This window comes from Pseudorca crassidens, chromosome 4 (assembly GCF_039906515.1).
Source record: "Pseudorca crassidens isolate mPseCra1 chromosome 4, mPseCra1.hap1, whole genome shotgun sequence".
In the NCBI taxonomy this organism is placed as follows: domain Eukaryota; kingdom Metazoa; phylum Chordata; class Mammalia; order Artiodactyla; family Delphinidae; genus Pseudorca; species Pseudorca crassidens.
In genome coordinates, this window is record NC_090299.1 from 114,892,427 (window position 1) to 114,952,700 (window position 60,274).

The 60,274-nt window shown below is 39.4% G+C and overlaps 1 protein-coding gene across 3 annotated transcripts; it reads right to left on the minus strand.

Annotated features, from left to right (window-relative positions):
- Positions 1-16,164: 16,164 nt before the first annotated feature.
- HPSE (heparanase) lies at positions 16,165-50,237 on the minus strand. Of its 3 annotated transcripts, XM_067736446.1 has the most exons (12): positions 49,883-50,233; positions 38,712-38,857; positions 36,838-36,963; positions 31,981-32,154; positions 29,738-29,906; positions 29,379-29,426; positions 28,779-28,872; positions 28,228-28,334; positions 26,988-27,102; positions 24,002-24,120; positions 22,677-22,823; positions 16,165-17,786 (listed from the first exon to the last, which is right to left on the minus strand). In XM_067736446.1, the coding sequence occupies exons 1-12, from the start codon at positions 50,104-50,106 to the stop codon at positions 17,627-17,629; spliced, it is 1,629 nt and encodes a 542-aa protein (XP_067592547.1). In that variant the 5' UTR covers positions 50,107-50,233; the 3' UTR covers positions 16,165-17,626. The 3 variants fall into 3 exon arrangements, with proteins under 3 accessions (XP_067592547.1, XP_067592548.1, XP_067592549.1); XM_067736447.1 differs by lacking the exon at positions 22,677-22,823 and having other exon boundaries at positions 49,883-50,237; XM_067736448.1 differs by lacking the exon at positions 31,981-32,154 and having other exon boundaries at positions 49,883-50,234.
- Positions 50,238-60,274: the final 10,037 nt, after the last annotated feature.

Genomic DNA, 60,274 nt, shown 5'->3' on the forward strand with positions numbered 1-60,274 from the left:
CTTTTTCTGCATCTACTGAGATGATCATATGGTTTTTCTTCTTCAGTTTGTTAATATGGTGTATCACATTGATTGATTTGCCTATATTGAAGAATCCTTGCATCCCTGAGATAAAGCTCACTTGATTATGGTGTATGATCCTTTTAATGTGTTGTTGGATTCTGTTTGCTAGTATTTTGTTGAGGATTTTTGCATCTATATTCATCAGTGATATTGGTCTGTAATTTTCTCTTTTTGTAGTATCTTTGTCTGGTTTTGGTATCAGGGTGATGGTAGCCTCATAGGACGAGTATGGGAGTGTTCCTTCCTCTGGAATTTTTTGGAAGAGTTTGAGAAGGATGGGTGTTAGCTCTTCTCTAAATGTTTGATGGAATTCACCTATGAAGCCGTCTGGTCCTGGACTTTTGTTTGTTGGAAGATTTTTAATCAGTTTCAATTTCATGACTTGTGATTGGTCTGTTCATATTTTCTATTTCTTCCTGGTTCAGTCTTGGAAGGTTATACCTTTCTAAGAATGTGTTCATTTCTTCCAGGTTGTCCATTTTATTGGCATAGAGTTGCTTGTAGTAGTCTCTTAGGATGCTTTGTTTTTCTGTGGTGTCTATTGTAACTTCTCCTTTTTCATTTCTAATTCTATTGATTTGAGTCCTCTCTTTTTCTTGATGAATCTGGCTAATGGTTTATAAGTTTTGTTTATCTTCTCAAAGAACCAGGTTTTAGTTTTATTGATCTTTGCTATTGTTTTGTTTGTTTCTATTTCATTTATTTCTGCTCTGATCTTGATGATTTCTTTCCTTCTGCTAACTCTGGGTTTTGTTTGTTCTTCTTTCTCTAGTTCCTTTAGGTGTAAAGTTAGATTGTTTATTTGAGATTTTTCTTGTTTCTTGAGGTAGGCTTCTATTGCTATAAACTTCCCTATTAGAACTGCTTTTACTGCATCCCATAGGTTTTGGATCATCGTGTTTTTGTTGTAATTTGTCTCTGGGTATTTTCTGATTTCCTCTTTGATTTCTTCAGTGATGTCTTGGTTATTTAGTAATGCATTGTTTAGCTTCCATGTGTTTGTGTTTTTTACCTTCTTTTCCCTGTAATTGATTTCTAATCTCATAGCGTTGTGGTCACAAAAGATGCTTGATATGATTTCAGTTTTCTTAAGTTTACTGAGGCTTTATTTGTGACCCAAGATGTGATCTATCCTGGAGAATATTCCATGCACACTTGAGAAGAAAGTGTAATCTTCTGTTTTTGGATGGACTGTCCTATAAATATCAATTAAATCTATCTGGTCTGTTGTGTCATTTAAAGTTTGTGTTTCCTTATTAATTTTCTGTTTGGACAATCTGTCCATTGGTGTAAGTGAGGTGTTAAAGTCCCACACTATTATTGTGTTACTGTTGATTTCCTCTTTTATAGCTGTTAGCAGTTGCCTTATGTATTGAGGTGCTCCTATATTGGGTGCATATATATTTATAATTGTTATATCTTCTTCTTGTATTGATCCCTTGATCATTATGTAGTGTTCTTCCTTGTCTCTTGTAACATTCTTTATTTTAAAGTCTATATTATCTGATATGAGTATGGCTATTCCAGTTTTCTTTTGATTTCCATTTGCATGGAATATCTTTTTCCATCCCCTTGCTTTCTGTCTGTATGTGTCCCTAGGTGTAAATGTTGTGTTTACTATTGTTCCAGAGGTCTGTTAGGCTGTCTTCATTCTTTTTTCTTTATTCTGTTCTGTGGCAGTGAATTACACCATTCTGTCTTCCAGGTCACTTATCCGTTCTTCTGCCTCAGTTATTCTGCTATTGATTCCTTCTAGTGTATTTTTCATTTCAGTTATTTTATTGTTAATCTCTGTTTGTTTGTTCTTTAATTCTTCTAGGTCTTTGTTAAACATTTCTTGCATCTTCTCGATCTTTGCCTCCATTCTTTTCCCGAGCTCCTGGATCATCTTCACTATCATTATTCTGAATCCTTTTTCTGGAAGGTTGCCTATCTCCACTTCATTTAGTTGTTTTCCTGGGGTTTTTATCTCTTTTTCTTCATCTGGTACATAGCCCTGTGCCTTTTCATCTTGTCTATCTTTCTGTGAATGTGGTTTCTGTTCCACAGGCTGAAGGATTGTAGTTCTTCTTGGTTCTGCTCTGCAGGTGGATTCTTAACCACTGTGCCACCAGGGAAGTCCCAATCCTGCTTTCTTGAGTAACCATTAACTTAGAGGGGTGTCCCATATTTTTTCTACTTATGATCCCCTAGTGGGATTAACTATTTAATCACCTACTTTGTCCCTTTACTCTCCCTATTACTTCAACTATGTAAGATTTTTCTCTCTCCATAAACGCAAATACAGTTTTATTTGTTTTACAGAATTTACATAATTTTCCTTTGTATTATACTCATTTGTATGTTTTTGTCATTTTGATTGTAAACTCCTTAAAGTCTGAGACTAAATAATTTAACAAAATATTTATTGAATTCTTATTTTCTGAAAGCACTCTACTTAGCACAGGGTATATTAAGGAGAAAATATCCTATTTTCAAGGGGTACACAGATTAGAGGGACAACAGACAGAATTTGATACTATATGACAGTGCTGTGCTATATAGGCCCAGGGCCCTGTGCAAGCACTCAGGAGGAGCATTCTTGTCAAACTTTGAGTGGGAAGGTCAAGAAAGCTTTCCAGAAGAAGTGATGTGTAATCTGAGATCTGAAGTTTCGGCTCAAATTAACCAGGTCAAGACAGGATGGGGGAGGAGGGATGGAGGCAGGATGTACTAATCGAAGTACACATACAAAGTTCTGAGGTGTAGGAAAATAAATCTTCCTGGATTTCTTAGTGCTCCTGTAAAAAGCCCTGGCCTCCTGAGATACAGAGATATATATGGTATAAAGACAAAGAATGTTGGTGTTCGCTTTCCCTAGAAATACTTTGCTTTTCACATACCATGAAGAGCAGATCTGTAACCATTTGTCCAATGAATTGCTCTGACCCAAAGGACAATAAAATTTCTCTTATCTCTCTGTAGAGGACAAATGGTAATACCCCAAACTAGACCTCTAGGTTAAGCTGGGTGTTGTTTCCCCAACAACAATTCCCAGTTCTCCAATCCTCTGATACCAACTGGGTGTCTTAAAATTCAATTCAATTCTGATACTAACTGGCTAGAGCTAGCACAGATCCCATAAGTTAAGTACTCAGTCCCATTAGACTGCCCCTACTTCACATGCCAGCCACAAATTGGATCTCCAGATTAACTGCACTTGGCCTGACTGATCACAAATTCAGGAGTTCCCATGACCCTCTCTCAGGTTTGATAATTCTCTAGAATGATTCATGGAACTCAAGAAGGAACTACACTTACGGTTGCAATTTATTATAAAAGATACAAATGAACAATCAGTTGAAGAGGTACATAGGGCAAGGATCAGAATTGTCCCAAGCACAGGAACATCTGTCCCTATGGAGTCAAAGTATACCACCCTCCTGGCATATCAATATGTTCAACAACTCAGAAGTGCTGTGAATCTTGTTCAAGAGTTTATCAAGGCTTGAGATTGGTTCAAGATGGCGGAGTAGAAGGACGTGCTCTCACTCCCTCTTGTGAGAACACCAGAATCACAACTACCTGCTGGACAATCATCGACAGGAAGACACTGGAACTCACCAAAAAAGATAGCCCACATCCAAAGACAAAGGAGAAGCCACGATGAGATGGTAGGAGTGGCGCAATCACAGTAAAATCAAATCCCATAACTGCTGGGGGGTGACGCACAGACTGGACAGCACTTATACCACAAAAATCCACACACTGGAATGAAGGTTCTGAACCCCACGTCAGGCTTCCCAACCTGGGGGTCTGGCAATGGGAGGAGGAATTCCTAGAGAATCAGACTTTGAAGCCTAGTGGGATTTGATTGCAGGACATAAACAGGACTGGGGGAAACAGAGACTCCACTCTTGGAGGGCACACACAAAGTAGTGTGCACATCAGGACCCGGGGGAAGGAGCAGTGACCCCAGGGGAGACTGAACCAGACCTACCTGCTAGTGTTGGAGGGTCTCCTGCAGAGGTGGGGGGTGGCTGTGGCTCACCGTGGGGACAAGGAAACTGGCAGCAGAAGTTCTGGGAAGTACACCTTGGCATGAGCTCTCCCAGGGTCTGTCATTAGCCCCACCAAAGAGCTGAGGTAGACTCCAGTGTTGGGTTGCCTCAGGCCAAACAACCAACAGGGAGAGAACACAGCCCCAAGCATCAGCAGTCAAGAAGATTAAAGTTTTACTAAGCTCTGCCCACCAGAGCAACAGTCAGCTCCACCCACCACCAGTCCCTCCCATCAGGAAACTTGCAAAAGCCTCACAGATAGCCTCATCCCCCAGAGGGCACACAGCAGAAGCAAGAAGAATTAAAATACAGCAGCCTGTGGAACAAAAACCACATTCACAGAAAGATAGACAAGATGAAAAGGCAGAGGGCTATGTACCAGATGAAGAAAAAGAGATAAAACCCCAGGAAAACAACTAAATGAAGTGGAGATAGGCAACCTTCCAGAAAGAGGATTCAGAATAATGATAGTGAAGATGATCCAGGAGCTCGGGAAAAGAATGGAGGCAAAGATCGAGAAGATGCAAGAAATGTTTAACAAAGACCTAGAAGAATTAAAGAACAAGCAAACAGAGATGAACAATAAATAACTGAAATGAAAACTGCACTAGAAGGAATCAATAGCAGAATAACTGAGGCAGAATTGGAAAAGTGATGGGGAAGACAGAATGGTGGGATTCACTGCTGCAGAACATAATAAAGAAAAAAGAACGAAAAGAAATGAAGACAGCCTAAGAGACCTCTGGGACAACATTAAACGCAACAACATTCTCATTACAAAGGTCCCAGCAGGAGAAGAGAGAGAAAAAGGAACAAAGGAAATATTTAAAGAGATTATAGTCAAAAACTTCCCTAACATGGGAAAGGAAATAGCCACCCAAACCAGGAAACACAGTGAGTCCCATACAGGATAAACCCAAGGAGAAACACGCCACGACACATAGTAATCAAATTGGCAAAAATTAAAGGCAAAGAAAATTTATTGAAAGCAGCAAGGGAAAAACAACAAATAACATACAAGGGAACTCCCATAAGGTTAACAGCTGATTTCTCAGAAGAAACTCTACAAGCCTGAAGGGAGTGGCATGATATACTTAAAGTGATGAAAGGGAAGCACCTACAACCAAGATTACTCTACCTGGCAAGGATCTCATTCAGATTCAATGGATAAATCAAAAGCTTTACAGACAAGCAAAAGCTAAAAGAATTCAGCACCACCAAAACAGCTCTACAACAAATGCTAAAGAAACTTATCTAAGTGGGAAACACAGGAGAAGAAAAGGAGCTACAACCACAAACCCAAAACAATTAAGAAAATGGTCATAGGAACATACATATCGACAATTACCTTAAACATGAATGGATTAAATGCTCCAACCAAAAGACACAGGCTCGCTGAATGGATACAAAAACAAGACCCATATATATGTTGTCTACAAGAGACCCACTTCAGACCTAGGGACATATACAGACTGAAAGTGAGGGGATGGAAAAAGATATTCCATGCAAATGGAAATCAAAGAAAGCTGGAGTACCTATACTGCTATCAGATAAAATAGACTTTAAAAAAAAGAATGTTACAAGAAAAAAGGAAGGACACTACATAATGATCAAGGGATCAATACAAGAAGAATATATAACAATTATAAATATATATGCACCCATAATGGAGCACCTCAATACATAAGAGAACTGCTAACAGCTATAAAAGAGGAAATCGACAGTAACAAAATAATAGTGGGGGATTTTAATGCCTCACTTACACCAATGGACAGATCATCCAAAATGAAAATAAATAAGGAAACAGAAGCTTTAAATGACACAATAGACCAGATAGATTTAATTGATATTTATAGGATAGTCCATCCAAAAACACCAGATTACACTTTCTTCTCCAGTGTGCACAGAACATTCTCCAGGATAGATCACACCTTGGATTACAAACCAAGCCTCAGTAAACTTAAGAAAATTGAAATCATATCAAGCATCTTTTGTGACCACAACGCTATGAGATTAGAAATCAATTACAGGGAAAAAATGTAAAAAACACAAACACATGGAGACTAAACAATGTGTTACTAAATAACCAAGACATCACTGAAGAAATCAAAGAGGAAATAAAAAAGTACCTAGAGACAAATGACAATGAAAACACGACGATCCAAAACCTGTGGGATGCAGCAAAAACATTTGTAAGAGGGAAGTTTATAGCAATACAAGCCTACCTCAAGAAACAAGAAAAATCTCAAATAAACAATCTAACCTTACACCTAAAGGAGCTAGAGAAAGAATAACAAACAAAACCCAGAGTTAGCAGAAGGAAAGAAATCATCAAGATCAGAGCAGAAATAAATGAAACAGAAACAAAGAAAACAATAGCAAAGATCAATAAAACTAAAACCTGGTTCTTTGAAAAGATAAACAAAATTGATAAACCATTAGCCAGACTCATCATGAAAAAGAGGGAGAGGACTCAAATCAATAAAATTGGAAATGAAAAAGGAGAAGTTACAACAGACACCGCAGAAATACAAAGAATCCTAAGAGACTACTACAAGCAACTCTATGCCAATAAAATGGACAACCTGGAAGAAATGGACACATTCTTAGAAAGGTATAACCTTCCAAGACTGAGCCAGGAAGAAATAGAAAATATGAACAGACCAATCACAAGTCACGAAATTGAAACTGTGATTAAAAATCTTCCAACAAACAAAAGTCCAGGACCAGATGGCTTCATAGGTGAATTCCATCAAACATTTAGAGAAGAGCTAACACCCATCCTTCTCAAACTCTTCCAAAAAATTCCAGAGGAAGGAACACTCTCAAACTCATCCAATGAGTCCACCATCACCCTGATACCAAAACCAGACAAAGATACTACAAAAAAAGAAAATTACAGACCAATATCACTGATGAATATAGATACAAAAATCCTCAACAAAATACTAGCAAACAGAATCCAAAAACACATTAAAAGGATCGTACACCACGATCAAGTGGGATTTATCCCAGTAATGCAAGCATTCTTCAATATATGCAAATCAACCAATGTGATACACCATATTAAGGAACTGAAGAATAAGAACCATCTGATCATCTCCATAGATGCAGAAAAAACTTTTGACATATTTCGACACTGATTTATGATAAAAACTCTCCAGAAAGTGGGCATAGAGGGAACCTACCTCAACATAATAAAGACCATATTCGAGAAACCCACAGCAAACATCATTCTCAATGGTGAAAAACTGAAAGCATTTCCTGTAAGATCAGGAACAAGACAAGGATGTCCACTCTCACCACTATTATTCAATATAGTTTTGGAAGTCCTAGCCACGGCAATCAGAGAAGAAAAAAATAAAAGGAATACACATTGGAAAAGAAGAATTAAAACTGTCAATGTTTGCAGACGACATGATACTGTACATGAGAATACTAAAAATGCCACCAGAAAACTACTAGAGCTAATCAATGAATTTGGTAAAATTTCAGGATAGAAAATTAATGCACAGAAATCTCTTGCATTCCTATACACTAATGATGAAAAATCTGGAAGAGAAATTAAGGAAACACTCCCATTTACCATTGCAATAAAATGAATAAAATACCTAGGAATAAACCTACCTAGGGAGACAAAAGACCTGTATGCAGAAAACTGTAAGACACTGATGAAAGAAATTAAAAACGATACCAACAGACGGAGAGATATACCATGTGCTTGGATTGGAAGAATCAATATTGTGAAAATGACTGTATTACCCAAAACAATCTACAGATTCAATGCAATTCCTATCAAATTTCCAATGGCATTTTTTACGGAACTAGAACAAAAAATCTTAACATTTGTATGGAGATACAAAATACCCCGAATAGCCAAAACAGTCTTGAGGGAAAATAATGGAGCAGGAGGAATCAGACTCCCTGACTTCGGACTGTACTACAAAGCTACAGTAATCAAGACAATATGGTACTAGCACAAAAACAGAAACATAGATAAATGGAATAAGATAGAAAGCCCAGAGATATACCCACACACCTATGTTCAACTAATCTATGACAAAGGAGGCAAGGATATACAATGGAGAAAAGACAGTCTCTTCAATAAGTGGTGCTGGGAAAACTGGACAGCTACATGTAAAAGAATGAAATTAGAATGCTTCCTAACACCATACACAAAAATAAACTCAAAATGGATTTGAGATCTAAATTTAAGACTGGAAACTATAAAACTCTTAGAGGTAAAGGAGGTAAAGTTATGTCAAACAGGAAGAGCACTGTTTGACATAACTGACAGCAAGATCTTTTTTGATCCATCTCCTAGACTAATGGAAATAAAACCAATAATAACCAAAGGGGACCTAATGAAACTTAAAAACTTTTGCACAGCAAAGGAAACCATAAAAAGTACGAAAAGACAACCCTCAGAATGGGAGAACATATTTGCAAATGAATCAATGGACAAAGGATTAATCTCCAAAATATATAAACAGCTCATGCAGCTCAATATTAAAGAAACGAACAACCCAATCCAAAAATGGGCAGAAGACCTAAACAGACATTTCTCCAAAGAAGACATACAGATGGCCAAGAAGCACATGAAAAGCTGCTCAACATCACTAATTATTAGAGAAATGCAAATCAAAACTACAATGAGGTATCACCTCACAGCAGTTTGAATGGGCATCATCAGAAAATCTACAAACTACAAATGCTGGAGAGGGTGTGGAGAAAAGGGAACCCTCTTGCATTGTTGGTGGGAAAGTAAATTGAAACAGCCACTATGGAGAACAATATGGAGGTTCATTAAAATACTAAAAATAGAATTATCATATGATCCAGCAATCCCACTACTGGGCATATACCCAGAGAAAACCATAATTCTAAAAGACACATGCACCCCAATGTTCATTGCAACACTATTTACAATAGCCAGGTCATGGAAGCAACCTAAATGCCCATCAACAGACGAATAGATAAGGAAGATGTGGTACATATATATATGATGGAATATTACTGAGCCACAAAAAGGAATGAAATTGGGTCATTTGTAGAGACGTGTCATACAGAGTGAAGTAAGTCAGAAAGAGAAAAACAAATATCGTATATTAACTCATGTATGTGGAATGTAGAAAAATGGTACAGATGAACCGGTGTGCAGGGCAGAAGTTGATATACAGATGTAGACAACAAATGTATGGAAATCAAGGGGGGAAAGCTGTGGGGGGTAGGGGGCGTGGGATGAATTGGGAGATTGGGATTCACATGTATACAGTGATGTGTATAAAATTGATGACTAATAAGAACCTGCCGTATGAAAAAATCAATAACGTAAAATTAAAAAATTTAAAAAAAAGAGGCACGAAGGTAAGTGTTTAAAAAATTGGTAGAGAGTGGGATCAGAAGTAAAGCTACCAGAGAATATAGATGCTGGGAAGACTGGATGGATATGAACTTCTGGTTTGAAGGTTCAGTGACTCTTTCTTTACCCAGTACCCAGAGAATAGACTAGTTACATAACTTGTGGGGCCCAGTGCAAAATGAAAATGCAGAGTGCCTTGTTCAAAAATTATTAAGACTTTCAAAATGGCAATAGCAGGACATTAAACCAAGTGCGAGGTTTTTCTGAGTGGAGGATTTTGAGGGACTGCATACATCATATCTATGATGCTGGCCCTGCCCTGAGGTGATGGGTTCCCAAAAAAACGTGGGCCAATTAAAATGTACAAGAGACTGAGGGAAGTACTCAAATGTCCCTGTTTTAATTTATAGGACAATAGAGCAGTCACGTGGAGTGGAACCCCAACTTTCAGGGTCCCCTCTAGACTTTATTGCTGAGGTACTTGCTAGGCATACAGTATAGTGCCTCTTGGGCAAGGCACTCAACTGCTGTAAACTCTTTAGAAAAAAGCAGAGACTGGATTATCTCTAAAATATCTGCAGCACTCTCATCCCTCAATCTGGATTGTGAGTACCTGGGAGAAGGGACTCTTTATTTTTTTTAAACTTATTACCCATAGGAACCAGGATGGTAAATTTTATGTGTCAACTTGGCTGAGTTATGGTGCTCAGATATTTGGTCAAATATTATTCTGGATGTTTTCATAAGGATGTTTTTGGATGAGAATAACATTTAAAAAGGTGGACTTTGAGTAAAGAAAATTGCCCTCCATAATGTGGGTGAGCCTTGTCCAACCATTTGAATGCCTAATAAAACAAAAGACTGACCTCCCCCAAGTGAGAAGGAATTCTGCCAGCAAATGACCTTCAGACTTGAACTGCAATGGCTCTTTCCTGGGTCACCAGCCTGCTGGCTTACCTTGCAGATTGTGGACTTGCCAGCCTCCATGATCCCATGAGCAAATTCTTTAAAATAAATCATAACTCTCTGGAGAAACCCGCCGAATACAGGAAAATAACACCTAATGGATGGTGAATAAATTTCTTTATTCCACAAATATTTGTTTAAATGATGAATCAACCAGACATTTCACTCTATATGCACCATTCATTTTTACGGATTTACATTTTTTAAGTAATTCTATATTCATCATAATAGTTGACCTTTAGAACAATTTTTACTTCTCTACTATATTTCATCTGATTTTGGAGCTGAGTCCTAGAGCTGTTTTAGATTTCTTTTTAAGTATCATTTTACAAAAAAGTATAATTTGACTCCAAAAATGGATGTTAAATTTTAAAAATGAAACACAAAAGACCCCGAATAGCCAAAGCAATCTTGAGAAAGAAAAACGGAGCTGGAGGAATCAGGCTCCCCAACTACAAACTATACTACAAAGCTACAGTAATCAAAACAGTATGATACTGGCACAAAAACAGTAATATAGATCAACGGTACAGGATAGAAAGCCCAGAGGTAAACCCATGCACCTATGGTCAACTAATCTATGACAAAGGAGGCAAGGATATACAATGGAGAAAAGACAGCCTCTTCAGCAAGTGGTGCTGGGAAAACTGAACAGCTACATGTAAAAGAATGAAACTAGAACACTCTCTAACACCATACACAAAAATAAACTCAGAGTGGATTAAAGACCTAAATGTAAGATCAGACACTATAAAACTCTTAGAGGAAAACATAGGAAAAACACTCTTTGACATAAACCATAGCAAGATCTTTTTTGACCCACCTCCTAGAGTAATGAAAATAAAAATAAAAATAAACAAATCAGCCCTAATTAAACTTAAAGCTTTTGCACAGCAAAGGAAACTGTAAACAAAATGAAAAGACGACCCTCAGAATGGGAGAAAAATATTTGCAAACGAAGCAATGGACAAAGGATTAATCTCCAAAATATACAAATAGCTCATGGAGCTCAATATCTAAAAAACAAACAACCCAATCAAAAATTGGGCAGAAGACCCAAATAGACATTTCTCCAAAGAAGACATACAGATGGCCAAGAGGCACATGAAAAGATGCTCAACATCACTAATTATTAGAGAAATGCAACTCAAACCTATAATGAGGTATCACCTCACATCGGTCAGAATGGCCATCATCACAAAATTTACAAACAACAAATGCTGGAGAGGGTGTGGAGAAAAGAGAACCCTCTGGCACTGTTGGTGGGAATGTAAATTGATACAGTAACTAGGCAGAACAGTATGGAGGCTCCTTAAAAAACTTAAAATAGAACTACCATATGACCCAGCAATTCCACTACTGGGCATATACCCTGAGAAAACCATAATTCAAAAGGATACATGTACGCCAATGTTCATTGCAGCACTATTTACAATAGCCAGGACACAGAAACAAACTAAATGTCCATCAACAGATGAATGGATAAAGATGTGGTACATATATACAATGGAATATTACTCAGCCATAAAAAGGAATGAAATTGGGACTTATGTAGAGATGTGGATGGATCTAGAGACTGTCATACAGAGTTAAGTAAGTCAGAAAGAGAAAAATAAATATTGTATATTAATGCATATATGTGGAATGTAGAAAAATGGTACAGATGAACCTATTTGCAGGGCAGGAATAGAGATGCAGATGTATAGAAAGGACGTGTGAACATGGTGGGGAAGGAGGGGTGGGACGAATTGGGATGTTAGGATTGACATATATACACTACCATGTTTAAAATAGATAGCTAGTGGGAACTTGCTATAAAGCACAGGCAGCTCAGCTCAGTGCTATGTGAAGACCTAGATGGGTGGGATGGGAGGGGTGGGAGGGAGGTCCAAGAAGGCGGGGATATATGTATACATATAGCTGATTCACTTCATTGTACAGCAGAAACTAACACAACATTGTAAAGCAATTATACTCCAGTAAAAAAATTTTTAATAAAATAAATAATAAAAATAAATGTGTAAAAGTACCTTTGGAGCTTAAATAGTAGAATCAATAACAATAATGCTTCAGGCCTTAAAATTATTTTATGTGAAGTTGGTGTTCTTTATGAAAATTATTATAAAATGATAGCTGCTAAGAAATATGAGAATAATAAGAGAAAAATTATGAAAGGCATCCATGTTTCTCAGTGGTACTGGTGGAACTGAGTTCTCATTGCCTATTGCAGCAAATTCAGCAACAAACCTAAGTACTGGCTTTTCCTTCTCCTCCATCTCACTCTCCCTGATGTCTCACACCTGCTTCCTGAGATCACCTCCCAAATAAACTACTGGACCCCAAGTCCTTGTCTCAGCCTTTGCTTTAGATGACCCCCAACATCTGATACTTAAGCATAGGAAGGGGTTGAACCCAACACACTAGTGGTTCTATATCCTGTCTATAGACCCTCTAATCAAAAGCTAATTGTTACCGTACTTGGTGTAGCGGACCTGAATTGGTAATTCTATTAACTCTGGCCAGAGGAGTAAATTTGTAGTTTTGGCATGAGAAAATGACATTTTTGTACAAATTGTATTTTTTAAAAAATAAATTTATTTTATTTATTTATTTTTGTCTGCGTTGGGTCTTCGTCGCTGCACGCCGGCTTGCTCTAGTTGCAGTGAGTGGGGGCTACTCTTTGTTGCGGTACTCGGGCTTCTCATTGTGGCGGATTCTCTTGTTGCGGAGCACGGGCTTTAGGGCACGTGGACTTCAGTAGTTGTGGTGCACGGACTCAGTAGTTGTGGCTCGTGGGCTCTAGAGTGCAGGCTCAGTGGTTGTGGCACACGGGCTTAGTTGCTCCGCGGCATTTGGCATCTTCCCGGAACAGGTCTGCCCACCACCAGGGAAGCCCTACAAATTGTATTTATATAGGTTTGTTATCACTGTTGTTTGTTTTTTAAGATGTTGAAATGCTTAGGGAACTTGATCTACTAAATTTGTGTGTGATTTATTAGATATATAAGAATTTTTTTTAAATGTGGTTAGGAAGAATATGTTAAATATGCAAATTTGCCTTATTAATTTTGGAGTGCTGCAGAATCAGAAAACTAGCCTTATTATTGTCCTTTCAAAGGTCTATGGGAATTGAAATAAATATGTTAAGTTGCATTTAATAAAGTAACCTAAGAACCAATTTAAAAACTAGTGACTATCATCAAATATATAAAAGTAAGGAACAAATTTAACTTAAATCAAAGGTGTTATAAAAACTTACAGTGTTTGGACTTCCCTGGTAGTGCAGTGGTTAAGAATCTACCTGCCAATGCAGGGGACACGGGTTTGAGCCCTGGTCCGGGAAGATCCCACATGCTGCGGAGCAGCTAAGCCTGTGTGCCACGACTACTGAGCCCACGCTCCACAACTACTGAAGCCTGCATGCCTAGAGCCTGTGCTCCACAACAAGAGAAGCCACTGCTATGAGAAGCCTGCACACCCCAACGAAGAGCAGCCCCTGCTCACTGCAACTAGAGAAAGCCCACATGAAATGAAGACCCAATTCAGTCAAAAATAAATAATAAATAAATAAATTTATATAAAAAAAGAAACAGCGTTTAATGACAATGATAGGGAAGATTTTTTTAAAATACTGTTAAATATTTAAGTATCTAACTTGCTCTAGGGCTTTCTAACCCATAAGTCTGTAGAATTGAGAATGATATAAAATTGCAAAAGGAGAAGACAGGAGTAACTTATCCTTGAAAAAAACCACAAATCTCTGACCCAGGGATGGAGTGAGTATGGGAATGTTCACACTATATTTTTCTAAGGCACACAGTACGTAAGTTGGTCTGCACATCATTGGTAATATTTTCTTCTACAGTTGAAACTAATTATTTATTCTACTACCGTTTAATTTTGAATACTACTGCTTTGATTTTGTATTGCATTATCAGATAAAATAGATTGGTATTTATGTTAGTTTGGTTGGTCATCAAAATTCTGGTTAGAAGGATAATTAAAAGACTTATCAACCATGAGGTGTTTCAATAGGTTGATGAGACACATCAGAAGTTTTAAAAAAGAAAATGGGTGCAATTACAGAACTGACAAGCCCTGAACATACAAGTTTCACAGCAGGAGTTGGTAATTCCCATTATCGTGTAGATGAGGTGAATCACAAGGGCCAAACTAAAAGACAGATGTAATTTTGAGCCAATATAATAAGTTGCAGAAAATAAATATATTTGATTGATTAAATAAATTAATGAAATCATATGGGCTCAAAAAGTCTCACTAATGTGACAAGCAAGAAGCTTCCTCTAAAAAAGTTAAAAAAACCCTATTTATTAATAATGCATTTAATATTCATTAATATACAACTGAGAGCATTCCTTTCTTCACATAACTATGCCCCTGTTCTTCATATAACCACCCACCACAGTAAAAACTTTCTAGTGATAATTTTTAAAAAATTTTTTGAAGTTATCAGGCAATACTTTTTGAGGTTTGAAACATCACTCAGTTTTTCTGTATACTCAAAATCAAACTACCTAAGCTAGTTTCAAATTTGAACGTTCTTCTCTGTCATTAAGGAAACATCTGAATGGCTACTGTGTGCCAATGTGCTAAGCATAGGGAATACAAAGATGATTAAGATATTGAACTTCTTTCTTAAGCTTAGAGTCAAGTTAGAAAGATATATGGACACAATTTAGATGTATCATAAGTGCCACAGTAAATGTCCAAACTGCTATAGGAGCAAAGAATATGACTAAAGCTACTTGAATGATAGGGGAGGCATTGAAACTGCTGTTTGAGCTGGGTCTTAATAAACATAAAAGTTTGCCACATAGAGAGGAGAGGTAGAAGAGTCCAGGTGGAGAGCAGAAAGAGCAGTACCGAAGTTACAGGAGCAAAAGGTAAAAGAGGCTGTGTGTCTGGACTGCTCAACCGATGTGTGGGTGGAGAGCAGAATTCATGGGGAAAGTAGCAAGAATTGAGGCTGAAGAAAATAGCAGGTGCCAGGTTATGGAGGACCTTATATGCTATAGGAAATGGAGAGCCATTTTAATTTTTAAGCAAACTTTAAGCAAAGTTTAAGAATTTTAAGCAAAGTCAGGAAGAACAATTAGAAAATTATTACAATAATACAAGTGAAAAAATGGGCCTTGAATTTATTAAGTGAAGGAGGGGTTAGGGAAAAGAAAAATAGATAGGACCGAACGCTGATCATGATTGAATCTACATGATGAGGGAGGAAATCGTGTTTGTGCCTGATGATCTCTTTTCTTCAAGGTCAAGTCGGTATGGGGGAGGCTGAAAGGACAAATAAAGGTAGGAGGTGTAAATAAAGTGGTGAAGGAAACAAGGGATCTGTAGGCTTAAGCTTTATTGAAAGAATAATCAAGGACTTCCCTGGTGGTGCAGTGGTTAAGAATCCGCCTACCAATGCAGGGGACACGGTCTTGATCCCTGGTCCGGGAAGACTCCACATGCTGCGGAGCAACTAAGCCCGTGCTACAACTGAGCCTGCGCTCTAGAGCCCGCGAGCCACAACTACTGAAGCCTGCGCGCCTAGAGCCCGTGCTCCACAACAACAGAAGCCGCCACAGTGAGAGGCCCGCGTGCCGCAACGAAGAGTGGCCCCTGCTCGCCACAACTAGAGAAAGCCAATGCGCAGCAACGAAGACCCAACACAGCCAAAAATAAGTAAATAAATTAAAAAACAGAAAGAATAATCATGCAATATTGAGGTTATAAAAGTTACTTTATTTCAAATGTGAAAATATAAAAATTACTTACATATAAAATTTAAGGATATTAAAGCATCCAAACTTTAAGTTTCAGCTTTAGTTCCTTATAAATGTACTTAATTGATGACAATATTCATAGCAGGCATAAATATAAGGAGAATTATATTTCTAAGAATTAAGACACAGGAGCAAATAATACATTCTGTTACTGATAAAAGCACAGAACAGTAGTGGTCAGTGTTATAGACTTCCCAACACCCTCTCCATTCCAAAAGATTATTAGGAGACAATTGGAGGAATCTCATTGATGGTGGCAGTGACTGGGGAGAATGGCCATGCGACCATGACACGAGGAGGCATGAGGAGAGTTTTGCTGAGAGAACCTCTGAGAAAGGGTCCTTCAAAAGTCTATGAAGGAGACAGAAAAAATTGCTCATCTTCTTTCTCTGGCTGCTGCCAGGTCTGAATGGGCCCATGGAATAGCTACAGCCATAGTGAAACCAGCTTGAGAATGAAGCCAATACGAAAGGTGACAGAGCAGAGAGATGGAATGAAACCGATTCCTTGATGACATACTGAGCAGTGGAGCTCACCCTACTTGAACTTCTTGTTATGTGGGATTATTAACGTGTGGTGGTTTAAGCCATTGGAATCAATGCCATTGGAATCAATCAAAGCCATTGGAATCAATTTCTGTTACTTGCAGCCAACTAAAACAAGAATTTAAGGTAGATTAAAGGTAAACATTAACAGATGCTTACAATGTATTGAATTAAATTTTCTCCTCTTGGTAAATCAATTTCACTTACAGTCAGTTTTTATTTCATTTGAAGTTTACATAATCCCTTCCCTCCAAATTGCCATTAATCGTTTTTTTTTTTTTTTTGTGCTATCACATCTAACCATCTGTCCTCTCACACAGTATTGCTGACAGAGACAAACAGAACAGAGGGAAGTGAAGCAGCAGCTGAATTTAGCTCTCTGTTAAGCTGCAAAAAGATTGTCTCTCTTTTATAGATGATTTGAAGGTTGTGGTAGTAAACTTTTTCTGACAGCAGCCCTATGGGAGGAAAGCATATGGAGGAAAGAATCTGACAATCTTCTAATAACTGTTTTTTTTTTTAAAATAAAAACAACTAAACACTTTCTTAAAACTAATAATACATCCTTCACTTACTTGCCCCCTGGCTGTATTGGGAGCATTTATATACATTTTTAATAATCTTAAATAAAAATAGTACATGCAGAATACAAACATAGTGTTTGGAACTAGGTATTACTATTAACAGTGGTCTACTTAGAACAAAATACTGTGCTAAGCTAGCGCTGAGAGTGTCCTAGTGGCCCTAAAGCAGTCACCAGTTCATCTGCTTGCCTTCCTACAGCCTGAGTTTTGCTTTCCTCTTATCAATGCACTTGAAAAATTCAGTCTCTGGGCTAGTATATGTCTTTCATTTTCAGATGCAAGCAGCAACTTTGGCATTTCTTATCACAAAAAATCCATATGAGAGAGCTGGCAGGCCCAGTGAACTTCCTGGGCGGAGAGGTTTTTCTGTCAAAGCTGGCAGGGTTTGGTCATCCACCATCTTCAGAGTTTGACCATTGAGCTGGACAGATCTGCAAAGGGGAAAGATACGTCCAAGTTAGCCAAGTTGTGTGTCTTCCACCTACTCTATAAAAGTCATGAGATCTTTTTAAGACCAAAAAATTTTTCTGTGGCAGTTTATATTATATAATTTGTATTTGAACACTATGTCAGTTAAATATTTGACCTAGATGGTCTTTAAGCTGCACTGGTAGAGTTGAGCAGTTGTGACAGAAACCATATGGCCTGCAAAGCCCCAAATATTTACTATCTGGCCCTTTACAGAAAATGGAACACATGTAACCCATACTAGGCAAGATGATGGAGTTATAAAAAGAACGAAGATGACATACTTCTGGATCTGCAGCATTTTTTTGGATGGTAAGAAACTGAAAACATTTTTATATAAAGCAAATATATAGAATGGAGTGTGAATTTCATGAATTTAACATACAAAATGACAGTCAATTTCCCATTTATAACTATGTCCATAAACCCTCTTACTCCCCTTTTCCCAGGAGGTATGCATTCATTTTCTTAAATTGTTAAGCTATTTTGGTAGAATGTATATTGCTGTGGTGAAGCAAAAATGATTTTGTTTAGCTAAACCACAGATTCCAAAAAAATTATGTTTTCTTTGTATCTCACCGTTGGAATTTAAAATCAAAACTGAGTCAAAAAATGGAAAAAAAATTAAGGACAAGTATTATTTCTTATGCATATTTATTATTATTTAAGTCAAATTAGTACATGCTTACAGCAATAAATCTCATATAAACAAGAGCTTATGAAGAAAAGCTTTAGTCTGCTTTTAGTTCTGCTGATAGTTACTTCCATAATTCCAAATGATGCTTTTATCTCTATTATCTTTTTCTTAAATGCTTTTTACATTATGAAATTTTTATATATGAAAAAAGTTTTTTATTGTTGAAAATTTAGATTACTGTCAGTTTATCTATGTCATGTATATAATACATGTAACAGTACCTTGTATATAGTAAGCACTGTAAAAGTATTATCTATCATCATCATTATTATTCAGATAAATATAACAAAAGCAACCTGTTAACTCATCATAACCATTTTTAATATTTTGATGTATATTTATTCATCTCTTTTCTATGTATGTATGTACATACATGTTTTCATTTAGACAAAAATGAGCATACAGTATATAGTCTCTTAAAAGTTGATTCTTTTTCCTGTAACACATCCTAACATTTGTTCACACCATTAAACATTCATCCACTACATCATTTTAATGGCTGCACAAGATTCAGTTGTATGAGCATATTAGTTTATTTACTTAATTGTCTAATGTTAGACATTTGATTGTTTCCAATTTAACATTATTATAAAGTTTTCTTTTCTTTTTTTTTTTTTTTTTTTGTGGTACGCGGGCCTCTCACTCTTGTGGCCTCTCCCGTTGCGGAGCACAGGCTCCGGACGCGCAGGCTCAGCGGCCATGGCTCACGGGCCCAGTCGCTCCGCGGCATGTGGGATCTTCCCGGACCGGGGCACGAACCCGTGTCCCCTGCATCGGCAGGCGGACTCTCAACCACTGCGCCACCAGGGAAGCCCCTAAAGTTTTCATTTTTAAAGATCTCTCACACTCTATCCTAAGTATCAGTCAGCAGAAAAACTGGTTTCCATTTAACCTTGGTTAAATGCCCAGCTCTGGGCTCTGTGCCTAAAGATGTGATAAGATAACCATGGCTGTGCTGGAGGCTAATAAGCCTGCATAGCTGTTACACTCAGCCCACATGCACCCAAGCTTTATCTTAGCACCTATATCACAGCAGTTCCTGGATGGGGTGTGGGAGGAAACGCCATGACCACCATCAGGAAACCACAGACAAAAATAGGCCTTGAAAACACCTCTAGATGGTGGTAGTAAGACCTCTTCTGCATGAAATTGAAGACCATTACAAGGGTACACAAAAAAGTCTCAGAAATGCTTTAGGAGAGGCCACAGAGTTTAAAGGTAAGTCTGATCATTGTAAATTAATACTGCTCTGGGTTAAGATGATGAAGCATGGGCAAGATAATCCATCTGGCTATACTGTTTAATCACCTATAAATGTAGCTAAAGGATGCTATCAATATACTGAGTGTAAGCTTAAAGCGCGCAGAATATTTCCTCATCAGGCTGGGCAATGAGGGTAGGGCTTTTTTTGAGGGTAGTATCTTGTTTTATATTTTTAAGTCAGTAACATGATGACAAGAAATAGAAGACATGCTTGTCACGTTTCAGATAAATAGAGCTAGAAGGAATTAGCAAGCAACAGATTTGGCAAAATTGGCGATGCTGGGCAAAATTTATCTGAGATAACTATAAAATACTGTTTTTATGTTAACATATATTCACTTTAAATATTTATTAAAAACTTACTATGCAGGGCCTTCTATGGGAACTATACAAGTTATTCAAGTAAAAAATAATTTTTTAAAGGTGATTATTATTTAACCCTCTGAGGTCATTAGCGTGAGCAAGTGTGCAGACTGTGCACTCATTAAACTTATCTGCGATGCTTTTGCAACATTTTAAAGAGGGAAAAATATAAGTAATATATACTCATCAAAGAGAACTTAGGGTAATAAAACATTATGCACAATTTCACCAATTTTCCAAGTATAAAGCATGAAACATGTGATAAGAATGCAACAGGGTCTGGTAAATATAGCAAAGAGAAGAATCACTGAAGAAATTGGGCATATTTAGCCTGGAGAGAAGACAGTCCAATTGTCCTTCAAATATTTGAGAGTTATTCTGGAGAAAAGGAGGTATTCAGCATTGTTCCAGATTAACAGTAGCAAACTCAAATGTCCTCAAGGGCCAAGGAAGTTACGTGTGCCAGTGCAGTAGGACAGGTTTAAGACACAGGAGGGTCACGTAGGGACTAAGGAGTACAGAAAGATGAACGACCTGTCTAAAGTAAACAACCCCAGTTCAACTCCATCGAATTGGGAAAACATCCCAGAGCTGCCAGAGCACCTATTTTCAAAGAAAAGCTAGAAATACAGATACTTTAGTAGTTGTCAATTTTTACAACATTGACAACTAATTAAAAATAAAAATTAACACAGAATGTATGCCAACCTCCCCTAGCAGAAAAAGAGAAAAAAAAAATCCTCTAAACCCACTTGTCCACAGGCATGAGGTATAGTTTCCATCCTCCGTTCTAGAGTATAGAACTAAGAGCAGCAGATGAAAGGCTTAGAGGCTCACTTTATCCTTGCCACAGAGAGCAGTCGCCAGCAGAGGCTGCGAGATCCAACAGAGGAGGAATCAAACAGAGCTGAATGGCCTTAGATACCCATCTAAAATGATCTCTTAAAACACTTCTAATTCTGCAACTATTATTCAACGACTTCAGAAAAGCTTTTCTCTTATCAGCCTCAGACAGAAATATGCAAAAAATAGCCACTTCAAAAAGGGTCAAAACCCAAATAGAGAAAAGTATCTGTTATCCAAATATACATTATTTACAATAGGGAAAAAAAAAAAGTTTAAACAGTAGGAAAATAAGTAAACCATGGCATTTTATAAAACATGCAGCGGGGCTTCCCTGGTGGCGCAGTGGTTGAGAGTCCGCCTGCCAATGCAGGGGACATGGGTTCGTGCCCCGGTCCGGGAAGATCCCACATGCCGCGGAGCAGCTAGGCCTGTGAGCCATGGCTGCTAAGCCTGCGCGTCTGGAGCCTGTGCTCTGCAACAGGAGAGGCCACAACAGCGAGAGGCCCGCGTAACGCCAAAAAAAAAAAAAAAAAAAAAAAATGCAGCCCATTTAGAAGACTACAAAGGCTATATATGGAAAGATACTTTGGGAAACTTGTGGGTTCCCCTTCACTTTTTCCTATTAGAGGTTGTATGATTACAGTTATAGTAAAATAAAGGATAGGGAAAAAAAGTAATGGTACCCAGTGTTAATAATGCTTGTCTATGGGGGATAGGACTTTGGAGAAAGCATGTTTATGGTACTTTTTCAGGTTCTGAGGCTGTCACTGAAAACATCACTCATAGAGCATTTGCAAAGATGCGAGGAGGTAGTAAGAATTTTGTAATCTCAATTTTTTATGCTTTAATGTGAGAATAGCCATGATGGAAAGAGCCCCTTCCAACACACAATGAATTTTTATTTTAATTAATTAATTTTTTTGGCTGCACCGCACAGCTTGTGGGATTTTTAGTTCCCTGACTAGGGATTGAACCCGTACCCCCTGATTTGGGAGCATGGAGTCTTAACCACTGGACCATGGGGGAAGTCTCCTTCCAATACATATTAGACAGAAATCTTACAATGTTTGTGTGCCTAACTCTTAAAGGCTTACGGTCATTCTTGGGTATTCTGTTGGATTACAGGCTTTTGTAAGACATAGTCAATGACAGGCTTTTATAACTAAAATGTATTAGAACCAACTTTAAATAATTCACCTAAAAGGCACATTTCTGACCACTTTTTTCTTACTCTAACCAATAAAAACACTACTCTGATACCATAAGAGACTCACACCCAGCTCGCACCATATAATATTTTACAACAACTCCTATGCCTTTATATAGCAATTACATATAGGTATTTTTGTTTTAGTGACTGTGTTACCAAGAATTATGTCTTTTTGGAGCAAATAATCTAAATGCATTGAGTGGATCTTGATATATCAAGTTGCTCTGAAATGAAAACATTTCCCTGAGATAACTGCTAGTTTGTGGTCCCATTCTTCCGCTTTGGACTCTCTGAATGAATCACACTTGTATTAGCATGTATTCATATGTAACTTCCTGAATATTAAGAATTGTTAGAACTTGAAATAGTTGACTTTTTTTTTTTTTGGCTCCCTATCAACACATGGTATTCTGACAAACACCAATAAAATTCACTTTTGGTGAAAGTTTGAAATGAACCAAGAAAATTACTCACTTGGAAAATAAGCCATTGGGTCCTGAAGGTTTTATGAGGTATTTGTCCACTTGCTTGTCAAATAAGTGATGTGGTAACTGCAAGCGCTTGGTGACATTATGGAGGTTTAAGGCATACAGAGTTATATCTCCTTCTTTATACCTTGGGCTAAAAGCAAATGGATTAACTCAATAAAAATATTTATCTAATTTAAGCAATTGAATAGTTGATTAAAAATATAGTCATGGACAATACTAAGTATTAGTATCTATAGTGATGATGGGCCCTCTTTGTATCCTTCAATTTATGATAATATTAGGCTACTAATGTGGTCCTATTTTGAAAACATGATAAAAATATTGCTGTTCACACTGCCATTTTCTGGGCTTTAGCACTTTGAGATCTTTGCTGCTTTGCTAGGCTGCGTTGTGAGGAAGCCAGTCAGCCCATATGCATTCAAACATAGGGAAGTTAAATGGTAAAATGGAAATTTTCAGGGTTCATGTGAATTCCTAATATAAACCATATAAACCCAGGCTTTTCCTAACATTATGAAAAGACTGAAACAAATAAGAAAATTAAATCTACTGACACTTTTCAGAATTTTTCCACCTAAACCATTCCCCCACTTATTCCTAATGGGGCTCACTACCCAGAAACAGAGTTTCCACTCACTGAAACTGGAAACAGTATGTAGCTTTTGTAGCTAGAATTAGCATTTTAATATTATTCTATTAGGAAAGACAGACTGAAACTAAAAAGAGAAAAATCTCAGACTTAGGAACATTTTTCCTACCTAAGGCCAGAGTACTGGACTACAAAAGTCTCTATGGCCTCTCAACTCCAGAAACTGGGTTGAAACTTTTGAAAACATGAGTGCTATTGTTGTTATTGGTGTCATTTTAATTATTCTTCTTTATTAATCAGATATGATGCAAAGGGATAAGTATATTCATATAATTATTCATTCATATGAGTTCATATTCATATTTTATTCATTCATAGCCATTCAATTGATTAATCATTCATACAAAATTGGTTTTATGTGCTTCATTTGTATCATTATTTATTTAAATTCAGGATATAGTTTCATTATGGATTGTGATAATTAAATCATTGTACAAATCTTTGCTGGACTGCAAATGCCTATGTTTAACCTTTTTTTTTTTTTTCATTTTTTTAGCTAGACTCTGGCACCATATCACTATGAGAATGAAAAGAAATGAAGAACAATGACACACCTTAGACCCACTGTATAGATAGAAGACAACAGTGTGTTAGAGTAGGAAGTTGTGTGCTTACTAATTAAAACTTGTTGATTGGTAAAGGGCATCTTACACACTTACTGGTTGATGTTTGTGCAATGAAGGTATACTCGAAGTTTGTTTCTGTCTGGACCTTTCACACTTGCCATTAACACATTGGTGCCCACCAGTTTCTTGAACAGAAGAGAGAGCCAATAATCCTAGTTGTAGTGATTGGGGAGGAGAGGGACAAAAATAAATCTTTACTTACTCTTTAACAAAAACAGTGTCAAGAAAATAGTTATCCTACAAAGAGTGTGACTGTTATCCTAGAGCTATTTTAAAAGGATTCATCTTTTGGTCTGCATTACCACCACGAATCTGAGGGCAATATCTTGTTTGCTGCTTTTTATCACTGGACGACTACACTTCCACAATTCAGAGTGCTAGGAGATAAATCTCAAGGATGTAACTCATTGCTCAGAGACAGTCTAAATATTCTTTGTTGTCAATCATCCAAGAATTCAAAGCTCAAAGCAAAACTTTTAGATATAGACACACACACTCACATACACACACACACACACACACACACACACACAAAGCCAAGTTTTAAAAATAAAACTTCTGTTTAAGAGACTAAAACAATTTCCTCTGAAACCTTATAAACCCCCAACCCCTGCCCAATAAGGCAGTGCATTAGGCAGTGACCATCACTAGCTATCAAGGTCAAGAAAAGAGACAATCAGACATTATGTGTCTCTTGATGGAAGCACACACTATCACCTATGAAGAATTCTTGCAAAACAAAAAACCCCACAAAAATCAAGCCTCTGGGTCTAGCTACCAGTTTACAGGAAATACAGGGGACAGAGGAACATGCTAAATGATACCACAGAAATAAATTTAGCAAAATCCATAATGTGGGAAACACTATATAACATTACCTGGTTTCTTAATAAATTCCAAGGGACAAAAAAAAGAGAGGGAGAGAGAACTTAAAGATTAACAGACTTAAGCGATATAATAAATACAATATATGGACCTTGTTTGGGTTCTGATGTGAATAAACCAACAATTAAAAACTTTTGTGACTGGGGGGTGGGGTGGTGGTGTGATGAATTGGGAGATTGGGATTGACAGGTATACACTGATGTGTATAAAATGGATGACTAATAAGAAACAAAAAAACCAAAAAAAAACCATTTGTGACAATAAGGAAAATGTGAAACACTGATTAAATATTTAATGATACTGAGAAATTATTGTTCATATTTTAAAGTATGATAATTATATTTTGTTATATTTTTACAAAGGAGATACATACTGAAATACTTATGGATAAAGTGGTATACCTGAGATTTGCTTAGAAGTAATCCAGTAGGTGGGAGGTAAAGAGTGGGTACAATTATGGATTAAACAACATTAGGGCTTCATATACTTTTCTCTCTACTTTGAAAATTTTCATAATAAAAAGTTTTGTTTTTTTTTTAAATCCACTCAATATATATATACCCCAACCCTTCCTTCTTGAGCTTGGGTAAGGTAGACTCAACAGGCAAACAGCTTTTGTTTCTCTGCTCAACTTCAAAATTCTTACTGGAGACAAGAAGAGAATCAATTAAATGTTTTCAAAGGAGACGTAGCATGGTTCCATGACTTGGGGTAGAAAGGAAGCAGGCTCAGAGCCAGGATTTGTACAGGATTCTTTAGAGTAACAATGAGACAGCTGTGTGACCTCTAGCAAATCACACAAGTTCATCTCAATTTGAACTTCCTCATTTGAAAAATGGATCTAAGATACCTTCCTTGCCACCTTCCAGGACTGTTTTGCGAATTCCCTGGGATTCTGCAGATGTCAAAGGTACCATTTACTCTTGCAAGTTTTTCTAGCTGACTTGTGCACCTTGAGGAGGAAGTATATTTAGCACATATACAAAGAATTCTTAAGCCAAAAGTTTATGTTTGGCTGAGAAGCTTTAGATAACATCATAAATAGCTGGTACTACTTACAAAGAGTGACAGGATAAGCTGGCTAATTTCTAGGCATTGGACTCAAAGCAAATTGTGAAGAAACTGTTTATTTCTCTTCCTTGTTCAATGTCCATTTAAGAAGGGGCCAGTAGTAGATTTTGGATATTTGTCTAATGAAATGATCACGTTTGGTTTAACTCATTTTATAAATTACTCATAATATGCTTGGGGAAGATAGATTCCATTTTGTGCAAAGACATTTTGCTAAAAAATTTTTTTAGGTTATGAACAGTGTGCTCCATGAATTTGGACCACTATAGACTAAAAGCAATTTTGGGGGGAAATCTATCTACAAACCACAAAAGCCTAGCTTATATTTTGGCATGTGCTTTTTGCAGACTTTCTTAGCTTTCCTACAATTTCAAGCAATTCCCTTAGGAATTATTCTTAGAAAATAGATATTCTCAAATGCTATTTTAGACTATAAAAATCAAGGTCATACTTCTCAGGCTATACCTATGCTATCCCAACTTTTAGATATATATATCTTCCAGGTGGCTTTTTAGATAGAAAGGCTATATTTCCTGATTTAGTATTAGATGTAGTTGGAGGTAGGGTGGAAATGAGACTTTACTCATAAATATCTTGAAGATTATTAACAAAATAGCCAATCGTATGGTGATATTTTTAAACAAATACATGGTACTAGCTTATTTTAAGTTAAATAAATTATGATTTCATGACAAAAAATTTTGAAACTTTGGATACTACAGGCAATTTTAACTTTGATTTACTTGGCAAAACATTTGATTCAAGTTTATCTTATAAAATTGAAGTCAAAAAATTTCAAATTACTCCTTTTTAAAAAAATCCCACAACATGCCCCAAATAACCCACATTAAAAACATTATTTCTGGGTCTCAATTTCTTGAGACACAAAAAGGTTAGAATGAGTGATCTCTAAGGTTTCTTCTAATTCATCTGTCTATGGTTTGGCTACTTATTGAGAGCATTGAATTTATTGAGAGAATTGACTATTTATAAAAGTTTAATACAGGGGGCCCTTAGTATACTCTAACCTACTCACGATAATAGGAAAATAATGGTCACTTACAGGCAAAGGTTCAAAATTTTCATCCACTAAATGGTAGTTTCCAGCTCCAAAGAACACTTGCCTCATCACCACTTCTATGCCCATTCTGGCTGACAGGCCCAATTTATCCAGCCACCTGGAACAGAGTGAGGCCAAGCTTTCTTCAGATTTGGAAAACAAAATAACTCGGTTTTAACTATACACTATTCTGATTTATTCCTCCGTGTGGGAAGAATTGACAGGAAGCCAGAAAAGTAGTATTATCAATAAGGCATTCAGATGAAGTAGAGACTATCCTTCACTTCACATGTTCTCACACTTCTGCATGATAACAAATCCTAGAAGACTATTAATATGCTATAGGAGTCCCTATCAGGGTAGGACAACATCTACAAAGCAGAGTTGACAAATGCCCACACTTATAGACTTATTCTCCGTCCTGTGGGATCCAAACCCGCCCTTCCCACTTCCACCCACCGCCTCCCCACCCGCATTTCCATGTGAGGTCTGAAGAAAGGATTGCTGGTGGCCAGCAGCACTAAAATGCGAAATAAGTAGAATCACCCCTAAGCTTTTATGGACACTTCCTCCCCCGCCGTGTTCAGTCAGTGGCAAAACACACATCTCCTTTCTTTCCTCTCCTCCTCATGCCTCCACAAGCATAAGGGATGTGTGCTCTAGTCGGGGCTTAAAAGAATGAGGATAGGAGAGGAAAGAGAATAAAGCTCAATATGAGCATGTAGAACTATAGACTAAGAGTGTTAACTGAGTTATGAAATGTAAGTAAAGCAGTTGGTTTTAAAGCAATCAAGTTTGTGGTGCTTGGATAAGGGGGTGATTTAGTAAATCTTTAAATTCATTGGTAGCCCCTCGGGTGCGACCTCATACTTTCAGGCTCGAAACTTCTTGGGAATCTATGAATAGAGCTACATGTACTCAGAATCCTTCTCAGAGTCAAGGCTCTTGATGCACTCTTTTACAATGTACTTCTTTAGAGAAAGGAATGCTTGACGTATTTATGGGCCATAATTAAGGAACAAAACTTCTAAAGCAGTTCATTCATACAGTGATTAATTTGGGCACATGTTAAAGATGTCCAACCAACTTTAGTAAATCATTTTCTTGCAAAATCTGGCACAAACTTTGGAGCTCAGCCACGGAAACTGTCTTTGACCAGATTTTTGTCTGACGAGTTATTTCAACTGAACAGAAGAACAGGAGAATGCTATCTGGTCCCTGAGACAAGTGCAAATTCACTCACATAAAGCCAGCAGCAAAGGTGTTGGACAGCAAGGGCGCTCCACCCCCATATGCAGAGCTGGTCTCTCCTAACCAAACCTTCTTGTGGGGTCTGGTCTCCTCAACAGCCTATGTATGGAACAGAAAAGTTTCCACAGTAATTGCAAACAAGCTGACCAAATATCGTGCTGAAGATTATTCAATATTCAAAACCTTGCATTCCCAGATCCATCCGTTCAGTATAGTTACAAAATATTTTCGCGGTCATTTAGGTCTTGGGAAATTACCTTTTATTGGAATACTAGGTGTGGAAGGAATGTAAATAATCCCCTTCTTTTCTTATGGACTCTGAGAGTTCACTCTACCAAAAGGCCATTGGAAGTATTTTTAATTTCCAATCAACATACATGGGTGAGACCCGATACTAAGGGGAACTGAAGGTGAATAAGACCTAGTGCCTGCTCTCTAAAATTGGAAAAACATGTAAATTTATATACCTGTAGAATTTAGGACTAGCTAGACTACAAAATAAGGACTCTGGTTTTACATTAAAAAGAATAAGAAGACTATTACCTGGAAAATTTTTTGCACAGATGAAATAAAAGTGTCCAGTACATCAGGGTTTAGAAAATCTTCTTTGGTAGCAATTCGCCCATTCAAGTAGTAGCTAAATTATTCAGAAAATATTCAGGAAAAAGTAACAAACTTTACTTTCTGCTTTTAAGTTAATTGGCCGCCCTTGCCCTCCTTTCTACTTCTTCCCACCCCTGTGCTATTAAAAAAAAAAAAAAAAAAGCAGAAGTTCTACTAAGGAGAGAACAAGATGGAAGGGGACCACTTATTCTGTCTTGAGAAAACATAGTCACAAATGCAGGTATTTGTGGGTTACCCATTCTTTGGCAAGCATATTAGTTTTAGCTACTATTAGCTACATCTATTCCATGACTTAAACAATAGTGTGCCTTGATCTTGTAGAAACTACCACGTTACTTAAAACAAGTTTAAATTTCTGTTTTATTAATGTTAAGATCCTAGTACAATGCTGCTTGAGACCATTTCTTATTGGGAACTATAAAGTCAATTAGCAATTAAATGAAAACAATTTTTTGAAAACTAGGTAATAAGTAAAGCTAGCTTTACTTTCTCAGTATAAACAGTAGGAGACATACTTACTGATGCCATGTAACTGAATCAATCACTTCTCCCCCAGCCTTCAGGAAACTAGAAAAAAAAATCTATTATGTTATCACTTAATCTTTATATGAACAATAAATGCACTTGTCTTCCCTAGAAATAGGCTGGTTACTACTTTAGGATAAAGCAACACAAACTTCCTAATTCTGATACAAATTTTATCACAGGTGCCATTTGCCCCCAAATCTTTGGTATTCTGAGCCAGTCAATGTTTCCTCTTTTGGTAAACCTTCTAGTCAGGCAACAAATTGTTTAATAACAGGTGGTTTATTGAGGATTCTCCACCAAAGAAAAATATTATATTTAAGAAAAGTGGTTCTGCTTCCTCTAGCTCTTACCTCTTCAGCATCTTAACAGTCTTTCCTCGAGGCTGGCCAACATCAGGACCATAGAGTTTTGCATTTTTGAAAGCAGATTTTCCTAGAAGTTTATGCAACTCCATAAAATCTTCTCCTAACTGCAATCCATCGATGAAAATACCAGCCTTCTTCCGGAAACTGTTAGGTTCTGAAAGACAGCAATTCACAAAATAATTGCTTACCTAGAAAATTTTTTATTTAAAAGCAAACATAAAAGCAGCATATAAAAGCAACAGAGCATTTTTCATATTACAAAAACTTAGAATCCAAAGTCAAGGAAAGTAAAATCTCCAGTTATAAAGAAGATATTCCAGGAAAATAAAAATATAAGTTATATAAATGAAGTATTGGGGGTAATAAAACAGTTGGAAATTAATAATTGGGATATTAAACTAGTGGATATTTAGGAAATAGTCTGTATTCAGTATTTAATAACCTAATTTACTTAAAAAAAAAGATTGTGTGGGAGAAGACATTTAAAAACCTATTTCTACAATGTAATTAAAAGTCTTCCTGAGGGGCTTCCCTAGTGGCTTCCCTAGTGGCACAGTGGTTAAGAATACACCTGCCAATGCAGGGACACGGGTTCGAGCCCTGGTCCAGGAAGATCCCACATGCCGCGGAGCAACTAAGCCCGTGCGCCACAACTACTGAGCCTGCGCTCTAGAGCCCACGAGCCACAACTACTGAAGCCTGCACGCCTAGAGCCTGTACTCTGCAACAAATGAAGCCACCACAATGAGAAGCCTGCACACTGCAAAGAAGAGTAGCCCCTGCTCGCTGCAACTAGAGAAAGCCCGTGCAGAGCAACGAAGACCTAACACAGCCAAAAGTAAATAAATAAATTTATTAAAAAAAAAAGTCTTACTGAGAATTATAAGTGCAAATTATATGTGCATGTGAGTCTGGAAGTAGCAAAGCTGAAGGGAGGGGAGGGAGGCATGGAAAGTGTCCAATCTACTTCCCAAATTGCCTTACTCTTCTCCTTCACCCCGGAAACCAGACCTTCCCTTTGCAAAATGGGGCCCGGGGAAGAGGGGCACATGATGACACTCTTTTATCTTACTCTGAAGAGCAGGAGCTGGGGATGGGTAGGGTAGAAAAGTAGGGAAGGTGAGATGTACAGAGATGGGTAAGGATGGGTTCAGATGACCTATTATTCACATAGTTGCTGCAGTAAAGTTGTTCAGCATCTAACTAAGATATGATTGCCTTGACCCTTCCTTTTATTCTGTTTTCAGTGCTTCAACTTGCCAGTTATCCTCAGTAACCCAATCCCAAAATCTGCTGCTAGACTTTATTATAATACATACCACTATAGACATGTATCACTTCTTTGCTTGCTTTCTGGTTGGTCTGCCTCCCTACCTCTAGAACAGAAGTCTCAAGAGAGCAGGGACCTCCTACTAGAGCCAGACTGCCTGGGTTCAAATCCTAACTCCTGTAAGATTCCTCTCACTGATAATTGCCCAGCATCACACAGCTATTGAGCTAAAATTTTTGTGCCTCTTTTGTCATCTATGAAATGAATGTCATAATTGCGTTCACCTCGGGGCAATTATAAAGATAAAATAAGCTAATACTTATTAAATGCTCAGAACAGTGCCTGGAATATAGTATGTGCTCATCATATTACTACATCTCACTTCCCATTTTATCTTCAGTTCCATCGGCTGATGTGTGAACAAAGCATTGTAAATATGTTTGAATGAATGTGGCTAATCACTAGCACTTTAGTTACAGTTTATAAGTTCCTTACAATAAAAGAATGACAAAGGAGACAATCAAGAGCTTGACCCAGGTAAGACTCTGTACCAGAACTTCTAGCTTGAACCCATTATGAGTGTTGGGTTGGGGTTGCTGAGATTGACAAGTTGAGAACAGAGGAAGGAATGGAAAGGTAAAAGCAAACTGCTTGAGTCCAACCTGCCAAGCATAAGAGGTCTAGGTGACCCTGAAGATCTCAAGGGAATCAGGGAGCTGTGGAAGTGCTCAAATGTAACATAAACTGGGATTAACGATAGGTTCTGGGATACATAAGGAGTTTTCTGCCACAAGTAATTCCAAACTCACACCACTGAGCACTTACACAAATATTCCAAGGCAAAAAGGATGTTTGCTATTATTAAAAAGAAGGTCATAGATAGGAACAAATAATGCCAAAGTGGGGGAATCTCCTTATTATTGAAATGTTCCCCGGGCAGGGGCAGGGGAGCACTTACCATTGCCTAGTTCCCAAGAAATGTTATAACTCTTGGAAGAGCAGTAGTCCAGGAGTAACTGAGCATTGGAACTGTTCCAGTGCAAATCTGCAGTTCGTAGTAATGCATTTAGACCAAAGATCAGGTCCAGTCCTGAGCAACTGGCAAAAGTATACAGCATATCCACTGAGCTTCCTAAAAGAAAAATGTTACCATTTCGTGGTTAGGTCAGCACCAGAGTGCCGAAGTGATGAAGGCCTCCAGATTTGTTCCTCATAATGAATTGCTATTTCTGTTGTTAAATGGAAGGAATTCCAATGAGTGCTTATAATTATGAATGTATCAACAAAATTGGACTGGCAAATTAAAAATATATATATATATTACTTTATTTGCTTCAGCTGTTGAATCAAGTCCTATGGAAGGTACCAGAGGCTTTGGTCTGGCGCTTGGGTTTTGTTCAAGTGACCTCAGGTGAACTGGGGAAACTGCAGTGTACGGCTCAGGGCTCAACATGCACAGGCCAGATTTTCATTAGTCAACACAAACCCCACACTTCATAATCTAAATATCTCCACTCATAAACTCAGTCACAAAATAACTTGGTAACTTTGATTACATTTTTTTAAAGTTTTTGAAAAATTCATGTATATAATTCATTAATTCAAAATAAATGGAATTTTACATTAAAAAATTGGCCTAGGGCTGTGGTTTCCAAACTCTGCGCCAAGGCACTCTGGGGAGTGAATTCACTGGTACGGTTTAGCAAATAAAAATACAGGACATCTAGCTAAATTTGAACTTCAGATAAATAATGAATAATTTTTAGTGTATGTCATGTGTATTATTTGAGAAATACAGCAAAGAAATTATTGTTTATTTGAAATTAAAATTTGACCAGGCAACCTTACTCACAGGGGCACTGCAGGATCTTTTAAATTTGCAAGGGAATGCATCAACATCTGTTGGACATGATGAGAACTGTTACTATTAGGTTGTTCGGACCTAACAGCTTAATTGAAACTCTCAGGTATTTCTTTTGGGCTAGATGTGCTATGAAAAAAATTGAGTCACTAAGGAGTTATTAAAGCTTTGGAACTTTTGAACTCAGCTTTTTAACCATTAGCTAGCCTATAATCTCTTTTTGAGAGTGGCAGAAAGTATTTTTGAGTGTTTAAATCAGTTATTACCTGCATAGATCTGGTGATCTTAATGTATATTTAGAGTTATCTATTAAACAGAAATTCACTTCCCTAGTTTAAAAAAAAATCTCTATCTATCTGGCAAACTTACACCCTTTCTCCTTCAAAATGGCTCTGTTTCTAAGTCTTCAGCCTGAACTACTTGGATTACCAGAGCAGTGAAACCCTAGGTTTAATACTGCACATAACGGCTGAGGGGCGGTAACAACACTAGCAAGCTATTTTAGGTGTTTTTGATATTTGCTGTGTCACCCACTTCCACAAACCTGCTGCCTATCATTAAGGTGTTACAGACATTGGGGTCTGAAAAGCTCTCTGAGTCCTAGCCTGTTCCTGGGATCTTAGGGCCACAGTGGAGGACAGCATGGGACTTTGGGATTATGGAGTCCTCCCCAAACCTCCACCCTCATTTTTCTATGAGGAAACTGACACCCAAAGAAATAAAGTGCTTTGCCCAATATCACATAGCTATTTGGTGACAGTGCCACAGTAATAGAGCCTGTAATAAAGGCCCTGTGACTGTCCTAGTCACAGTTATCTTTTAGACATATACTGCTAATCATGTTGTAGAAAGTGTCCTAAATCAGGAATCATAGATCTGAGCTCCCAGCCCCACTATCCCACTTATAGACTGAATGATCAGGAGTGATCCCTTTACCTGCATGAGCCCTGGCTACAAATCTACAATCCTGGAACTAGTACCATCATCCATCTACCTCACAAAACCAAGTTGAAATAGCACATGTGAAAACCCTTTGTAAGCCATAAAAAACTCTTACAGATATAAAGCACTATTATTGCCTAGACCTTCTACAAGGATTATGGCATTTTCAAGAAACATAGAATGTTTTCATTTTTGAGTATTTATTCAGCTCATTCCTTACTCTTCCTCTATTTCCACATTTTTCCGAAAACACTTTGAATTTAAGTAGCTTGAAATTCTATTATATGCCCTCTGTAACAGTAACATCTCCTAGAATAAGGGCTGTATATTACTGAGTTAAAATCCAGTCTTAAAAATAAAACCCACCCAGCCTATTCCCTCCTCAAAATAAGAAAACTCACAGATAATTATCCAATTCCCAGTCATTATCCAATCTCTTATCTCTTACCGTATGAAAGGGTGGAAAGACCCCTGGAATGAAGACAATCTAAATGACACATTATACATTGGCACTGACTATTATACCATTTTTGTTTACATAAATGTGTCCAGCATCCAGTGTGGGAGTGGGATGATGAGGAAGAAAGGTGGAGAAGAAGGAGAAAAAAGGATTAGCTTATTAAATATTATTATTTTAATAAGGGAGTCCTCCTTTCTGTAGTCACACTCAACATTATACCTGTAACATTGCTTCCTTTTCCTGCCCAGACAGGTTTGCAGTGTGAATCTATATTCTCATGACAAATGTTTTTGTCATTTTCTACTTAAGTGAAACATACCATCCAATGGGTCCTGTACTTAGAAAATTCACCTATATCTTCTAGGACACCTGTTTTAAAGGTGCAGGCCATTAAGCAATTAACACAATAGACTTTTGCTATCTCTTCCATCATATGATGTCGCATCATACGATGTTACTCAGGCATTACCAACCTTAGCCACGGATGCAGAGCCATGTGTAGAGACACCTATTGGCTTCTTAGATAACCCTATAATGAGCTGGTGCCCAGACCAAACGCAGTAGATTTATTTTTTTTAAGACTTTTTTAATATGGACCACTTTTAAAGTCTTCATTGAATTTGTTACAATATTGCTTCTGTTTTACGTTTTGGTTTTTTGGCCATGAGGCATGTGGGATCTTAGCTCTCCAACCAGGGATCAAACCCATACCCGCTGCACTGGAAGGCGAAATCTTAACCACTGGACCACCAGGGAAGTCCCATAGATTTCTATCTATATGTTTCTAATACATGCAGATTAAAATAGAAAATTTCATATCAGAAGTCAAATATTTCCAAATACAAATTATCTATCTGTATTTGTTATACATTTTAGCATTGCCAGTAGGGCGGCTGGAATTATACTGACCCAGCTACATAGTTAGTAAAAGAAGGGCTTTCCCCTGGTGCAGAAGCTATGAAGGCCCTGATCCCAAAGGCAGGAAAAAGGTGTTGAAAACCTACCATCTTGGTTCCAAAAAGATCATGTGAGGTAGCAAACATTTTTAAAGAAAAATTTAGGACTTCCCTGGTGGTGCAGTGGTTAAGAATCCACCTGCCAATGCAGGAGACACGGGTTCAAGCCCTGGTCTGGGAAGATACCACATGCCACAGAGCAACTAAGCCCATGAGCCACAACTACTGAAGCCCACGTGCCTAGAGCCCATGCTCCACAACAAAAGAAGCCACCACAAAGAGAAGCCTGCCACTGCAACGAAGAGTAGCCCAGCTCGCCGCAACTGGGGAAAGCCCACGCACAGCAACAAAGATCCAACACAGCCAAAAATAAATAATTAATTTAAAAAATTAAGGTAAATTGGCATATGTTTAAGATGACCAAGAAAAAAAGTATAAAGCTATAGATTACCTAATACCATAGGGTCTTCTCCTAGCAGGCTTATTTCAGATGATTAATTACAAATAAGGCCTTCCTGCTGTGGGTCTCTTGGACTTCTATTATCCCTTTAATGGGATCTGAGAAGGCTCTGTCCTACCAAATTCTGTTCAACCATAGATCATGTTATTAAACCATTAGCATAGCTCCCCTCTGCCCTCTGCTTTAAAATGCAAAAATTAATTTAGAGGACCACATTTTCTATTAGCATATAACCTATTTTCTGATTTCTTATGTGTTACTTTTTCCCTTACCTTATAAATAAAAAATATAAAAATAAAAAATCCATTGTACACACTGGAATCTAGGTAGTGTATAGTAAAATCTTACAAAGAAATAATTTACTGTCAATAATGTACTCTTAGAAATGTTGACTAACCCAAACTAACTTCAAGATCATTTATTTTTCAAAAGCCAAAAGAAGACAGTTGTAGCGTATCTAAGCAGGTTACTTTCTTAACTGAGATCTGGGGCAACATCATTCCTTAGTTGGGTATAAAACATCAACTTTTGGATAAAAATATATTTCATAGTTAGATAAGGATTGCTTGTTTCAGTTGTTTGTGGTAAAGCCCTGCATGACATCATCCCATTTAAACACTGGAAAAGTGTTTCCATGAATGGAAATAAATTCCTGGTTAGTTGAGCTAGTCCTGTGTTTTCAAACCCACAGAGGAAAGAAAATGAGAAAGCTGCCCTGCCAGTGATACACAACACATCACTGGCAGGGCAGTGGCTGCTTCTTGGAGGGGAAACAGAATGCACAATGAGGTGTGAATGGTTTCACGTTTTACTCTTCACACTTTTATATTTTACTTTTACACAAGGAGTATATCCATGTCTTCCTTGACTTCCTAGTTCTTCAGAGCAGTAAAGGTCATTATTAGCTTGTGAATGAATGATTCTATATTTCACTCTGTGGCTAGTAGGCAAAGTCAGGAGAAGAAAAGTAAAAAACAGGAGTTTGGGGTTCAAGATTGCCCATTAACTCTTGCTAACATTTGAGGATTATGCAGCTTTACGTAACTGCTATAGGGCTTATTAGATTCAAGCCCAAGTTCAAGCCATCCAAATATTTTGGGGGCTGGGACACTTGCAGGATACCTTTCATTTCTTACTTGAGTAGGTACTGTTCCTGAACTTTTTCTGATACTGTTCTCTGAGTAGCAATTGCTCCTGGAAGGGCCATTCCAACTTCAACCTCCTCTCCACATCAGAAGGGACGGATCCAGATTCGCAAATATCTGCAAATGGAGTAAAAAATTTAGAGAATCTATTTTCACAGTGACACGGTTGAAATCCCATACACTTATTTAGTTAGCTATTTATGTGACTAAAGCAGGATAATTGAGTTTCTGGTTGTTAAGTGTAACATCAGAGAAGGATATATTCTGCTATACATGTCAAATTTGCTGGCTAATCAATTACCACAAAAAAACAGCCAAAGGGCAGGTTTCTGAAGAAACACTGGACATATACTGGACATAGATACATTGGACATAACTTCAAGTTATTTAACAATTCAGAAGGCTCCTCAGAAACCTGAAATTACTAGAGAACCCACCGGGAAAAAACATAGTTCAGTTCTCTTAAGGTTCACTTTCAACATACATAGAAATTTGTTTTACATGGACTATATCTGCTTTATGGTGATTTCCTCTTGCCAAATGGTAGGACAGGAAATGTTGACTTTTATTCCTTCAAATTTGGTATCATCAAAGCTCCTGAGACCACAACATGTGTACTTGGAAAATCCACCACTATCCTATCAGGCAGACTGTGCTTCCTTATCACAAGACAGCAGGGCTGCTGGGGGCGGCTGTCAGGACTGGCTGACCCCCCACTGACTTCCTTTCTGGGAAGCTGCACATGCTGGCTCTCTGACAGCGGGTGCCTCATCTACCCCTGTGCTCACAAAGGATGTTTCTGAAGCACTTGGATAACCCCAGTGATCCCCCCTCCCTACAGGATGAAGAAAATTGATGAGCAAAGGACAGTTTCCTATCTAAATTTATGGGACCTTTTGAATGCATATGACTGGTGAGAAAGGGCCAGGTCTAAACATATTCCAACGTGTTACACTAAGAAAACTCTCCTGCGTTTTTCTTTTTTTCTAATCACTATTCTATCAATTGGCACTGTTATTAATGGTTCTAAACACTTCCTAACTGCAGAAAATAAACAGAAGGAAATATGTAATATATAAAATAATAAAATATTGTTCATTTTTATATATCATAATTCACTATTGTAATTCAATGATGTACATGGTTCTTTAATAACTGTTAAGATAATGATTTAGCTTCCATTTGATGTCTGTATAGCACTTATGAAAGACACAGGGCAAATCCTCGTGGCGCCCCAGGGTGTTTCTCAGATGAAGCCCACAGACTCCCAATATCAGAATCACCTGAGGAGCCTGCTAAACTTGTAACCTAAGTTTGGAGCCCAAGAATCCAAATATTCAAACTCACCCCAGGTGATTATGTCTAGTCAATAAAGTTTGAGAACCACTGCCCAACAAATCAAGTCTTGAAATCCATTCTTAGAAGCAGAGCATATCTCCATGTCCCCTTATTACACCTTTCATCCACATTTTTTGGAATCAATGGGTCTTGATCAGTGCTGTGTCTTGAGCAGGAAATACTCTTTTTGTTTTGGTGCATTTCTACCCACAGGCCCCTCTAGGCAGCTCTGTCCTTTTAGCTACAATCATTGTTCTGTTTACACCACAATTAACTCTCCCCTGCCCCAATGTTGTGTCCAGCACACCATCCCCCCTGCCCCAATGTCTCACATTCATGAAAACATCAGGAGGAGGAAACCTGCCCACCGCTTCCTCTTTTTGTATAGGTGCCTCCACGGGTCCGCTGGGAGCCCTTCATCTCTTATTAATTGTTAGATGTGAGCAATAGCTCTCCTCTGAGAATGCCCACGAGTGACTCAAGTTATCAAGTTAACTCAGATATATGGTTAATCTTTAAAGTTTCACCCTGGTTGACTTGAGATTGCCAGTAACTTCTCTCTTCAAAGGTTGGTTCCTTCTTGGGATCAAAAATGAGAAAGTCTGTCTTCGTGCCACCAAATCTCAGGTATGCGGGAGACAAACCTCTGGCCAAGGTACGAAGCTTTGAAGAACTGTTATAAAGACAAGCAAGAAATTAAAATTATTTTTTCCAAGACAATGCAGTCAAACAGATTTACTCCCTTCTCTCTTGGTGGACCCATTTCCTAATAGCTGTACAGGCCCTGGAGGGAGAAATATCGCTCTAACAGGGACATCGTCTCAATTGGAATCTTCCTAATTGCAAGACTGCTCTTCTAGGCACCTGAGAAAACTTGGAGCTCTGACTCGGGCAAGAGCTTATATTTCAACTTGACAAGCAGGATAATGTTCAGTACTTTCAAAAAATTCATAACCTTTTGTGATTCATGGAGGAAAAGAGGTGAGAGAGTGGAAAGATGACTCTGTTTCTTTGAAAAATAGATTGTCTTCAAAAATTTATGTTCCCAGAGAAGTTCATAAATGATTGGGAGTCCTCTTCATCTCCTTAACCAAGCCCCACCTCCACCCCAAGGAAAACCTTCCTTTTAAATTTAAGTCAAATGACTTAGAACGATGTAAGATTCTAATTCCTACCCACCTAGGACACTTCCAATTCAAGCAATTCTAAATGCGTATGTCATCAAGCCCAAAATGCTCCTGATAGGTGCCTATTATGCACTCAGAATGGTACAGAATGCTATAGAATGGAATTAGAATGATTTATAATTCCTTCTCTCAGAGAGATGAAGATGTCATGAATATTTAAGTGAACAAAACTAAAAAAACAGAAGACCCAGGTAACGGGGACACTTGCCATGTATTTCTGAAGCCTCACATATGTGATCCTGGCTTCAGTGCTCTCTGGAAAGCTCTTAAAACACATGGAACCAATGCTGTGCATTCTCAAAATGGCCCAGTTAATTAGTTTACATTTGGGTTTATTTCAAATTGGAAAATCATGCCAGGAGGACTATCTAATTGACAGTATTTCTTGACATCTTAGGAACTGAAGACAGGACCTAAAATTTAAAATTTCAATGCATGCTCCTGCTTTAACTATATATAGTGCTATGTAAAATTTCTGTAAGATTTCTTTATTTTTGCTTAGGAAAGAGAAATTAAAAGGTGGAAATTGACCAAAGGATAAGTGTCTTGCGTTAAAAACTTCAGTGATTCCTCCTCACCATTTTTTTTGTTTGTAACATGAAAGCATTTACAGTACTACCTAGGCACTTTTGCCTTCATGAACCTCTTCCACCATAAAAAAATTTTTTTAATTATATTTTGTGATGATATTCATGGAAAGACAAATATGTTAACATTATATATTGAAACATTTTCGAGGGCCCCTGAACCTATTGTGGGTCCTGGCATGAGGAGACGTAGCACAAAGTGAGACTTCAGGGATGTTATCAACATGGAATTGACTGAACTACCTGACAGCACCAAAGAACCCTGGGAAGGATGGCATCTGCCAGGAAATCCTCAGAACCTCTTGAAGATAAATGGGAATGTTCGCTTGAACTGAGTAAGGATTCAGAAGAAAGCCATTTCCACTATGCTATGAACCCAAATAAAACTAAACTGTAGGGACTTCCCTGGTGATTCAGTGGTTAAGATTCCAATGCAGGGGGCACGGGTTCAATCCCTGGTTGGGGCACTAAGATCCCATATGCTTCAAGCATGGCCAAAAGAATAAATAAATAAACTGTAGGAAGGGGGAATAGCACATTATTGTTTAATGGGTACAGAGTTTCAGTTTGGGAACATGAAAAAGTTCTAAGATGGCTGGTGGTGACGGCTGCACAACAATGTGAATACACTTAATGCCAGGGAACTCTGCACTTTAAATAACCACAACTTTTACTATTAAAGGAACAACCTGTAGACATAGTATGATTTCAACAATGAAAATAATATATATATAGAAGGAGAAAACAGGAGTCATAATTATGTGGTGAAATGGATGGTAGACTCTTTCTTATTGCTTTTATGTATTTTTCACATTTTCTATAAACACATAATTTTTTTTTTTTGTGGTACGCGGGCCTCTCACTGTTGTGGCCTCTCCTGTTGCGGAGCACAGGCTCCAGACGCGCAGGCTCAGCAGCCATGGCTCAAGGGCCCAGCCGCTCCGGGGCATGTGGGATCTTCCCGGACCTGGGCACGAACTCGCATCCCCTGCATCAGCAGGCAGACTCTCAACCATTGCGCCACCAGGGAAGCCCAATAAGCACATAATATTTTAATTCGTACAAGGTGACTCTGTGTGTGTGTGTGTTTCTGTCATTTTAAGAATAGGTGAAAAAAACAAGAGTTACTTAAAGGAGACATAGTCATCCATTAATTTATTCAATAAGTATTCATTGTAGGCGCACTCTGTGTCAGGCATTATGTTAGTTGCTGGGGCTACAATGGCAAAAAAGCCACAGGCAGCTGCTGTTCTCATATAATTTATAGTCCAGTGATTATATATATATATATATATATATATATATAAAAATATATAAACAAGTAAATAGGCAATTCCAAAACAATGCTATCAGAACATACAAAGGGGATCTTAACCCAGACTTTGTCCTAGAGGTAGGAGGTGGTTAGAGGTTTTCCAGGGGCAAGCGTCTTCACTGTTAGATGTTCAAAAGGAAAAAATTTTATCCAGATCGAAGATAGTGAGGTGGGATTGAAGAAAGTGTTCCAGGTGTAGAGAAAAGTCTGTGCAAACAACAGAGGTAGAAGAAGGGAATATGGCACCACCGAAGAGCTGACAGGTGTGGCGAGAGCCTAGAGATTGGGGACAGTAAGGTGCTGGGAGAAGATAGACTGGAGAGGCAAGCAGGACCATATCATGGAGGGCTTGTAAGCCACCATGTCCAGGAGTTCCAATTTTATATCAAGGCAGTGGGGAGCCATGGAAGGATTTAAAGCAGTGGAGTGCCCGCACCAGACTTTTATTTTAGAAAAGAATCTCAGGCTTCAGTGTAAATAACTGAATAGAAGGACCAAGACTGTGGTCACATTAATGTAGACAGAAAGTGATGGGCTGAGGTAAGGTAAAAACAGTGGGGATGAAGAGAGGGATAAATTCAAGATACATGTGGAGACACAAATACTAGATTTGGTGTTTAACTGGATGTTGGAGAAGAGTCCAAGATCACCCCTGGGAAGCATCTGGAAGACGGTAATATCATTTGCTGAGATGAAGAATAGGTGATAGACTGGAGATAGGGAGGAAGATGGGGGCAGGGCACAGTGCTGTAGAATTTGAGATGCCAGTAAAAGCCAAAAAACATTGCCATTAGGCCCTTGGCCACGTGTGCCTGGAGCTCAGAAGACACATAAAGGCGAGGTGTAGAATGGAGAGTCCTCAGTCTAGAAGTCAGTGACTAGTGAATCCCTAGCCCACAGGTGCAGAGATGTGGCCCTAAAACTGATACAAGGAACTTTCCCAGAGTCACTCTGGGATGGCCCTGTTCCACTGCTTTTGTCCAGGCACCGATTCTGGTCCTCGATTTTGATTTTGATTGTGTTTGATGATAGAGGAAGCTCATTTAGATTTGTGTAACTGGTATCTGTAAGTAATTGAGACAGGAGAGACTGGCGCTGTCTGGGAAAGGAAGGGTAAGTGAGCAGCAGGAAGGAGCTGTGGTATCACAAGATGTGTGTCTGTGCACGACCTTGCTCAGATGCCTGAGGATCGGAGCCTGATTCCCAGAAGGCATGACTGTACCACCTCGGGTCACTCTCGACCACATTACCCTGCCTTTATGTTCTTCACAGCGTTCACCACTCTCTGAAATTAGCTTCCTTTTTTGTTGATTTGGTTTACTATCTATCCCCACCCCTGAGCTAAGCTCTGTGAAAGCAGGGACTCTGTATGGCTCATCAGAATCTCCTCAGCACCTAGATAAGTACCTGGCCCACAGCTGGTGCTTAATAAATATTCGTCAAGTGAATGAACAGTTAAGTCCAGCCTGATGAAAGGGCAAGTGGGTCCAGACAAAGACTGTTTTCTGAACAAAATTAAAACCCAGTGCTACGGCTCCTGCCAAGTAAAGGAAATCACATGTTTCAAAGTATTGGTATGAAGGACTTTTTTGTCTCCTTTGTAATGGAATATTTTCTTGTTTTGAGATACAATTTTGATGCCCTCTGACAAAAACCAGATTTAAAACAGCTGCAAACTTTTCATAAAAACAAAATTGATCAAAGGTACAGTATTTCTATCATATACAGTGAAAAGAAAGGGGGGAAAATCCACTGGCATCAGCACTGCCACTACAACGACGTGGAAATAACAAAAGAACACGTAAAAGCAGCTGCAGATATTCCATTTCTGGAACAGTTTGTTAGGGGAAAGAAACGTCTCCAGGTATTTTTATTTTACCTTAAGTGTAAAAATAAGTTGCTTATCTCTGACACAAAAGCAGAGATGAGTTGGAGCCACCCTGCACTGACTCGTACCAGCTTGTGAGAGCCAACTGTTTCGTTCTGAGAACCAGCTGTTAAACTGTTGGCAGTTTGAAGTCAGCCATGGTGGGGATATTTATACTACAGAAATCAGAAAAAAACATAAATCAGTCTCCTCTCCTCCCAGAGAGCCAGTCGTGAAACATTTTCTGGCACACCACTGCATGAACAGTAATTCAAGCCACGGAAGTGGGTGAAACCACTCAGATTATGTGAAGTAAAAAAGAAGGCCTAGGTCAGAAGTCTGAGGAACATCAACACTGAAGATAAGCTAGAAGAAGAGGTGGAGAAGAACTGTTAGAGAGATTGGGGAAATCCCCAGAAATGGAAGTGACACAGGGATGAGTGTTTCCATTGTCAACCTTGTCAAATGCTTCTGGGAAACTGTATTGGTTTGCTAGGGCTGTAGTAACAAAGTACCACAAACTGAGTGGCTTAAACAGTGGAAATTTATTGTCTTATAGTTCTGGAGGCTAGAAGTCTGAAATCAAGGTGTTGGCAAGGCCATACTCCCTCTGCAGGTGCTGGGGGAAGATCTGCTCCAGGCCTTTTTCCCAACTTCGGGTAGTTCCTTGTAGCAGTGTAACTCCAATCTGCACAGGGTGTTCTCTGTGTATGTCTGTCTCCAAATTTCCCCTTTTTATAAGCTCATCAGTCATATAGGATTGGGGCCCACTCCATTCCATTCTGACCAATTCTTAACTAGTTATGTCTGTAATGACACTATTTCCAAATAAGGTCACAGACTGAGGTACCAGGGGTTAGGACTTCAGCATATGAATTTGGAGGGGACACCCAGACATTCAACCCATAATAGAGACAAATAAGATAAGGATTGAAAGGTAGTCATTGGATTTCACAATAAAAGGTCACTGATGATGTGGGAGAGATTGATTTTATGACACGATGATGGGGACATCATGAGGATGGACTAAGGAAGGCATGGTTAGTAAGACAGGCTGCAAAGGAGAGGAGAAAGAGGGTGGTGAATGCAGAGACACACGTGCTGGGAGGTATTTGAGATGGGAAAGACTTGAGGATGTTTCTATGCTGAGAAGAAGGATCCAACAAAAAGGGAGAGGTTAAAGATACTGGAGAGAGAAGAATCTCTCTAGATGATTGCTAGAGCAAAGTCCTTGGGGAGGGGACAGGATCCACAGCAGACCTAGAAGAACTGGGCTGAGAAGAGAGAAAGGAAAAAAGCTAGAGGTAGCCATGCTGTCTGCAGGATCGACTGCAGGAAGAAAAGGAAGTTCCTATCTAGCGACTTCATTTTCTTTGGGAAAGAGAAATGTGGTCATAGACTAAGAGTGATGAAGTGGAAGTGGGATCAGAGTTTTGAAGGAAGTGGAGAACGAGAGAGGCCAGAAAAGGAGTGTTAAGGAGTAGCATTAAAGGCCAAGTAAGTCTGGAGGCCAGGAATTTACAGCACAACATCAATCCATGTCACTGGGAGATTCCCCTCTGCCCCCAAGAGCGTAACAGCCCTGCTATGCAGGGTGGCCACTAAGACTGGAAGCAGAGGCAAATACCTATAAGTGGCTTATTAATATGTATGACAGTACATGATTAGATAATATTTTCCATTTCCAGACTTTATGGCCACCTTATAGATTCCAAAGAGGGAAAATATAGTTAGACTAAGCTAGGTTTGGGTTTTAGCAAGAAGAAAAATGGGGCAGGAGTTTGGGGAATATTATCATAAAAATGATTCATGTGATAAATCAAGAAGCCCAAATCAGATATGGAAGAAGTAAAAGGAAGAGGCTGTTCAGTGGAGGTACTTAAAAAATAGTTGTGGTGGGATCCACAAAGTAAAAAAAAGCTAAGAGGGTAAGGAGTACAGTCCAAGAATTGGAGATTTTAAGATTTCAGATGTTGAAAGGTTCTTAGTGATGGAAAGAGTCAAGGCATGGCCATGGCATCAGGTGGTTGAAATGGAGTGAAATGGTGTGTTCTAGGAAGCTGCCCGCCGCCCCCAGAAAAGTGCCCTGTTTTTTGCATTTGCCAATTTCCATGGTGTAAATATTCCCATCAAGGCTGATTTCAAGATAATGGTGTTGATGTCACTGAATATGGAGTTGCGAAGAAATGCACACATTTCACCAGCTGGTGGAAACTGGCTCCAGTAAAACACTGAGTGAAGATTATTAGAAAACGTGGGTGTGAGGAAACTGAGAGACAGTATTCAAGTGGACTTGAATTCATCTAGGATGATGGTGGGACGTGGGAGTGCAGAGGAGACTGTGAGATCGATGTGGATCTTCAGTCAATAATGAGGAGTGAATAAGAGGGGAGCAGAGTTCGGTCGCAAGGAGTGTAGGAGGAGAGCCAGACGTGGAGATAGCAAACCTCACCCTGGATCAGGACAGTCATCTCTAGCAGGCATCAAGTTATCCAAACTGAGTGTTTTACACACTTTGCATAGATTATTTCACTTAATGCCCAAACAACCCAAAGAGGTAGGTGTCATTATTACCCTCATTTTACAGACAAGGAACCTGAACAAAAGCAGGCTAGGTAATTTGCCCAAGGTAACAAGCCAATGGGGATTTGAACCACAGCAATCTGGAGTTCAAACCAGTGGGCAATTATCTAGAAGCTACACTGGGGAATGGGGGAGGGTTGCAGTGTGGGAGAATGCACAGCTTCTACTCCAAAGGGCTACTTCAGAGAAGTAGTTGCGTCTACTTCTCCACTTGGGTCTTCAAAAGAACAGCCAAGTTTTAGCTAGGGCAAAGAGGAGGCCAGAATATTCTCCAGGGAAAATGGAGCAGGGTTACCATTGCAAAGGGCTCTAGGCTGCACAATGAAAGACTTTGTGGAGGAAGGAAACAGTGAGCGCTGCTCAACCAGGGGGAAGCGCAGAGTCTCAGGGGTCAGAAACTATGAGCCTATGGCTTGTTGATTGTTCTCAGTTTTCTGTTTCTCTGGCTGTGGTTCTTTCTCTCAGCAACAGGCACAAAGAGGGCCTGAGGTTATTTCCAACATTGCTTATCAAAACATGCATTTGACATTGATAATAAGTGCTTTTCTAATATGGAAAGCAACTTTGTCCATGAAGATGCAGGAATCTGATTATTGAAAGTTATTAATAATAAATATTTATCAAATTGGCAAGAAGGGATGAACTTTGCTGAAATAAAATAGGCAAATTCTTATGAAATGCAAGCACAGCTGCATTATCACTGCAATCGCTGTGTAGCATCACCGTTTTTGCTCTGTGATTTCTACCACTGACTCGGCGCTCTAATTTTTACCTTGAATTAGTGAACAGTGCTTGTATTGAAATGTGGCTGCACTGCCAAGGCAGTAACCACATGCAGCTTGAAATGTGCCTAGTCTGAACTGAGATGTGCTGGGAATATAAAACATACACCAGACTTTGAAGACTTGGTTTGAAAAAGAATGTAAAATATCTGATTAATATTTTGTGTTGATTACATGTTGAATGATAGTAATTTGGATATTTTGTGTTTAGTAAAATATATTATTAAAATTAATTTTACCTGTTTCTGTTTTCCCTTTTTTAATATGGCTACTAGAAAACTTTAAATTACATTATGTGGCCTACTCATGAGGCCCATATTCTATTTCTGTTTAGCCCTGCTGGTCTCTGTCCTCCCATCTTTGAGGGCCAGGGCCCCTTGGGAGCTCTGCATGTAGTTGGGTTTAGGAAGTTTTTGACTGGGTTGATGAGTTACCTCCAGGAAGAGGGCAAACTGAAAAGATGCTCCTTTCTGATTCTAGATTGTTCTACCATTGGCATTTAAGTTCTGTGTACTCCATGTTCTTTAACTGCAAATGTGGGGGAAAAAAAAAACAAACCCAAAACACATCTGTTTGCCACCATGGGAAACCAGAACCGTGCCATCTGACTGAATTTGCTTAGGCCTCTTTTGAAGTACCGTAGCGATATGGGCCATGATTCTCCTGTTCTCAAGACAGTGCTTCTTTTCATTACATCAGTGTCTCAATTTATTTCCAGACAATCTTTTTCTACCATTCCTCCTCTGCTGCCTTTAAAAAATATGAACTACTTTATTTTCTTTTTGTGTACTCGTGTGTCTACAATTAGCATCTGGCTTCAAATTCTGTTCCTTCATGTCATAGTTGGCTGACCATGGGCAAGTTGTTGAATCTCCCTAGGCCTCAATCTCTTCATTTTAAAAATGGGGATGATAACAGTACTGACCTCACAGTTTTGTAGCAAGGACTAAATGAATTAGTGCCTAGGAGATGCTTAGAACAGGGCCTGGCCTATGACGGCGGTTCAATTAGTGCCAGCTATTTTTATAATCCTTCCCTTCTTAGTACTTCAGCTTTCATCTGCTCAGCTCTTGCCATCTTCACCCAAGCAGCTTCACTCTTGAGGAACTGAAATACAACAATGCCCATCTGACTCTCCGCTCCTGTGATAGATGATAAGCCCTGTGTTGTCTTTTGAGATGGAAGCTAAATATTCTGTCTTCTGAGATGGCCAGGTCACTTTGGGCACTGTGACAGCCATCCTGGGGAGATGGACCCTCAAACCCTAATTCAGAAGCTCCGTCTCAGGTGAGAAGGGGAGGGAGCTCATTCCTCTTTGAGCTGCAGTCCTTAAGGTCTCAGATGAGAACTGTGTGGATGCCTCTGGGGAGTAGGCATGGAAAACAGCTTCTGCTCAGGGAAGGGACCTGGAGGGGTCAGGAGCCAGCCCTGGAGAGAAGCCCATATGAACAGGAATACATTGTGTTTTGTAAACAAACAGTCTTATTGATTGCATGCCATGCTTTTTTGGTTTCATTATCCTCCAGCCTTTAACAAAAAGGTGGAGACCAGGGGGGAAGAAAGAGTGCTATGGGAAATTAAGAGATGTGTTTCAGAAGAATGGAAGTTCTGTGTGTGTTTGGGGATGGGGAGCATTGCTATCAAGTTGGTTAGCTTGCCTGCAGGGTGATCAGGCCTGGACCCCAAAAGTCATACTGTAGGTTTTTTATTTTGGACTTGTGTCTCCAGGAAGGGATACCCAAACTCTCCTCCTTGGGGAGGGGTAGGGTACATGCTGGCTGCAGCAGCAGAAAAGGGCTTAAGTTCTCACATTTCAAGAAGTACGTGAAGTACTTCTCACATTCAATAAATGGTCATTTACTTAATCTTTCTGTTTGCAGTAAGGCACCTCACACCCTCTCTTCCCCTATCACCACCACCCCCCACCCCCATCCCAAGCTAGGCCTGGGGTCCTCAGATATGGAGCCCTCTAGTTCAGTGTTTCACCAGAATAATCCTTCTGTCTCTCAGCCAGCTTCTGCCTGATATCAGCTCACTTTCCATAAGGGAAAGGGGAAAAAGTGGGAACTCCTTTCCACCAGGAAATTCTTCCTTTCTTGCCACATGGGGAAAGATAGAGGTTAACTACCATTGAAAGAAATGCACAGAGAACTGATGAATTGTTAGCAAATACTCACCAATTTCCAGGAAGAAGCAATTAACAAATTTTGAGCACTGTCAAACACTAAGTGCTTATTCATTATCTCATCCAATGCTCATAGCAATTCTACAGGAAGGTTTTAGAAGTTCCATTCTACAGTTGAAGAAATCGAGGCTTGGAGCTGCCAAGCAACCTGTAAAAACCAAGCCACCGGTTTGGACAGAGCTGGGAACCAAGGCTGGTCTCACTGCCAATCTCGCAACCTTAGACTATCTGCTTTTATTTGCAAAGGAAGTGACTGAAATTAGCAATAGCAGCTGAAGGTGTGGGCACAGAAAGCCCAGCCTGTAGGTGTTTGGCAATGGCAGGATTCGAGTTGTTTGTGCTGGTTGAGGTATGGTCATCTCTGGAGGCTCTCATGACCTAGATGAGTGGCCTAGATGACCTGGGTCTGTCCCTGTGGCGCCCTATCTTGGAATCAGCCTGCACTCATGGGCAGGGGCCAGTGAACCTGCACTAGGCTCAGTCTTTCTCAAGTGAGAAAAAAAATTACAGCTAGTAAAGCAGCGCCACATCTTGCACATCTCTTGGAGAGAGAGCTTTTTATTAAGGCTCTGTAAGTCACTGAAATAGTCTTCCAGGTCTCACTGATGTGATATTAAAAAATTTTTTAAAGAGCGTAGTATGGGAAATCTGTGTACCTTGTGCTCAATTTTGCTGTGAATGTAAAACTGCTCTTTAAAAGTCTTATTATAGAATAAGTAAGCTTATTCTCCTTTGTGGCCTTTTCCTTCCCCCACCCCTCCCCCAAGGAAAAAGTTGTTTTTTTCCTTTAACCTTACTAACAGAGTTTAAGAGACTGAAGCCTGGCGCACAGTGTTACTTGTCCTACAAGGTGCAGCAAATTCAAATGCTCAAAGCCCTCCAGGTGCACTTGCCGGGCCCCCTCCTTCCGGCGAGTTTCTGGGGCAGATGGGAAGTTTCTTTCCTCGGTTTCCCCTAATACCTGGCCTTTAGTTGGCACTCAGGCAACACTTGCTGAATGAATGAAGGCAGAAAACAAGGGTTGGGGGACCTGCAGGGTGTGGGCTGGGGAGAAAAAGAGAGAGAGAGAGAGAGAGAGAGAGAGAGAGAGAGATGAGAAGGTCCCAGAGTATAGAGAAGAGAGCGGCCGGCAGGGCGGGCGTGATGTCAGCAGGGCAGGAGAGAGGACAAGGGCCCGCAGGCCCGCACTTACCCCAGGAAGGTGAGGAACCGCGGGTCCGTGGCCAGATTGGCGTCGATGGTGAAGGACAGGAACGCGGGACTCACCAGATGCACTGGCCGCTCGGTGGAGAAAACCAGCACCACGACGTCCTCAGCTGGCGCGAGTTCCGCCAGGGCGCCCGGGGAGCAGGGACACAGCGGCCCCAGGAGCAGCAGCAGCCGCAGCGGCAGCCCGGGCTTCCAGCTCAGCAGCATCTCGGGCTCACCTGGCGGCCCCACCCGCCAGGGGTGCGCAGCGACCGTCGAGACCCGGCGCACTTCCTCCTGCCCGGCCACAGCGTCCTTCTCTCCTTTCCGCCGCCCTCTCACTCCTCACCCCTCCCACTGCTCCCTCTCCACCCGCCCCGCCTCCCCGCTCGCTCCCACCTCCTTGCGCGCTTTCCCCTCGGCGGTGGTCACGTCCACTTAAGAAACCACCCACACCTATTTAAAGGGTGAGGACGTGGCTAGGATCCAAGCGCCCGGGAGGCCTGGGGAGGGAGCTCCCGGGGAGGAGCGCTGGGCATCCCGGATCGGCTTCCTGAAGCACAATGTCCGGTGAGCGCTGGTGAGAACGCCAGTGGTGCCCTCTTCCAGGTCCTCGCCTGTGGCGCCTGGTCTTCTGACCTCAACTAAAGCCTCCAGTGAGCATTTATCGCTTCCCTTCTCATCTGGCTTCTGAACACTTGCCTGTTCCTTGAGCTTGCCAAAATCTGATTAACTATGTGTCCTCTGGCGGGACTGCTGTTTCCCAGGCATCTTTTGCCAGGAAAAAAATCTGAGCATTGGCTAACATACACCTAGAAAGAGATTAACTCCAAATATTTCTTATCAATTTCTCATGAAAACAGTATTTAGCAGAGCCTTAAAGTATTAGGTGTCCCAATATCTGAAACTCGGGACATACAGCCTCCATACAAGTGTGGGGTAACGACTGTCCCTTGAATTTGGGGACTTTGCCAAGTTTCCCCTCCATACATTTACCTTTAGCTGTTGGCCAAACTTTTCTTCAGTTTCCCTTTGATGCCTACATTGGTATGTAATTACACCAAGCGCCATGCACTTCGGGCTTACTACATGCCTGATACCGCAGGAGGTGCTTTACCTTGTATTCTCTTTCACTCCCACAGCGCTGACAAGTGGGCATTATCCTCATTTTACAGGTGAGGACCCAAGCTCTGAGACATTAACATGTCCAAGGGTCAGAATTGGGATGGGAATGCATTTACACAACCCGGAGCAGATGGCAGTCTGTCTCAGCTGAAACGTAACTTCCTCAAAGACACTTTGCCTGAATCTCCAGACAGCTGAATTCTCCCCATGACACACTCTTACAGCATCCTGAACTTGCTAGAACTTACCACATTTGTTAGTTTTGTATTGTTCCACGTTGGCCTCACCTCCTGGATTATAAACTCTGCGAAAGCAGAGATGGGGTTTGTCTTGTCTCGAAGCTCACAGCACCGTGCTTGGCACTTAGTAGGCATCCAGTCAATATTGAGTAAGCAAATGACACCAAAACCCTTAGATTTTTCTGCTTAGATTGTACCACCAATAAAGTAATAAATAAAAATGGATTGTTTTGAGATTTATGTCTAATTTTCATAGATCTGTCTATTCTTAAGCAATTTAAAAGATTTTCTCCCGTGCTGCGTGGCTCGTGTGATCTTAGGTCCCCCAAAGTCCCCCAAAGTCCCTGACTAGAGATCGAACCCGGGTCCCGGCAGTGAAAGTGCTGAGTTCTAACCACTGCAGAATTCCAGAGAATTCCCATTAAAAGTTAAATGTATAGTTAATTGAGAAGGTTACAGTTTGGAGATTTTGTGTGTGTGTATCCATTACTTAGCAACTGTGCAATCTGAATCAGGTTTCTAGCCTACAATTACACATAAGAAAAAAATTCATATATAAACACCAAGCTACCAGGGGATCATATGGCCACAGACATGAAGATGGAAAAGCAGGTGCCTGGGCTCCTTTTCTGCCTTTGTTCATACAACCTACCCCACTCCACCCATGCCCCTGTTGTCATGGGGCAAATCACACCAATTTCTTTGGAATATTTGGGCGATTTTGAAAACTGATATGGCAAGTTTTCTAAATAGTAAATCCTTGTGACATGGTGAGATGTGGGTCAGTGCGGTCCCCATGTGAGTTACTAATATGGAAACTGAGAAAACATAAATGAGGAAGTGAAGAAAAGCGACTTGCATAAATGATGGCTGAGATCAGATGAGTTCCCAGCTCCTGGATCTAAGCTGGTTTGATTCACTGCGCCAGATAAGAATATACAGGCACATAGAAGGGAGGCTATGTGGTAATATTAAAAGAACTTGTCATTTCAGAGAGACTTTATAATTAGATACCTTATATTTTTATGGCAAGTCCAGCTTACACACATCCTAGCTAGAGCCCTTTTACATGCATCTGAGGCCTGCAGCTTGGAAGGGTGTGGAAGCTTGGGCCAGTTTTTCAACTTCCCAGAGCCTCAGCTTCCTCATTTGGAAACTGGGTGTAATAATACATATTTCACAGTGCTTCTTTTAAGACTCATTTAACCTAATATATGTAACACATCTAGCTCCATATGCAGTATGAAGTACGTGTTCAACAGATGAGTTATTATTATTACTCATTTAATCTTCATAATAATCTTGTAAAGTAGATTTGGACCCAGCTTTCTGATTCTAGGTCCAGAGGTTTTCCACTATTATCTCCCAGATTTAGTGACTCACAAATTATGTGACGATAATGATTTAGAAGTAAAAACCTTTAAATGAACTATGACCAGTGCATGCGAATCATTTAATAGTTATGATGTAGCATCATTTCCATGTGGCCTTGGATTGACTTTCAGTAGTGGCATTGAACTAAAAGCCTAAAAGGGACTCACAGAAAGTTTACCAGGTCAACGACTACAAACACTTGTAAGACAACAGCTGACTGCAGGGCGTCTTCAGAAAATAATAATCTTTTCACTTGTCTGTCTAGAAAATTAAGATTTTCCTAATGTAGAAATCCCTTAGTGATGGCAATCTCTCAGGCATTTGTGGCTCCCTTCAGACTGTGTAAATAGTACACAGATAATATGTTGTTTTCAGTTATTGGGTTAAGACTTACTAAAGTTTTACTTTTAATTTTTCAACGATCAAACTATACTCTAAAACAAGGGGAAACTAAAAGCAAATATATGCTAGAGACTGGAAAGAAGGAAGTTAACATGCACTGAGCATATGTTACTCTTCAAGGTGCTTTCACATATTTGTTTATTCATCTAATCATTCAAAAATGTATTGGGTGCCTATCATGTGTCAAGCAGTGGGCTGGGCAGCAGGAAGTAGCAAGCAGGAGGGGTCCCTGCACTCTGCAGCTCTCAGTCTCCCTGGGGAGGCAGATGGTATTAAAACATAAAAATCACACAGAAGTGAAATTGCAAGTGTGACAGATGTTTCAAAGATGATCATGGTGGTTTACACGGGTATGTTGGAAGATTTGAATTTGTGTGGGTGGGAGAGTTCCAATGGAGATAAAACAAGTCGAGAGCTGAAAGATGAGTAAACAACTTGGCAAAGTTGGGGGCTGGGAAGCATTCAAGGCCAAGGGGATGGCATGTGCAAGGATGAGGGAGCCAGGAAGGAAGAGGTTAAGAGAAGTCTAGGGAAGCTGGACAGAGAGAGCGAGGGGACTGGCATTGCAGGGTCTTGCAATATCCTTGCAGTGATGGGGTTGAAGCTCTGGAAGGGCTTCAAGCTTTCAGCAGGCAGAGAGGGGATGTGATATGATCAGATTTATATTTCATTTTATTTTTTTATTAAAAAATTTGTTTGGCCACGTTGGGTCTTCGTTGCTGCGTGTGGGCTTTCTCTAGTTGCGGCGAGTGGGGGCCACTCTTCGTTGTGGTGTGCGGGCTTATCATTGCGGTAGTTTCTCTTGTTGTGGAGCACGGGCTCTAGGCGCACGGGTTCAGTAGTTGTGGCTCGCGGGCTCTAGAGCGCTGGCTCAGTAGTTGTGGTGCACAGGCTTAGTTGCTCCATAGCATGTGGGATCTTCCCGGACCAGGGCTTGAACCCATGTCCCCTGCATTGGCAGGTGGATTCCCAACCACTGCACCACCAGGGAAGTCCCAGATTTATATTTTAAAAAGTAAACTATAGATGTTCTGTTTCCTCTCTTGTGTGTATGTCTGTTCATAGAACATGGATGTACATTTCTCTATAGCTCTAGACTGGGTTCCCAGTTTTTTTCTATTAAGTTTATGTCTATGTATACCTTATAAATATGTATTTCACTCTGTGTCTGTAGGAAAGTAGGTACTTGGGGCCAGGAAGTGAGCCTAGGGGTGTCAGAGAAAGCAGGAAGTGTCCCTAGAATAAGGATTTATAAGTCCCAATGGTCACACACAGTAACCAGGTAGGTTACTGTGGTGTAGGCTGAAGGATTATTCAAAGATCCCCAGAGGAAAGCTGACAGCCCAATTTTGGTCACCTGTCTCTGGGATGGTGAAGGCCCTGGAAGACCCTGTTAATTATACTTATGCCAAAAAAAGCACAATGAAGTGAGTGAAGTGGACATTATTTATTATTATCTCCAGGTTCTATAAACAGTATAAACAATACAAATATGGGCAAAGAAGGAAATTTCCAGCAAATGCATTGGAAATAAGTAAATGGTTGGGAGATAGGGAGGAGGTGTCCTACCCCCATACTATATGTAAGACAGACTCTCTACTATGTTCTTGACTTGGGTCCAGGCTTCAGGTAGTTTGGGGCCCTCTCAAGAAATAAGTGCTATGAAGTGGGGTGAAAGTATTTCCTGCTTTGTTGACTCCAGATAAACAGTTAATAAGGAAGGTGGCCTGTGTAGGAAACTGTCCTTGTGATGGAACTGATTTAGTGCTGGTGACTTAGGCATTGTAATGGCTACTGTTTGCATCCAGATTGTGGCCAAAGTGCATGTTGGAATGCTCCATGAGCTGGGCGGGCAATGGCTTCTACAACTTCCATTGAATAGTTGGTTCGGGCATGATTGTGCAATTATTTGAATATTGCATTAGATTTTGTCATTATTTCATAAAAAGAATAGAAAATGGAAAATACTATTGCTGAGAAGCATGCATCTCATTAACTTACTTCATTTGCAACCAGGTGGGAAATCGTTAGGTGTGCTGATAGAGAAAAATCTTTTTTTTTTTTTGCATTTTTTAAATTGAAGTATAGTTGATTTACAATGTTGTGTTAATTACTGATGTACAACAAAGTGATTCAGTAATGCATATATATTTATATAGTTTCTTTTTTTTAATATATTCTTTTCCATTATGGTTTATCATAGGATATTGGATATAGTTCTCTGTGCTATACAGTAGGACCTTGTTATTTATCCATTCTGTATATAAAAGCTTACATCTGCTAACCCCACCCTCCTACTCCATCCCTCCCCCAACCCCCTCCCCTTTGGCAAGTACCAGTCTGTTCCCTATGTCCACAATTCTGTTTCTGTTTCATATATAGGTTCATTTCTGTCATATTTTAGATTCCACATATGAGTGATATTATATGGTATTTGTCTTTCTCTTTCTGACTTACTTCACTTAGTATGATAATCTCTAGTTGTATCCATGTTGCTACAAATGGTATTACTTTGTTCTTTTTTATGGCTGAGTAGTGTTCCATTGTGTATATGTACCACATCTTCTTTATCCATGCATCTGTTGATGGACATTTAAGTTGTTTCCATGTTTTGGCTATTGTGAATAGTGCTGCTATGAACATAGGGGTGCATGTATCTTTTTGAATTATAGTTTTGTCTGGATATATGCCCAGGAGTGGGATTGCTGGATCATATGGTAATTCTATTTCTAGTTTTCTGAGGAATCCCCACACTGTGTCCCACAGGGGCTGCACCTAGATACAAATTTTTATCCTCAATCTGAAGCTCTTCAGACATACTCAGGCCAAATGTGCATTCAGTTCCGAAGGAAAAATTTATATTAAAGACTCTATTCAAAAAATGCTAGAAATAACCTGATTCCAATCCCAACTCAAACAAACAAACTTTGTTTTAAAAAATTTATGAGGCAACTAGGGAAACACAGACTGAATATTTAATGATACAAGACAAGTTATTGTTAATTTTTTTAAGGTGGGATAATGGCATTGTGGCTGTTTTTCAAGAATCTTTATGTTTTAGAGATATACACTGAAGGTGTTTATGGGTACAGTGATATGATGTTTGGGATTTGCTTCAAAATAAACTCAGCAGGAGGAGGGAAGTGGGTTTGGGTATGGATGAAACAAGAGTGATGGGACTTCCCTGGTGGTTCAGTGGGTAAGACTCTGCACTCCCAATGCAGGGGACCGAGGGTCAGGGATCTAGATCCCGCATGCATGCCACAACTAAGAGTTCGCATGTTGCAACTATGAACCTGCGTGCCACAATTAAGACCCAGCACAGGCTAAATAAATAAATAAATATTTTAAAAAATAAGATAAAATCAAGGACAAAGAATAATAAAAAAAAAAAGATTGACTGTGAGTGAATGATTATTGATGCTGGGTGATGGGTATGTGATTTTATTTTCTAAATATGGAAACAGTATTTCCCAAACCACATATCCTTCTGTAATTTGACCTATCCAACCTCCCATAGAAAGGTGGGGATCTATGTTTCTTCTCTTTGAAAATTAGGCAGGCTTATAATGACTTTGATCAATATGGCATAAGAGGAATGACACAAGGTGACTTCAAAGGCTAGGTCATAAAAGCCACATGGCTCCCACCTGATTCCCTTGGTACACTTGCTCTCCAGACACTCCCTCTCAGGATGTTCCATCTGGAAACCCAGTTGCCATATTATGAGGAGCCCAAGTCAAATGGAGAGGCCATGTACAGATGCTCCAGTCGACAACCTCACCTAAATTCAGCCTCGAAATCACCCCAGCACCTGGACGGATCTGTGAGTGAAGAAACCTCCAGATGATTCCATCCTTGGTGATTCAAATCACACCAACCATTCTGTTCTTTTCACTTGAGGCACCAGACATTGTGAAGCAGAAATAAGCCATCTCTGCTCTGTGCTGTCCAAATTCCTGACCTTTAGAATCCATGAACATGGTAAAATGGTTCTTGATTTCTATCATAAAATTTGGGGTTATGCAGCAACAGAGAAATGAAATAGAGGGGCATTTTGTTCTTTATCTTTTGTATATATTTGAAATTGTCCATAATAAAAAGCTTTGAAAAGGTTTGTATGGACATTTAAAAAAAGAATGCTAGAAATACACCATCAGGTTGTCTAAAAGGTGAGGTGCAATGAAGGATTTTACAATGGTTTTAGCTCTCTGGGGACAGCAGCCCCCTTATGGTACGGTAAACTCTCAGACCCCTTGATCATACACGTGCAGCCTGTGAGAAAGTCAGAGACGGTCTAGATGAGATTTCTTGTATTAAATTGGAGAGGAGAGAGTGTGGGGGAGATAGTGGGAAAGGTAGACTCCTGTATTCAGAGTGAAAGGTCAAATTAGAGTAAATTGCAGGTTCTAGGTAGATTTCTTTTTTTTTAAGATTTTCTTTTTTTGATGTGGACTATTTTTAAAGTCTTTATTGAATTTGTTACAATATTGTTTTTATGTTTTGGCTTTTTGGCAGCGAGGCATGTGGGATCTTAGTTCCTTGACCAGGGATCAAACCCACACCCCCTGCACTGGAAGGCGAAGTCTTAACCACTGGACAGCCTGGGAAATCCTAACCTTCTAGGTAGATTTCTATATTTTATGTGTCAAGAAGCTGTCTAAGCCCTTATTTCTTCTTCATGAATATTGAGATTGTGAAGTAAAGTTCATATTTTATGGCAAGACAAGAAAAATTTAAATATAAAAAATGTTCTCTGCCCTTTGCCCTCTTCTCTCCCCGCACTGTGCACTGTGTATCTGCATTATGCAGTGAGCAAACCTCTCCCGTAGGCAGAAATACCTGCTCAACCATAAAAGAGCAACATCCTCCCAGCACCAATAAGACAACACCTTAAAAGACAACATTCCTTCTTGATCATGTAAGGGGTCACGATGACGCTTAGATCTGGACTGTGTGAACTGTCAATAATATGTCATTTGATGTACAGCCCTTGGTCTCAAAAAATTAATGTAACTCTGCCTTGACTTCTAAAGTTCTCAGAGCTTTCTGAGATGTTTTTCCTGAGTTATAATCCTCAAATTTGGCTCAAATAAAATATTCCATTTCTTGCTTAGATCGACTGCTTAATTTTTCATTGACAAGATTATGGACAATCTTTTCTTTTCCTTCATAGTTGACTAAATTCCCAGGAGTCTTGCACAATAGGCTGATCAGCTAAGTTAAAGACCTTTATACCTCCCTTTCCTTCTCTTTGTTACCTGTGCTTTTTGAGGGAGAATGTGTTGTCTTTTTCCAAAATGGATATAGCCTTATTTTATTTCTATTTATAAAGTGAATTCATGTTCTTTAAAAAATTAGTATGTTTAGAAGCAACTCAAATGTCTATTAGTGAATAAATATGTAAACAAATGTGGTATATACATACAATAAAATGTTATTGTCTTAAAAAGGAAGGAAATCCTGTCACATGCTATAACATAGATGAACCTAAGTGATATTATGCTATGTAAAATAAGCCAATCACGCACACAAAAACCAAATATTCTATAATTCCACTTTTATGAGGTTCCTAAATTAGTCAGATTCATAGGAACAGGAAGTAGAATGGTGGTTGCCAGTCTGGGGGCTGGGGGGAACAGGGAGTTTTTGTTTATTGAGTATAGAGTTTCAGATTTGCAAGGTGTAAAATATCTAGAGGTCTGGTTCACAGCAATGTGAATATACTTAGCACCACTGGACTGTACACTTGAAGAGGTTGAAATGGTGAATTGTATGTTATGTGTTTTTTACCACAGTAAAATGTTTCAAATTAGTATATAAAGAAAAGGAATAAAGAAAATAAATATCTTCATAATCTTATAACCTAGAAATAATTAGCATTAATAGACATGTATCCTTCCATACATTTTTCCCTATGGGTATACACACACACACACACACACACACACACACACACATTTATTTTAATTAAATATGGGATCACACCATACCCATTTAACAATAAAGAAGATATCTTTTCATTCAATAGATACGTTTCCATGCTCCATTTCAGTGGTTGCAGAGTTTTCTGCCATACTAGATGTGTGGCAGAATGAAACTTTGGAAGTGGTACTCAAAGTTTTTGCTCGTAGGAACCCTTTACACAATTATAAATTATTGGGGCCTCCCCGCCACGTCTGCCTCCCTCTCCCTCCTACGTGGGCATTGCTGTATCTCCCGTAGAACAATGAAGGGCTACCAAGTTTGCTAAGACTCCCAGGCACATTCTTTGGACTTCTGTGATAGTCTTCAAAATGTTTTGCCACTGACTTTTACAAGAAGCTGTTTTTTTAAAAGCCCTTCCCTTCATGGATTGCTTTGTCTGAAGATTACTCAGGGTGACCATGGCTCAGCCCTTTATCCTCAGAAGGCAGCTAATCAGGAGTGTTTTTGTGTGTGTCTATCTGTTGAGACTTAGGAAACTAGCCACAAATGTTGGTCTCAACAAATTCTCTTTGGGCAAAATTGAAAATCTGACTGAGGCTATTCAGTATCTAATGCCCAAAATGCAGCATCTGGGAGCAAAGTTTCACACTCGGAACTCTGGTCTGAAGTACCAGGTGGAGGCCTCTGCATGCAGCACCCTATGAGCAAGTGAAACTAGATGAAGCACAAAGGAAAACAAACAAACAAAAAAAAGATCTAAGGAAACCAGAGGCTGGAGATATGGAGTAATTGTCCCAGCTCTTAAGGTGATAGAGTGAACATAAGTGTTTGTATTTCCTGACTCATGCTCTTCTGGGTATTGTCAGAGCCTAAGAGCTGGACTTAGAAGAGGCAGCAGTTCAAACCCTAGTAACACCACTTCCAAGCTGGGAGACTGGTCTTTGTGCTCTGGCCCAGTGGCAGGCCTGAGCCTCTGAGGTGGGAGAGCCAAGTTCAGCACATTGGTCCACCAGAGATCTCCCAGCCCCTCATAATATCAATCAGTAAGAGCTCTCCCAGAGACCTCCATCTCAATGCTAACACCCAGCTCACTCAACGACCAGCAAGCACCAGTGGTGGACTCCCCATGCCGAACAACTACCAAGACAGGAACACAAACCCACCCACTAGCAGAGGCTGTCTAAAATCATAATAAGTTCACAGACACCCCAAAACACACCACCAGATGCGGTCCTGCCCACCAGAAAGACAAGATCCAGCCTCATCCACCAGAACACAGGCACCAGTCCCCTCCACCAGGAAGCCTACACAACACATGAACCAAACTT

Bases quoted from the DNA above. Each gene is read 5' to 3' on its own strand.
- HPSE (XM_067736446.1), bottom strand. From the start codon at position 50,106: ATGCTGCTGAGCTGGAAGCCCGGGCTGCCGCTGCGGCTGCTGCTGCTC. The intron at 28,873-29,378 runs GTAAGTATGTCT...TGAATAATTTAG, and splicing joins GATTCAGTTACATGGCATCA to CTACTACTTGAATGGGCGAA. The intron at 24,121-26,987 runs GTAAGTGACCAT...CACTACAACTAG, and splicing joins AAAATTTTGAACCTTTGCCT to GATTATTGGCTCTCTCTTCT.